Source organism: Capricornis sumatraensis, chromosome X (genome assembly GCF_032405125.1).
Source record: "Capricornis sumatraensis isolate serow.1 chromosome X, serow.2, whole genome shotgun sequence".
Lineage (NCBI taxonomy): Eukaryota > Metazoa > Chordata > Mammalia > Artiodactyla > Bovidae > Capricornis > Capricornis sumatraensis.
In genome coordinates this window covers 39,557,387-39,629,475 of record NC_091092.1, presented here as the reverse complement: position 1 = coordinate 39,629,475, position 72,089 = coordinate 39,557,387, and positions in this window count along the sequence as shown.

The following is a 72,089-nucleotide window of genomic DNA, read 5'->3' as shown; positions in this document are numbered from 1 at the left end:
CCATCTCTTGGCTATTATTGCAATAAACATGGGAGTGCAGATATTTCTTCAGCATCCCAGTTTCATTTCTTTTGAATATATACCCAGGGGTGGGATTGCATGATCAAATGGTGGTTCTGCTTTTAATTTTTTGAGGACCCTCCATACTGTTTTCCATAGTGGCTGTACTGACTTACATCCCCACCAATGGCTCACAAGGGTTCCCTTTTCTGCACATCCTCACTTACACTTGCTATCCTGTCTTTTTGATGATGCAGCTACCATTTATTGAGTGCCAGCTAGGTACTGAGCACAGGTTTATGCATTTTTATCCCCCTAGCTACAAAATTTCTGGATCAGAAAATATCCTTTTCTCTTTTGCACTTTTCTCAGTGGAAAAGAGCACCTTTTAGATAACTGTGCCCCCCACCTGCCAAATTATCTCTTTATATACTCTAAGTTCCAACTCCTTTCTTCATCCCTTCAATTTTTTTTATCAGTAGCTTAGGCCTCTCTCTGGGCTTCCCAGATGGCACTAGTGGTAAAGAACCCACCTGCCAATGCAGGAGCTGTAAGAGACGTGAGTTCAATCCCTGAGTTGGGAAGATCCCCTGGAGAAGGAAATGGCAACCCACTCCAGTATTCATGCCTGGGAAGTCCCATGGGCAGAGGAGCCTGGCAGGCTATAGTCTACGGGGTCACAAAGAGTCAGACATAGCTGAAGCGACTTAGCATGCACACACACACACACAGCCCTCTCTCCAGGACTCCAGGCCAATATGTCGACTCAATCAAAAAACATTTACATACCTTTTCCCTGTCTTGGTATGACGTAACTAACCTTAGCCCTAACACCTGAGAGTCATTCTTGATATTTCCCCCTCCTTATACCCCCATCATCCCTCTGGAGAAGAGATTTTGCATGATAGATTTGAGAAAAAAATTCACAAAATTAAAAAAGGGGAATCAATAAAGATTAAGAAGGTTTGGTCAACAAAGATAACATTCAGTCTAGTGTGGATTAGTGTCAGGGTAAGAGAAGTGAGGCAGAGTAAAAAGGAAGAGATCCAGTTTCAAGGACCCTTATGAATGTGGCCTGTGAGAAGTCTTTGGGAGCTAGTTGGCCAATGAAGAAGATAAGGTAAGGTACATACGGTATGTGGGGCTTCCCAGGTGGCTCTAGTGGTTAAGAACCCTCCTGCCAGTGCAGGAGATGTAAGAGACAAGGGTTCAATCCCTGGGTCAGGAAGATCTCCTGCAGGATGGCATGGCAACCAACTCAGGTATTCTTGCCTGGGAAATCCCATGGACAGAGAAGCCTGGTGGGTTATAGTCCATGGTTTGACAAATTGTCAGACACAACTGAAGTGACCAAGCATACACATATAGGTATATGAGACCTCATAGGAAAAAAAATCAAAAGGAATCACAATCTTGGCCATTACTCTTGGGGAGAACAGAAATGCTAAGCTCATAAATGTGTATGAGGATTGAGAGCAAAAATGGCCAGAAGGGTTGCTAAAGCACTCTGTGAAGAGAAGGCAAAGAAACAGGATAAGAGAAAGAATAACAATCTCAGTTTATGCTTTTTATTAAAAATTGATGTGATGGAAATTTAATAATTGTAAAGATTATGTTTGAGAAACATTTATTAATATTTATTGCATGTAAAATACTTTAAAATAAGAAATTGTAATGTAAACAAATAATTTATGCAATAGTACTTCTAAAATGATAAAGTGTTTTCATTACAAAAGATAATTCTTATCATGAGATGGAATCGCTGTAACAGAAGATTTGAAGGTCTATTATACATTAGTTCAAAGGGGGGTTGCATATAAAATGAGATCTGAGGAAGAATTCCTAGATTGCAGTTGCGTAAACCCTATATTGTGTATTAACTCCATTCATCTTGTGTGACAAGTAGCAAGAAGATGTAGGTAACTAACAAAAAATTGCAGTTCATACCCAGAAGAACTCTCAGTGGGTGTCTGTGGTGGTTCTACCTGGTACTACTCTCTGTGCACTATTTTGAGCACACTTGTGGGAAAGCACTTAAAGTGGTTTCTGAAAGTGCTTATATTTTGTGATTAATCAAGATAAATACTAAAAAAAAGAAGAGAAATAAATACTAATGAGTTCTACCCAGGATTTTGCAGGGTTTGTACTAACGTGTTAGACTCTACTGCACATTTGTACAATTGCTTGAATAAAGGCTTCTTTCTCTTCCCATTGTAGAATCCAAGAAAGCATGGGAAGGCTATTAAAGTTGTTTAGGCTATTAAATAGCTAAAGAAAGGTGTTTAAATTACATTATGTCAGTGTTTCTGGCCAATTCAGTTAAACATATAATAAAATTGTCTTATCACTTTCATTTAATGACATTAACTGGTTGATTGACTAAAATTTTGACAGAGTTTTATCTTTGCATAGATGCTATATCTCCCTATGAAATAATTTTTCCAGCTTTTAAAGAAATTTTCTGGCCACACCATACATTTTTGTAAATTATACTCAGGCAAGCAGTTATGATGTTAAGTGAATGTCTGAGTTTTTTTTTATCTGATTTTATTCATTTTTTTAAAATTGAGAGATAATTGCTTTACAGACTTTTGTTGTTTTTGGCCAAATATCAACATGAATCAGCCATAGGTATACATATATCTCCTCTCTCATGAACCTCCCTCCCATGTCCCTCCCTATTCCTCTCCTCCGGGTTGTTACAGAGCCCCTGTTTGAGTTCCCTGAGTCATACAGCAAATTCCTATTGGCTATCTATTTTACATATGGTAATTGGACTGTGAAGAAGGCAGAGCGCCGAAGAATTGATGCTTTTGAACTGTAGTGTTGGAGAAGACTCTTGAGAGTCCCTTGGACTACAAGGATATCCAACCAGTCCATTCTGAAGGAGATCAGCCCTGGGATTTCTTTGGAAGGAATGATTCTAAAGCTGAAACTCCAGTACTTTGGCCACCTCATGCAAAGAGTTGACTCATTGGAAAAGACTCTGATGCTGGGAGGGATTGGGGGCAGGAGGAGAAGGGGACGGCAGAGGATGAGATGGCTGGATGGCATCACGGACTCGATGGACGTGAGTCTGAGTGAACTCCGGGAGTTGGTGATGGACAGGGGGGCCTGGCGTGCTGCGATTCATGGGGTCATAAAGAGTCGGACACGACTGAGCGACTGAACTGAATGTAAGTTTCCATGTTTTCCAGCTGTCATTTCAGTCACGTCCTAATATGTTAAACAGGGACTTCCCTGGTGGCTCAGTGGTAAAGAAACTGCCTGCCAGAGCAGGAGACACAAGTTCAATCCCTGGATTGGTAACAGCCCTTGGAGAAGGAAATGGCAACCCACTCCAATATTCTTGCCTGGGATATCCCATGGACAGAGAAGCCTGGTGGGCTACAGTCCATGGGGTCGCAAAAGAGTCAGACGTGACTCAGCAACTAAACAATAACACTATGTTAAACTATCTATATGTTGGCAAAACAACTAATCAATTCAGTGAAAATTAAACTGGTCAAGTGAAAGAAAAGTGAAACTGAAAGTCACTCAGTCGTGTCTAACTCTTTGCAACCCCATGGAGTATATGGTCCATGGAATTCTCCAGGCCAGAATACTGGAGTGGGTTGCCTTTCCCTTCTGCAGGGGATCTTCCCAACCCAGGAATCAAACCCAGGTCTCCTGCATTACAGGTGGATTCTTTACCAACTGAGCTATCAAGGAAGCCCCAAACTGGTCAAAGTGGCATGAAATAAATTCATCTGATGGATTTACTGAAATCTCACTCTTTGCTCAGTTGTTCTGTTATCTGCCTTCAGTTGACATTGTATGTAATTCCTTTATCTTCATATAGGTCTAACCAAAATCTGATTAATCAAGATGATTTCACAAAGACAATTATGAGGTGGTACTAAGCAAGTTGGGGGGTGCATGTTCCCAGAAGCCTGTAGGAAAAAGTAGGACATAATTAGTTTTGTACAATTTAGATAGATAGTAGAGCAGATGAAACGTTGATGACTCTTTTGGCTTCAGAATTTTCTTATGTAGACATGGCATCACATCCCGATAAGTGGTAGATAAATAAATATAGTATATCCATACAAATATTATTCAGACATAAAAAGGAACATGGTACTGATGTAGGCTACACATGAATGAATCTTTAAAACATTACAATAAGTGAAAGAAGCCAGTCACAAATGGACCCATAATATATGATTGCATTCATATAAAATGTCAATAATTGACAAATCTATAGACAAAGAAGGTGGATTAGTGGCATTTTAGGACTGGAGGGAGGATTGGTGATATGGGAGTGATAGTTGAATTGCACAGGATTTCTTTTTTGAGGTGATGAAAATATTCTAAAATTGACTGGTCGTAGTTGCAAAAGTTTGTGCAAATGCCAAAGACCATTGAATGGTCCAATTTAAATGGGTGAATTGTATGATATGTGAATTATTTCTCAATAGAACTGTTGTCTTGAAAATCCCTGTAAGCTGTATAGTTGTAAAACTACTTTGTCCAACTGCATTCCTCTAGGACCTCAGAGGGTATATGGCCAAGTGGAGAAAGAAAACAGAGGCACTTTGGAGTCTTTGGGAGCTAGTTTCTCATACCTGTTCAGTTAGTTACTGATAAGTTACACTATCTTGAAAAAGTTAATTTCCTCACATATGAGATGGGAATATTACTTAACCTCTTGCAAGATTGCTCTAAGGATGAAATGAGATCCCTTCAATAAAGAGACTAGCACAGTGCTTGGCACATTTATAGCCACCCAAGAAATGTTAGCTACCTTTCCGCTCTCACCCTCATGTAGAATTTCTCATCTGCTCAGATTTCACATTTCATCTCACCCATCTTACCATCCAGCAAAGCAACCCAGAGTTTTAGGTTTGAATAACAAGTAAAGAAAACTTGACTGTGTAAGTCATTGCAACTTGTGTGCAAGTGGGAAAGACACAAAAAAGATAAGAATTAGGGCTGGAAGACAGCAGCAGAGAAGCGCACCTCATTCATAACAGAAGCATTTTGCAGTTGGTGACACCCCCACAAATGACTAATCTCCAAGAAGAAATTTGATTCCTTCAACTGCAGGAAAAGAAGTTTAACACGGGCAGCTGTGGTGATAAATCTTCCTATCAGTTGTGGTTATAAGGTTGGAAAATCTTGAGTTAACTGTACTGGTGAATCGTGCCCATTTATTCCTACTAGTTAAAACATATTTTTCTTTTATGTACACAGAGATGGCTTGTAATAAAGCTGCCATTAAACACTGGTGTCAAAAAACCACCAAAAAGAATTCATTTTCTAGCATCCATGTTGATAATATAGACGCCAATTCATGGCATGCAGTTTCCCTCTCTCTGTACAAATATTAAAATAATATTTCTGCTTGCAGTGTTCAAGATACTGTTTTCTTGATCCCAGCCATGGGAAAATAAATTAAGGAGAGGGCTTTTTGATTGTATGTACAAATTGTCAAAGCAGTCCTATTTGCCAAAAATGTGTAGTTTATTGAGATACCCTAAATATTTAACTAGTATAAAACATAATCCACAATTCAAGCAACTACAGAAAGTCTTGTGGTGACTTAGAAATTCATAGCCTCAGGTTCAAAGTGATGTTTTCACTTTAGGACCAGCAAGGAACGTGTCCCTGCTTTGCAATTGAGTTGTCTAATGCAAACAGAGGCTGGGGGTGAGGGAGAGAAGAATACTAAGGTGGAAGCCTAGACAGTTGCTTTATTTACCTAACCAAAACTAATGTTTACTTTCATTCTAAAGTATTTGTTGAGAATTTCTAAGAATGGGAACTTCAGCTATGATTCTGAGGAAAGAATGTCTGATCTTCTAAGAGAAATTTTTTCTCCCTGGGCAGTATTTGGTACATTCATTCTCTTCTCAGACAGTAAGTGTTTAAGTAGTACTTGGAGGAGGTTTTCGCTTTTTTTACACTTTTCCCCCCAGCTTTATTGAGATATAATTGACATATAACACTATATAAGCTTAAGATACAAAGCATGATGATTTGATACACTTATATATTACAAAATTATTGCTAGGGTTTGTTAACACCCCCATTGCCTCACATAATTTCCATTTCTTTTGTATATTGAGAACATTTAAGATCTACTCTTTTAACAGCTTTTGTGTATATAATATTAATGCAGTATCATTAACTATAGTCACTATGCTATACATCAGATCCCCCAAACTTGTTCATCGTATAACTGGAAATTTGTACCCTTTGACGAAAATCTACCTATTTCCCCCACCCTCAGCCCCTCACAACCAGCATTCTACTTTCTATGTTTGATTCTTTTAGATCCCACATTTAAGTAAGATCATACATACAGTATTTGTCTCTTTTGGCCTGACTTATTTCACTTAGCACAATTCCCCCAAGATAAATTTATATTATTGAAAATGTTCCTTCTTTCTCATGGCTGAATAATATTCCAATATACTACTTCTTTATCCATTTATCTGAGGGTGAACACTTAGGCTGTTTGAATAATATTACCCTAAGTTAAGTTAAGTCACTCAGTCGTGTCTGACTCTTTGTGACCCCATGGACTGTAGCCCACCAGGCTCCTCCGTCCATGGGATGCTCCAGGCAAGAATACTGGAGTGGGGTGCCATTTCCTTCTCCAGGGGATCTTCCCAACCCAGGATCAAACCCAGGTCTCCCGCATTAGAGGCAGATGCTTTAACCTCTGAGCCACCAGGGAAGCCCATTGCTATTATGAATAATATTGTAATGAACATAGGAGTGCACATATCTCTTTATGATCTTTATTTCATTTCCTTTGAATGCATACCAGAAGTGAGGTTGCTATATCATATGGTAGTTCTGTTTTTAAATTTTGAAGATGGTCCATCCTGTTTTCCCTAGTGATGCTACCAATTTCTCTTCCCACTAACAGTGCACAAAGGTTTCCTTTGCTCTACTTCCCTCCTGTCCTTTCAATAAAAGCCATTCTAACAGATATTAGGTGATATTTCATTGAGGGTTTGATTTGCATTTCCCTAGTGATTAGTGATGTTGAGCATGTTTTCATATATTTGTTGACCATTTGCGTGTCTTCTTTGGAAAAATGTCCATACAGGTCCTCTGCCCATTTTTTAATCTGATTGTTTATTTTGCTGTTGAGTTGTATGAATTACTTATATATTTTGGATATTAACCTCTTATCCTAATAAATGGAACTTTCCTTTAGCTCAGATGGTAAAGAATCTGCCTGCAATGCATGAGACCTGGGTTCAATCTCTCAGTCAGGAAGATCCCCTGGAGAGGGAAATGGCAACCCACTGCAGTATTCTTGCTTGAAGAATTCCATGGACAGAGGAGCTTGGTGGCCTACAGTCTATGGGGCTGAAAAGAGTCAGACATGACTGTGCAACTAACACACACATCCTCATAAGTAGTTTGCAATTATTTTCTCGCATTCCATAGGTCTTTTTTGTTGATTGCTTCTTTTGCTGCGCAGACACTTTTTAGTTTGATGAAGTCCCACTTACCTATTTTTGCTTTTCTTGCTTGTATTTTAGGCATCATATCTGAAAAAATGTTGCCAAGACCAATATCAAGGAGATTTCGCCGTTATGTTTTCTTCTGTGAGTTTTATGGATTCAGGTTTTATGCTGAAGTCTTTAATCCATTTTGAGTTACTTTTTATGAGTGGTATAAGATAGGGATCTATTTCATTCTTCTGAATATGTTTATCCAGTTTTCTCAACACCATTTATTGAAAAGAGTATCCTTTCCCCACTGAGTATTCTTGGCTCCTTTGTCAACTATTAGTTGACCATATACGTGAGGGTTTCTTTCTGGGATCTCGATTATGTTCCATCAGTCTATGTGTCTGTTTTTATGCCAGGGCCATGCTCTTTTGATTACTATAGCTTTGTAATATAGTTGGAAATCAAGAAATGTGATGCTTCCAGCTTTGTTCTTTCTCAGGGTTTCTGTGGCTATTCAGTAGCTTCTGTAGCTCTATGCAAATTTCAAGATTCTCTATTTCTATGAAAAATGTCATTGGAAGTTTGATCAGGATTGTACAGAATCTATAATAGATTTGCAGAGTATGGACATTTTAATAATATTCTTGCAATCTGAGAACACAGAATATCTTTTCATTTATTTATGTCTTTTTCAATTTCTTTAATCAGTGCCTTATAGTTTTCAGTGTACAGATCTTTCATCTCCTTGGTTAAATGTACTTCTAGGTATTTTATTGGTTTTGATGCTCTTGCGAATGGAATAGTTTTGTTTTTCATGTATTTCACTATTAGTGTATAGAAACACAGCTGATTTCCATATGTTCATTTCGTATTCTGCAACTTTTCCTCATTTGCTTTTTGGTATTAACAGATTTTATATAATCTTTAGGATTTTCTATCTAAAATATCATATAATCTGCAATCAGAAACAATTTTACTTTTTCCTTATAATTTGTTTTTTTTTTCTTTTTCTTGCATAATTGCTCTGGCTAGGACTTCCAGTACTGTGTTCAATAGGAATGGTGACACTCGGCACACTTGTCTTGTTTCTGATCTAAGAGGAAAATTTTTCTAACTTTCACCATTAGAAATGACGTTATCTATGGATTTATCATATATGGCCTTCATTATGTTGAGGTACATTCCTTCTATACCCAATTTGTTGGAAGTTTTTATCATGAATGTATGTTGAATTTTGTAAAATACTTTTTTTCCATTAATTGCAATGTTAATTCTTCCCATTTAATCTATAGATTCAATCCAAAATATAAACAAGTAATTTTATGGATAGCAACAAAATAATTCTAAAGTTCATATGGCATAGGAAAAGACCCAGAACAGCCAGCATAGTACTGAAGAAAAATAGAGTTGAAGATCTGTCCTGACCTGAGTTCAAGACTTAATATAATGCTACAGTGATCAAGCCTAAAGAACAGAAAAAGTGATTAGCTAAAGAACAGAAAAATCGGTCAATAGAATATAAAGAAGAGCTAATAAATAGACACACACTATTAGGGAAAATTGATCTTTGGCAAAGGAGCAAAGAGAATTCAATGGAGAAAGATAGTCTTTTCAACAAATGAGACTTTAGTCCTTCCACAAAAATTAACTCAAAATGAATCAGAGACCTAAATTTTAAAATACAAAATATGTAATTCCTAAAAGATATCATAGGAGAAAATCTATGTCACCTTTGGTTTGATGATGACCTTTTACATACAACAGCAAAAGCATGATCTATTAAAGATAAATGCAATAAATTTCACTTCAATAAAGGTAAAACTTGTGATCTGTAAAAGACACTGTTTAGAGAATGAAGTGATAATCTACAGACTGGTAGAAAATCTTTGCCAAACATATATCTGATAAAAGACTTACATCTAAAATAGATGAGGGACTTTAAAAAAAATTGATGTTAAGGAAATAGCCCAATTTAAAAGTGGGAGAGAGATCTGCAAAGTCATCTCACCAAAGAAGATATACAGATGACAAATAAACATATGCAAGATTCTTAACATTATATATCTTTAAGGAATTGTAAATTAAAACAACAGTGTTATACCCCGATATATATATTAAAATGGCTAAAATCCAACACACCGACACCACCAAATACTGGGAAAATAGAGAGCAACAGGGACTGTCATTCATTGCTGGTGGGCAATTATGCGTTTCTCAAAACCTATAGAATTGTACAGTTCAAAGACCAAAGTTAAACTGTGATCTTTAGTTAATAATTATATATCACTATTTGTTCATCATTTTAAACAACTGTATCACAATAATGAAAGATGTTAATAATAGGGGAACTGTGAGACAGGGAGAAGAGGAATATGGGAGCTCTCTGTATTTTCTGATCAATTTTTTGGCAAACCTAAACTTGCTTTTAAAAAAATAGTCTATTAAAATAACAACAACGAACACATGCAGACCAGCTTTGGCCTGCAGGCCATAGTTTGTCAATGCCAGTTTTAGATGACTCAGACTCACTTTTTATTTTTTTTGGCCTGGTAAGGATCATTTAAAAAAAAATTCTCTTTCTTCTCTACTACCTTTTTTTTTTTCCATTTAAATTTATTTATTTTAATTGGAGGCTAATTACTTTACAATATTGTATTGGTTTTGCCATACATCAACATGAATCCGCCACAGAAATAGCCTCATCCATGTATATTTTAGTCCAGGAATACAGTTACCATACTCCACCCTTCCTTCTCCTCCGTTAATTTCTTCCATCCCTGAGCTTCAACACTGTAGGTTGGGATTTATTTAACTCCCTTTTATCCTGGTGTCCATGCAGGATTATTTTTTCAAACTTTTTTTCTTTATGGTCTAGAACCAGAGGTTGGCTAAGTTTTTCTGTCATCAGGAATATTTTAGATTTTGCAGACCATTGGTCTCTGTTGTGAGTACTTAGCTCTGCCATTGTAGCACAAAAGCAGCCTTTGAGATTGTTTAAATGAGTAGACACAGTTGTACTCTAATAAAAGTTTATCTACAAAAACAGGCAATAGGCTGGTTTGGCTCTCATGCTGCAGTTTTACCAATTGCTGATATAAAAGGGATGGTGATTATTTCTGAAATCCCATTCAGTAGCCTAGCTGCATGCAACTAGCATGCATGCTCAGTCGTTTCAGTCGTGTCTCTTTGCGTCCCTATGGGCTGTAGCCCGTCAGGCTCTTCTGTCCATGGGATTCTCCAGGCAAGGATACTGGAGTGGGTTGCCATGCCCTCTTCCAGGGAATCTTCCCAAGCCAGGGACTGAATCCAGGTCTCTTATGTCTCCTGCATTGGCAGGTGGGTTCTTTACCACAAGTGCCACCTGAAAAGCCAATAGCTTAGTTACTACCTTGTATTTGCTCTTTGCATTATACTAATTGGAGATCACCTGTGCCTTACAGGTCACTGCAAATAGTAGTCCCATAGGCATCTGTGGGTCTCATGCCCTGTTTGTGGTTCTCTGTGCTCTCTGAATCCCTCATAGAACTAAAGCCTAGAAACGCGCTGCTGATCTCACAGTGCTGTCTCAGGGTCCTCTGAGAAGACAGCTTTTGAGCCTACCAGTTTTCATACCTGCCCCTGGAATGACATTTCTGCCAATCTAATTATGAGGTGATAGCAGTCAGCAGGCATTAGCACCCATCCTGTAAAAGTTCAAGGTTCCTGGAGAATCCCAGGAACAGAAGAGCCTGGTGGGCTGCCGTCTATGGGGTTGCACAGAGTCGGACACGACTGAAGTGACTTAGCAGCAGCAGCAGCTTCTTCATTGTAAACCCTGTAAAAGGCGGGTTCACACATACCCAGAGCTTTGACAGGCGTTTACCAAAAGAGTCGAACCTCCTCTTGCACCAGAGGTTGTGAGCATCCCTGGATGACTGAAGCCACTGTTGGCAACAGGCTCTTGGGTAGAGCAGATGACTGACAAGAGAAACCAGAGCAGGACAAGGGGAGCTCTGGAAGGTGATGTGTGTAGATGACTGTGCCATCTAAAAAGAGTTGAAGTCTAGGAAGCATATCCATTGCCTATGTAAAACCATGTTTTCCACTTGACTCTAGAATGAGTGCCAGGTTTTCAAATGCATAGGATTCTTATTTCACTCAAATTTTAGGTTGATTGAAAAACAGAATTCTTTTTTTTTAATTTATAATTGTATTTTATTTATTTATTTTTTACTTTATTTTACAATACTGTATTGGTTTTGCCATACATCAACATGAATCTGCCACGGGTGTACACGTGTTCCCAATCCTGAACCCCCCTCCCACCTCCCTCCCCATACCATCTCTTTGGGTCATCCCAGTGCACCAGCCCCAAGCATCCTGTATCCTGCATCGAACCTAGACTGGCGATTCGTTTCTTATATGATATTATTCATGTTTCAATGCCATTCTAAGTCTGTGTCTTCTTCAAATCTCAATGCAAAGAACAGCTTAGTTTAGAAGTCCTGAGGCCAGATTTCTTGCCCTGGTTGTGCCAGAACACCTGGGACTTTGATTTCTCCTCTGTTAAACAAATGACTGTCACTGGACGATTACTCTTTTTAATAACATTTTTCTAATCAAATGAGAGAACATGAAAGCCACAGAAAACTGTAGGTAATGGAACTAAAACCACAGAGAATTGTACTGTTGGTCATGGCCATTAACAACATTTGGGCTCTTTCCCTATTCCTATGCCTATTTTCACAGTCATTATGTCAAACTATAGAAAATGCTGGGCCCTGTTAACCACTCAAGCCTTTCTTCCATGGCATGGACAATGGTTCAGGACTTTTCTTGCTCTATGATTTGGGGTATGTCTGGTTTCTTACAGTCAATGTAAAATAGACCATCAAAAATCATAGTGAATAATATTTGCTTTTTAACCAATAAAGAAGTCAATATAAAGGTTTTTATGAAAAATAAATTCAGAATTATATGGTCCCTAAGGCCAGAAAAAATTACTGGAGATGAGCCAATAAAACAGAAAAAAAAAGAAGAAAGATACACAAAAAATAAACAAGAAGAAAAAAAATTAGAAGAGAAAAAACAGAAAATGCCTCAGAATGAAGAAGCTGCTGCTGCTGCTAAGTCACTTCAGTCGTGTTGGACTCTGTGCAACCCTATAGGCGGCAGCCCACCAGGCTCTTCTGTCCCTGGGATTCTCCAGGCAAGAATACTGGAATGGGTTGCCATTTCCTTCTCCAGGAATGAAGAAGGAGTGTAATTTTTAGCACCTGGTAAAATAAAAAAAAATGAATCAATATTGATACCATATGGAAAAGAATGAAGATGGCTGACTTTGGGAATGAATTATGGCAAACTTTACAAAACAGCATTGAGAGACCAACAAAGCAACATTGAAAATGTGGACATTGGCCAAATATTGGACAAGCAGCACCTACATACAACACATTGGCCCTTGGCACATAGCATCCCAGGAAAACCAAAATACTGTTGTTGCCTGACTTGGGTGAGGAGAGGTGACATTTGGACACAAATACCTCTAAGGTGAGGGACAGGGTGGTAAGTATCCTCACAGAGAGGCATCTGAGATGTTATAGGAATTGCTTTCTTCTGATGACCTGCAGCAGTGTTCCAATGGATCACTCCATCCCAGGAGAGAATCCTTGGGCTGAGCAGTATCATGCCTCAACACAGAACATGCAGTAGGAGTAGGCTTTTTCCTACTTAGTAGAGGGCTGAAGTGGACTTCAAATGTAACTCAAAAGCAGTAGCATCTTTAGTAAATGGGGAGAGGAAGACTCCAAGGTCCGTTTATTAAGTTGTCCGGGGAAGGAAGTGGAATCACACCTGGCAGGGGACACAGCATCAGAGGTTTCAAAGCCACAAGGGCAAACCATTTCAAACCCTCCAGGATTAGGTCCCAGAGATGCAATTAGAAGAAAAGAGTTCGTGTGAAAGAGTTCAGAAGTATTGACAAGAACAGGCCCAAGAGAAAGAATTTATTTCTGGATTCATAAAGTTGCTCTTCTCCTTAATCAATTCTCTAGATCTCTGGAAACATGAAAATGGCCTGGGAATCCAACCTGTGGGTCTAAGTGGTACCAAATGCTGGGATGAAAGGCACACAGATCTGTGGTAGTCACCTGGGTGATTCTAAATATCTGGATGGTTGATTAGATATGTATTTAGTTTGGTGCCAAGGTTACTACCATGGGGCAGCGTACCTTGACTCCTCAGAAGAAATCGGGCTCCTTTTCTTATGCTCACACTCACCCCTCTATATTTTTATTACTTGCCCACTCATGTGTCTCCAACACTGGGTCTGATTTTGGGGGGAGAGGCACTGTGTCCTTCCTGCTCACCGCTGATTTCCTTCCACGGTGTGTAGCACAGGGCCTGGGGGGTCACTACACCCCCGTAGGTGTTAGATAGAGAGAGAGCACGTGCGCGAGCTGAGGTGGGTGCATGGAACACTTTCTGGTGAAGGCAGTAGGGAACGAGCTCTGCCAAGGGTCAGCCATTACCTGGGGAGTCGTCTAAGTGGGTCAGGGCACAATGGCTAGAGCTGTGCCAGTGTGCAAGGGTTTCTCCTCACGTCAGGTGAGGAAGGTCAGGAATGGAGCTGGGGAAGCCGATGTGATGTATGATACCATTTGCATGCCCACCTGAGGACCTTGGAGCCCATGATACAGGGCCCTCATTCTAAGAATGAGGAAATTAAGCCCACAAAGGAACAAAGTCTGCCTCTGAGGCATTAGGTAGCAGAGAAGACTCTCATACCCGCATCGCCAGACATTCTGCTCCGTGTTCTTTCCTCTGCAATCAGCTGCCTCTCCAAAGAGCTCTGAAACTCAAGTTTCGATGGCAGCTCCACAAAAGAGCTAACCGTGTGGGCTTAGGAGACGTTCCCTCCTTTCTCAACCTCTATTTTCCCATTGGGAGATTGGTCTTGGAATATGTGACTCCCGAGGCCATTGTGAGCTGGCCTTAGAAGAAAGAGCGTATGTGACGTCCTGGCAGAGTGCCTCTTACATAATTGGTTCTCAGCTCTTAACTCCCTTCTCTCTGCCTCCTGCACAGGAGGAGTTTCAGGACAAGCAGAGGTGTAGAGTTTCCTTAGTGGTTCCCAGGACCAGCTCTGCTGAGGGGGTTGACTGCTTGGCCCACCTCATCCCCCAGGAAGCCGATTCAAAACTCAGCCTGGCGTGGATGTGGTCTTGCTCTAAAGAGACTCTCTTTGCTCACTCCTAACACCCCCCAAGGAAACACAGCCTTCAGAATACAGACTTTCCAATTTTCCTAGTAAAATGAATGAAAGACGCTTTTGGGGAATAAAGTGATTTCTTTTTAGCTCCACTTGTTTACTTTTCCATAAGCTCCCAAGATGGCTTACACGTTAGCTGTTAATCACACCATCTGTTCAAACAGTACTTCAGTAAATGATTCGATTCATACTTTTTCTTCTAAAAAAATCTTTTAAAAGGCAATGTTTATGTCTCTGTTATCCTTCATTTGGCAATGTAGCATGAGCTATTTTAATGTTGCCATCACTGTAAACACATACTGAATTCCCCATTTCTTAACCGTGCAGGAAACAGGACAACTTCTCTGCGTTTGTTCCACTTGACTCTCGGCTTGGAGGCTAGAGAGTGTAAGAGATAGAGATTTTATGTTTCTAAAAAGAAAAAGATGAAGACACAGAGTTCCAGCCAATATGTCTTCTGAAAGCTTGAATTTAGTAATAATGAGTAGGTTCCAGAGATTTGAGATTTTTCTGGCCAAGCAACTGTGAACAGAATGTCCTTAGTGGTTGGGAAGGGTCAGCTCTGATGAGCGATCCAGCTGCTCAGGTCCCTCGCATCCCTCAGGAGGCAAAGTCGCTGACTTATAAGGACTTCTGGGAAGCAGGACCTGCCCCCGCCCCCCACCACCACCAACCCCAGCAAGTCCAGACACAATGCTTTTGTGAACACAGGCCTTGAAAGGAAGCAAAAGGGCTGTAGTGGGTTTGGGCCAAGAGATAGCCCTGGAGTGAGGTTGAGAAGAGCAGGGGAATACTGGTGGACTTTTTTTGCTTCAAGCTGTTCTGTGGACCTCTGAATGCACCATATCAAATGACTGGGGAAGTTCATACAGCAACATGGCTATATCTTTTTGCTGACCCATATGGATGCCACTCTTCCCTGCTTTCTAAGACCTTTTACCAAGTGGGAAGTGCTTGCTATTAAGTCATGTACAAAGCGTACCAGGTACACAATGGAGGGATTTGTAAATTCATGCATTGGGACCCTAATGAAGGAGAAACTGATTCCTCAGGTCTTCTTAAGGCCTTCCAAGATCTGGACCCAGCCCATGTGCACGGAATAATTCTTGTTGATCCAGCCATACAAACTTACTCCTCTTCCCATAAACATTTATGTCCAATTCTATGCACAGGTTTGATACAATGTCTATAAAATACATGTGATTCTAAACCAGTGGAATTTCTATCCAGCCCTAGAAACCCAGCAAGAATGTCTCTTCTAATATTAGCCTTCCTCACCCACCTTTATCTGGGCCTGGAAAACCAATGCCTCTTTCATCACTGTACAGATATTGACCTATTGAGTGTGATTTCCACCCTCCCCTCATCCTCAGCAACAGATGGTAAGAAATCTGCCTCTGAGGAAACAGGAGAAATTGCTTCACTTCTTTCACTTTCTTACTATGGCACCCCTCCTGCTGTCTGTCAGAAGAGAGTCCAGAGAGGTCATCATCATTTTAATATCACACAGATCATTGCACAGGACCCTTACAATGATGACATCATATTAGCTTGAGCTGATGAACAGCAAGTGAAAGGAACTGTACATACCTTAGGAAGACACATGCATGTGAGCTAAACCCCATCAAACTCAGGGTCCTGCCTCATTAGTGAAGTTATTAGGGGCCCAGGGGCCTGAAAGAAGCTGCCATACATTAGCACTCTTTTCCATAACCAGGAAGAGAGCACCATACCTTGCAGGCTTCTTTGGATTTTGTAGAGAACAGGCAGCACATTCAGGTGTGCCGCGCCAGTCCACTTACCAGGAAATCTATAATACTGCCATTTGTGAGTAGGGCCAGAAGAAAGCAGAGGTTCTGTAGCAGAGCCAAGCTGTGAGGAAAAACTGTCCCACTGCTTGGCTGTTACGATTTAGCAGACCGAACTGAACTGAACAGTCTTAGAATTGCTGAAGTGTCTGTGGCAGACAGAAATGCTCTGTGTAGACTCTGGCAAGCCCCACTGAAAGAATTACTACACAGTTGCCTAGAGTTGTTGAGTAAGGCATACCCTTCTTTCTCAGCAACTCTCTATTAGAAAAGCAACTCCTGGCTTGCTACTATACCCTAGGAGAGACTGAACATCGTGTTGTGAAATACCAAATAACGATGTGACCTGAATATCCTATCATGAAGTGTGCATTGTTAATCCATCGAATCATAAAAGTGCATATATAGATCAGAATTCCATTGTCAAATGAAAATCGTATATAAGGACAGAGCTGAGTAAGTGTGGAAGGCGTGAGGAAGCAGATGGCTCCAGTGTCCAGTGTTCATACTCCACTGCTTTTCCCTCAGCCCCCACAGAGTTTCCTGTGACCAGTAAACAGGGAAAGAAAAGAATAGAAGTGGCTTACTTACATATAGATCTGCGTGCATTGTTGGAACCAGCCAGAAGATGGGGAGTACATTGCAAACTCACTCAGGGTCAGCCCAGAAAAAGTATAGTGAAATATTACCACTGGTCAGAACTCCAAGTGTCCACTGGAAGGAGAAATGGCCTCGAATACGTATCTATTCATGACCAGTGATGAATAGCTTGACTGACTGGTTAGGGACTCGGAAAGGATAACATTGGCAGACTGGAGCCAAGGAAGTGTGGAGAAGAGATGTATAGATGGACTTCTCAAAGGGAACACAGAGAATATTTATGTCTCATGTATTATTAATAATAATAATAATTTAGCAAGTTGGATTATAATAAAAATTATCCAAAATTTCAAATTTCTTTACATAGAGTTGTATAAAATAGTTTCTCTTTTCTGGCTTAAACAATAAGTATTTATTTCTCATGATTTTGTGGGCTGGTTGGATGATCCTTCTGAGGTCAGTTGTCAATGGGCCTGAATGATCTTAGAAGGCCTCACTCACATGCCTACATTGGCAGAACATACTCACTCTAGAGAAGGCTATCAATGCTTAACCAGACAAGGTGTGCTAGGTTGCAAAAATGATTGCAAATTATTCCTATTCCTGAATGCATGTCTTAAAAAAAGTTTTTTTTTAGGTCTTAATTTTTATTAATATTAGTTTAAATTTGTTTACCCTATAATTGAATGAAATTCTCCCCAGATTCAGGCATTGAAGGAGTTTGTTAGGTTTTTTTTTTTTTTTTTGGCTGTAAATACTCATCTTCACTGTCTTTGTAATTTTTTTACTCCATGTAACAGTTTCTAGTTTCAGAAAGTCTCAGAACGTTTATACATGACTTCAGAGTTTCCTTTCTACTTTATTTTTAAATTAATTTTTATTGGAGTATAGTTGATTTACAATGCTGTTAGTTTCAAAGTGAATCAGTTTTACACATACATAAGTCCACTCTTTTTTAGATTCTTTTTCCTTGTATGTTATTACAAGATATTGAGTGGAGTTCCCTGTGCTATACAGTAGGCCCTTGTTCGTTATCTATTGTATATATATCATGTGTATATGTCTACCTCCGCCCTGTCTCCCAATTTATCCCTCCCCCTTCCCCGCCTCTGCCCCATAACTATCTTAGCAAAGTGACTTTTCCAGTCTCCCCATCAACAGGTAGAGCCTATTACTCCACGTCTTAAATCGAGGCTTGACCAAGTCATTTGATTTGGTTAGTGATTTTCTAAAAATTTTTATTTCTTTTTGGCTGTGCTGGGTTTTCATTGCTGCACACGGGCTTTTCTCTAGTTGAGTGAATGAGGGCTCCTCTTCGTTGCAGGGTGAGGCTTCTCGTTGCAGTGGCTTCTCTTGTCGTGAAGCATGGGCTCTAGGGCACTTGGGCTCAGTAGTTGTGGCGCATGGGCTTAGCTGCTACGTGGCATGTGGGATCTTCCTGACCCAGAGGTCGAACTGCATCTCCTGCATCGGCAGGTGGATTCTGGTGTTTTATAATAACACATGTGATGCATCCAAACGTAGATGTGAGTCCATCTTCCTGGGAATGAGCCTGAAATAATATACTGAAGAGGCCAGGTGGAGCACTGACATGCTTCAGTTAACAGCCTGCCAATCTAGGTATGCGAGTGAGGCCTTCCAAGATCATTCAGGCCCATTGACAACTGACCCCAGAATCATCCAGAAGGATCATCCAACCAGCCCACAAAATCATGAGAAATAAATACCTATTGTTTAAGCCAGAAAAGAGAAACTATTTTATACAACTCTACGTAAAGAAATTTGAAATTTTGGATAATTTTTATTATAATCCAACTTGCTAAATTAATAATAATAATAATAATATTAACTTTAGCTGGGAGGGATCTCCCTTGCTCCAGTAAGTGGCACCAGATTATGAAGTCTTCATTGGAGAATTCTACAAAACCTTTAAGTATAATCTTAGTCCAATAAAACTTTGACAACTTTGGAGCATAGTAAAAGAATCAGTGCCTTCAGATACACTTTAAAAAATTTTTATTTTAATTATTTCACCCAGAAAATTTGCAAGAATAATACAAAAATTATCACATGCCCTTCACCTAGACTTTGCAATTTATTATCCAGGATCATGTGTTGCATTTAGTTGTCATGTCTCTTTTTCCTTCTTTAATCTGAAATAGGTCCAGTCTTCCTCTAGCATGACTCTATTTTTTGAAGAATATCGGTCAGTTATTTTTCAGAAAGTTCTTTCAATTTGGGTTCCTGTGATGTTGCCTCATAATTAGATTGAAGTTACCCTATCCTTTTCTTTTTTCAGTCAGATGTACCACAGAAGTTATCTTATTTCCTTTTCATTGCATAATATCAATATCAGGAGGCACATGGTATTGTTTTGTTCCAATATTAATGATGTTAATGTGTAATACTTGGTCATGGTGATGTATGTCAGAGTTTACCACTATTTTCCCTTTTGTAAATGATACACATTTCTTAGGGAGATATTTTGATACTGAAAGTATCTTGGTTCTTATAAAAGTTTTACCTAATAGTTATAACACAATGTTATCATTTTGTTAAGCATGATTGAGTTTTCTGTTTGGAGTATTGTTGCTTTACACTGCTGTGTCAGTTTCTGCTATACGGCAAAGTGAATCAGCTCTAAATATATTAATACATGCATTCCCTCTTTCTGTGGATTTCCTTCCCATTTAGGTCACCACAGAGCACTGGGTAGAGTTCCCTGTGCTATACAGTAGCTTATCATTAGTTATCTATTTTATAAATAGTATCAATAGTACATATGTGTGTGTGTGTGTATATATATATATATGTCAATCCTAGTCTCCCAGTTCATCCCACCCAAGCATGATAGATTTTTTAAAACCTCTTAAACATAATTTTAGACCTACAGAAAAGTTCAAAATATAGTACAAAGAATTCCCTTATATTAATCACCAGGATTACCAAAACATAATATATTTTATTATGTTTGCTTTATTCTGTCTCTCCCCCGACCCCGCCATATCTATGTATGTATTTGTACATGTGATTTTTTTCCACTAAAAATAAGTTGCAGACACAAAATTTCAATTGATATTTCTTAAAAGCAAGGTCATTCTCTTTTAAAAACCATAGCACAATTACAAAAACTGAGAAATTAACATTAACACAGCTTATCTACAGACCTTATTCAAATTTTGCCAGTTATCTCAATAATGTCCTTTCTTAGAAAAAGAGAATTTGAATCATGAGTTGCATTCAATTGTCATGTCTCTTTGCTTGGTTTCCTTTAATCTGGAGTATTTCATCATTTCTTTTTTGCCTCTCATAACCTTCACTTTTTTTTTTAATGTGCAAACTGTATTTATTCACTTTTAAATTGTTGTTTATTACCTATACAGTTTTTTTTAATTTTTATTTTTACTTTACAATACTGTATTGGTTTTGCCATACATCAACATGAATCCACCATGGGTGTACATAAGTTCCCACTCCTGAACCCCCCTCCCACCTCCCTCCCCATACCATCATTTTTGAGGTGTGCACAGTAGTTATTTTGTAGAATGTCCCTCAATGTGGGTTTGTCTGATGTGTCCTCTTGATTAGATTCTGGTTATGCCTTTTTTGGCAGAACTATCACAGAACTGATGCATTTTGCTCAATGCATCACATCTAGAAGCAAAAAACGTCAATTTCTCCCATTACTGATGCCATTAACTGTGATAATTTTGATCATTTCATTAAGGAGTTGTCTCCCACTTTTCTCCACTATGAGGTTATAATATTCCCCTTTGTACAAATATCTTCTGGGAGAGACCTTAGGACTATGTATTAATCTGTCATACACCAAATGTTTAACCCTTGTTATAGCATACATTGTTGATTCTTGCCTAAATCAATTATTATTATGATGGCTGCCAAATGGTGATTTTCTAATTCCATCATTTCTTCTACACTTACTAGTTCATATTCCATTGTAAGGAAGAGTTCTTCCTTCTTCCACATTTATTTCAGTATAATGGATTCTTTTTTCTCAATGGATTATAATGTTACTGCCATTGTTTATGTTAATACTTAGATTGCCCCTTATTTGGCCATTGGTACACACTTTAAGAGCTTCTCTGGTGGCTCAGCAGTAAAGAATTTGCCTGTCAATGCAGGAGACACAGGTTTAATCCCTGGGTCAGGAAAATGCCCTGGAGAAGAAAATGACAACCCACTTCAGTATTCTTACCTGGGAAATCCCATGGACAGAGGAGCCTGGCGGGCTACAGTCCATGGGGTCACAAAAGGGTTGGGCACAACTTAGTGAGTAAACAGCAACACAGTTTATTTAAGCCAGCTTCTCTGTGCTTTTCACATGTACACCATTCTTTGACCACTTTCTTCTTTTCTTGACAATATGGTATTCAAAAGTCATTATGTACTTTCCCAGTATCAGCCCGAGGATTATCCAGTTCTTCAAAAAACTTGATTCCTTGTGATACAGAATGGTATTTCCAAACTAAGATTCAAATGCTAAATATGCTCATTGCTAGTGTGGTGTCACATTTCTAGGCTCTCTACATGGGCAAAGCTAGGAAACATGTGTTTTTAGATGTAAATATTTAAATATGTGTATATACATATAGACACACCTGTATCTCTCTATGTTTTTCATTCTGTCATTCTATCTACCTATCTATCTGTAGTTACTTCAAAAGTGAATTTCATGTAGGTATCTCATGTTAAGTTTTTTTTCTATAGTTATGCATTATCAATTCTGAAACTACTTTCTGTGAATTCTCAGTTCAGTTCAGTCGCTCAGTCGTGTCTGACTCTTTGTGACCTCATGAACTGCAGTACACCAGGCCTCCCTGTCCATCACCAACTCCCGGAGTTCACTCAGACTCACATCCATCGAGTCAGTGATGCCATCCAGCCATCTCATCCTCTGTCGTCCACTTCTCCTCCTGCCCCCAATCCCTCCCAGCATCAGGGTCTTTTCCAATGAGTCAACTCTTCGCATCAGATGGCCAAAGTATTGGAGTTTCAGCCTCAGCATCAGTCCTTCCAATGAACACCCAGGACTGATCTCCTTTAGGGTGGACTGGTTGGATCTCCTTGCAGTCCAAGGGACTCGCAAGAGTCTTCTCCAGCACCACAGTTCAAAAGCATCAATTCTTCGGCGCTCAGCTTTCTTCACAGTCCAACTCTCACATCCATACATGACCAGTGGAAAAATCATGGCCTTGACTAGACGGACCTTTGTTGGCAAAGTAATATCTCTGCTTTTTAATATGCTATCTAGGTTGGTCGTAACTTTTCTTCCAAGGAGTAAACATCTTTTAATTTCCTGGCTGCAGTCACCATCTGCAGTGATTTTGGAGCCCCCCAAAATAAAGTCTGACACTGTTTCCTCTGTTTCCCCATCTATTTCCCATGAAGTGATGGGACCAGATGCCATGATCTTCGTTTTCTGAATGTTGAGCTTTAAGCCAACTTTTTCACTCTCCTCTTTCACTTTCATCAAGAGGCTTTTTAGTTCCTCTTCACTTTCTGCCATAAGGGTGGTATCATCTGCATATCTGAGGTTATTGATATTTCTTATGGCAATCTTGATTCCAGCTTGTGCTTCCTCCAGCCCAGCGTTTCTCATGATGTACTGTGTATATAAGTTAAATAAGCAGGGTGACCATATACAGCCTTGATGTACTCCTTTTCCTATTTGGAACCAGTCTGTTGTTCCATGTCCAGTTCTAACTGTTGCTTCCTGACCTGCATATAGGTCTATGAATTCTAGTATTAAGCAAAAAAAAAAAAAAAGTATTATATATAACGGAGGCTAGGACTCTCATGGCCAGAGAAGGTAGTTACAAATATGAAAAGGGTAATACTAAATCGAATCATGTTTTGTTAGTTTGCAGTTAGAGGTATTAGTATGAACTTATGGTTTGATAGAACATACAGAGATGAATGGGCTTCCATTGTGGCTCAGTGCTAAAGAATCTGCCTGCAGTGCAGGAGATGCGGGTTCAGTCCCTGGGTCGGGAAGATCCCCTGGAGAAGGAAATGGCTACCCACTCCAGTGGGAGTGGGAGTGCCTGGGAAATCCCCTGGACAGAGGAGCCTGGCAGGCTATAGTCCATGGGGTTGCAAGAGTCAGACACGACTTAGCAACTATAACCAACCATACATAGATAGATACATAGTTCCAAGTGCTATGTCTTCAAGTTCACTAATCTCTTGCCATGGCTAAGGTAATGTTAATCTTATCCAGTATACCTTTCATTTTAAACATTGTAATTGAATCTACAGAATTTTGATTTGGACTCTTTATATTTTCCATGTTTCTTTTTACTGTTTTGAACATAGATATACAGTTTAAATATATTTTAATTTCCTTTCCTGCCAATATTAACAACTGTGTCAGATTCAGGTCAATTTCAGTTGGTTTCTCCTTCATTATGGGTTGTGTTTACCAGATTCTATGTATGCCTGTAATGTGTTACATGCCAGACACTGTGAATTTCACCTTGTTGGATACTGGGTATTCTTGTACTTCTAGAAATATTTGGTATCTTTTTATTAAGATGCAGTTTAGTTACTTGGAAAGTTTGATTCTTTGGATTTTTTAGGTAGCACCAGAATCATATTTAGGTCAGAGGTAATTATTCCCCACTACTAACACAAGAACTTTCTGAGTACTTTACCCAATGCTCTTAATTTTGGTATTTTTAAGTCTGGCAAGTAGGAAATAGGTTCCATTCTCAGCCCTGTATAAGTGCTGGTTACTGTTTCCTCCAGCCCTTTTGGATAGCTCTTACCCAATTTTATCTTCCCTGGTGGCTCAGACTGTAAAGCGTCTGCCTACAGTGCGGGAGATCCGGGTTCAATCGCTGGGTCGGGAAGATCTCCTGGAGAAGGCAATGGCAACCCACTCCAGTATTCTTGCCTGAAAAATCCCATGGATGGAGGAGCCTGGTAGGCTACAGTCCACGGGGTCGCAAAGAGTCGGACACAACTGAGTGACTTCACTTTCACTTTTACCCAGTTTTGCAGTTTCACACCCTACACAGATGTATCCCTGAAGATATCCTAAGTTTTCTTTCTGTTCAATCCCCTCCCTGGTGCTCTCTCTAACAAACTTGAGCTACTTCATTATTCCCAACCCTTCTTCCCATCTCAACTCAGAAAGTCCACCCTGCTCTGCTGCTGAGACCTGAAAACTCAAGTCAGTAAGCTGGGACAATTGTGGGGGATACATCGTCTGTTGTCCTTCTTTAAGGGTCACCATCCATTGTAATCTGATGTCCAGTGTCTTGATAACATTTGTTAGTCCTTGATTGTTCACACATGAGAATAAATTAGTTTCCATTATTCTATGACTAGAAGTGGGATTTCTTTTTTAAATATCTTTAAACATTGTGAGCATAGTTATTTTGTGGTCTTTGTCTGATAATGGTTGTTGTTCAGTCACTAAATCATATGCGACTGTTTGCAACCCCATGGAGTACAGCACACTAGGCTTCCCTGTCCTTCACCATCTCCCGGAGCTTGCTCAAATCATGTCCATTGAGTCAGTGATGCCATCCAACCATCTCATCCTCTGTTGTCCCCTTCTCCTTCTACCTTCCATTTTTCCCAGCATCAGGGTCTTTTCCAATAAGTTGGCGCTTCACATCAGCTGGCCAAAGTATTGGAGCTTCAGCTTCAGCATCAGCCCTTCCAGTGAATATTCAGGGTTGATTTCCTTTAGGATGGACTGGTTTGATCTTCTTGCAGTCCAAGGGACTCTCAAGAGTCTTCTCCAGCACCACAACTGCAAAGAATCAATTCTTTGGCGCTCGGTTTTCTTTATGGTCCAACCCTAACATCCATACATGACTACTGGAAAAACCATACCTTTGACTATATGGACCTTTGTTGGCAAGGTGATGTCTCTGCTTTTTAATATGCTAAGTTGGTCATAGCTTTCCTTCCAAGGAGCAAGCGACTTTTAATTTCATGGCTGCAATCACTGACAGCCATGACTTGGAGCCCAAGAAAGTAGTCTGTCACTGTTTCCATTTTTACCCATCCATTTGCCATGAAGTGATGGAAATAGATGGTGTGATCTTAGTTTTGTGAATGTTGAGTTTTAAGCCAGCTTTTTCACTCTCCTCTTTCACTTTCATCAAGAGGGTCTTTAGTTCCTCTTCACTTTCTGCCATAAGGGTGGTATCATCTGCATATCTGAGGTTATTGATATTTCTACCAGCAATCTTGATTCCAGCTTGTGCTTCATCCAGCCCGGCATCTCGCATGATGTACTCTGCATATAAATTAAATAAGCAAGGTGACAATATACAGCCTTGATGTACACCTTTCCCAATTTGGAACCAGTCCATTGTTCCATGTCCAGTTCTAACTGTTGCTTCTTGACCTGCATATAGATTTCTCAGGAGGAAGGTCAGGTGGTCTGGTATTCCCATCCCTTTAATAATTTTCCACAGTTTGTTGTGATCCACACAGTCAAAGGCTTTAGCATAGTCAATGAAGCAGAAGTAGATGTTTTTCTGGGATTGTCTTGCTTTTTCTATGATCCAACTGATGTTGCCAGTTTGATCTCTGGTTCCTCTGCTTTTTCTAAATCCAGCTTGAACATCTGGAAGTTCTTGGTTCACATACTGTTGAAGTCTGATAGTTACATTCATTGAAATTTTGTGTCTCATTTTGGTATATTTTTCTGCTTGTTATTGCCCATGGTGCCTTGCTTGTTTATCCGCAGCAATAACTTTAGGCTAGGATGGAGTCACATTCCTTCAGAAAGATTTCCATTTGCCTCTGTCAAATGGAGCACTTGAGGGATTACTGGGGCTTCTCTCAGTTGAAGATAATGTTAAATTTTAAGGCTTGGGATTCCCTACATATCAGGCAAGTAGAACCTGCAATGAAATTCTGTTTGAGGGCTGGGCCACATTCTACACCCCTTTTGGGATGTCAGCTTCTTGAAGGATGGCTCTCCTGTTAGACTCCCTTCTTTGTCTACATCTTGACCTTTGTTTTGTGTTCCTCTTGTCTTAAGATATTATCAGAACAATTTTCTGATTTGGAAAATATTCACATGGTAAAAGTGCCCTCCTCATTTGTCTCTCTAGGTCTCCATTTTACCTTTATTTTGTCCAGGTAACACCTTATTTACTTTAAGGCTTTTAAAATAAGAATATATTGTTTATTTTTTATACAGGCTTTTAAAAGTTGCTTTCAGATTGTTGGTACGAATAACCTGGCCAGTCTTACCAAAATCCTGGAAGTATGCTGTGGAGCTGGGGAGGGTGGCCTCAGACATTGGCAGATGGAGATGCTAGTGAACCTGTCCATATACGTTCTGGTCCATCCTGTCTTTGAAAGCATCTTCTTGGTGTATATCCTTTTTCTTCTATTTGCTGAAATTTATTCTTGAGACACATCCATTAGGAGCACCTGACTCTGTTTTTTGAATTTATACTTAATTTATTAGTAAAGGGGTCATGGTATGAACATATCTGGTTGATTATGCAATACTGACAACTTCTGGTGAGCTCTCCAATGGGCCTGCAGGCTGGCTTTTGGAGGAAGATGGCTAATTCTACAGTGAGGCTCTTCCTACAAAGGACTGCCTTCATTTCCAGTTTTCTTACTAGGATTCAGCCAGGACGGTGAGCAACTCAGCATAGTGAACATACAGAACATTTAAGACATTCCTACATTTGGGAGTAGAGAAGTGGTTGAATGAGGGAACCTTTGTGCTGTGCAAGTTCTTGGTCAAGCAGAACTGTGCACTTGAGTGGGCGGGGCACAACACCTGCCCGCTGGGAGCTTGGCTAGAGCCCAGAAGCAGCATTTTATGCATGGGCCCTAAAGCTGTGCTCCAGGGCCAAATATTTACAGCAGACGGAATGGCTTTCTGTCTGTGGGTGGAGGGAGTTTCTACTTTCATACGTTCCCAGAGAACACTGGGACTCAAATAATACGCTGCCAGGCCTGTCTCAACCCAGAGCATAGCAGCAACTACACCAAGCGCAGGGCTTTGAAGAAAACGAAGACCAAAGAGCACTTAGCAGCCACCAGACACAGTTCATGAAACCAGGACAAAGCCCAAAGACAAAAACCAGGAGCTCTGAGTGGGAAAAGCCATTTAAAAAGAGAGGGGTAATTTCGGTGGCCTCACCATGAGAGTCCACGATGACAAATTAGAGGAGCTACCATATATGCTAGGTGTCCTCCGAAGTGTTTAGACATACAGGTTCATTTTGTTCCCATAACTCCACGAGGTCGGTACTATTGCAATTCTCCCTGTATTTATGAGGACACATAGGCACAGAGAGGTTAAGTAACTAGCGGAAAGTCACACAGCTACCAAGATGTGGTCTGTGTCCTTAGCCCAGCTCACAGTAGTTGTTGGCTGGGTTATGCTGAAGTCAAGAAAGAACATGGACGCCTGTCTTCTACAATGTGAGGGAGGAGGGCAATAGGTCCGGGGAACACAGGGACAGTCAAAGACAGCTGCATTCGCACTACCTATCCTTGCTGATTTTATTGCTGGAAAGAGTCATTCAGACTGTGTGATCAGGGAGGGGACGGGATGCTAAAGGAGGGAGTGTCCAGAGTGGAGCAGTAGCGTTCCACTTAGAGCGTTCGTTCACTTAGAGATGTGTGTGAGAGGTACGGGAAGATATGGGGGTGCCGTTTGTCCTGAGCCCTAGATTCACTCACCGGATGAGGACAAACTTGACCTGTGAAAAGCTGCCATTAGCCCTGGAAGGGGGCTTCCCTGGTTGCTCAGCGGTAAGCAATCTGCCGGCAATGCAGGAGATCCGGGTTTGATCCCTGGATCGGGAAGATTCCCTGGTGGAGGGCGTGGCAACCCACTCTACTATTCTTACTTAGAGAATCCCATGGACAGAGGAGCCTGGCAGGCTGCAGTCCATAGGGTCGCACAGAGTCGGGGACACGACTGAAGAAACTAAGCCGGCAGCAGCAGCAGCCCCGAACAGTCCCGTCCAGGCAGGTCTCTGTCTCCATCTAGCGGCCACTATGGGGAACGACACTCAGAGGCGACCCTGCAGCTGAGAGCCGAACTCAAGTTGGGAGGAGAATAGAGGAGGGGTTCTGAGCTCCAGGGGTTCGGGGGAAGGGCGGGAGGTTGTGTGAACATAAATCCCCTTGAATCATACGTAAAAGCAGCTGCAGGGCATTTCCCCGCAGCGGTCACCAGGTCTGCAGAGGCTTTTGTGAAGCACACAAGTTCAGAACCACAGCTGGAGTGTCGGAAAGTGGGGCCCAGAGCAGGTGGCTCCAGGCTGGGGGACCCTCGCCCTGTGTCGGAGCCCGGTGAGCAGAGAGCCTGCAGGCGGGGCCCAGCCCTGTGCCCTCTGCTCACAGAGGCAGGACGTTGGAGGGAGTACTGCACCCACGAGACCTTCTGGGTGGTGGCGTTCGGGCCCTCTTGGTATTCAGCCGGCCGGGCGGGCCTCGTGACAGGGGCCCCTGGGACGGCTCACCTCCTTATCGGTCAGAGGCTGGCCCGTCAGCTCTCGGGGCCTTGCTTCCCTCAGCAGCCCACAGACTGGCACAGGCCCAGCCTGTCGCCCAGGCTCTCCTTCCCTCTCTTTGCTGTAAGACCCGGGACCCTGCCTCCTCCCCTCTCTGTAGCTGCCCCCTCCACCCTCCCTTTGCTTGCCCTTTTCCCTGGAGGCCTGGCTGCGGAGGGGGTCACAGCCCCCCTGCGCCTCCCTTCCTGGGCCTCGAAGCCCGGCACGCAGAGCATCCTGCTTCAAGGGCTGCCCTCCGGCTCAGGCACGAGACGTTCAGGGCACACACAGCAGGGCCACTAACACTACCAACCAACTACTAACACTAGGAACCAACCACTAACACTACCTACTAACCACTAACACTACTAACCAACCACTAACACTACCAACTAACTACTAACACTACTAACCAACCACTAACACTACCAACTAACTACTAACACTACTAACTACTAGCACCACTAAGTACTAAACTACTAACCACTAACACTACTAACTACTAGCACCCCAACTAACTACTAGCACCACCAACTAACTACTAAACTACTAACTACTAACAATACTACCGAGCGCAGCAGGCAGCAGAGCGCCCCCCAGAGGTCTCGGAGGCCCCACTGCGGGTCTGTGGGGCCTTTTCCTTTTGACTCAGTTTTGACACCTAGAGGCCCACTTGGGCTCCTGTCCTTTGCTTTCTTCTCTTGATGATTAACTCTCCGCACCTTTCCCTGTTTTAGTGTGCTGCCTTGCAAGATAATTGTGACCTGATCAGAATATGTATTTTTTAAAATACTGTTCAAATTCCCCTATACTATGATTTTTAAAACAAGTCTTTATCATTTATATCTTGTTTAAACAAGATTTCTGAATTCTTTACTCCTGATATCCAGAACAAGAGAAGAATGCCCAGTTTGTCAATTCTATTGAATATTTTAGCCTACCAGGTAAGAAAAATGTACTAAAGGCATCCAAATTGAAAGGAAGTAGTAAAATTATGTCTTCAAAAATAAAATGTTTACATTTCATGAAAATTCCAAGAAATCCACAAAAACAATATAAATGCTGGTTGATGAATTTAGTAAGTACTATAGTATACAAAAGCAACTCACAGAAATCAGTCATATTTGTATAAACTAGCAATGAACAAATGAATTTCTGGGTGTGCAGTATAGGCTTTGGTATTTTTAAAAAGCCCCCTGTGTGAATTGAAGGGGCAGCTGAGGGTGAGACACATACTAGGTGGCCAGATGAACTCTTAATTCAAGGCACCAGCAGAATTCTGCTGAGGGAGTTGGTGAGAGACACAGTGCCCTAAAGACATTGACCTATATCCAGAATACTATGATGGTATGGCAGCTGGTGATACAGCTCTGTTCAGCTCTTTGCAGCCCTTTTCTAATACCTATCCCCTGGACACCCTAGTGAAGTGTCAATGATGAGTGTGATAAGTGGGGATGAGAAACCTCTTTGATATGTGACAGGCTTCAAAGCCTATCCCATGGGCTCACACACTGCCCAATCTCCTGGGTGGTCACTGTATGCACAGTGTAACAAAAAGAATATCTTAACTGCTAGCGGGACATTTTGACTAATTACAAAGGCCATACATAGAAAAGATACATGCACCCAAATATTCATATCAGCTCCATTTGCAATAACTAAGACATGGAAACAACCCAAATGTCCATCTACCAATGAATGACTAAAGAAGATGTGGTATGGAATATACTCAGCCATAAAAAAAGAACAAAATAATGCCATTTGCAGCAACATGGATGCAACTAGAGATTGTCACACTAAGTCAGAAAGGAAAAGACAAATACCATATGATATCACCTATATGTGGAATCTAAAATACAGCACAAATGAACCTATATACAAAACAGAAACAGACTCATAGACATAGAGATCAGACTTGAGGTTGCCAAGGAGGTGGGGAGCAAGAGGGATAGACTTGGAGTTTTGGGTTGGTAAATGCAAACTCTTACATTTAGAAAGGATAAGGTGCACAGTCTCCTGCTATAAGCCATACTGGAAAAGAATATTTTTAAAAGAATGTACATATATGCAGATGGCTAATAAACACATGAAAAGATGCTTAACATCACTCATTATCAGAGAAATGCAAATCAAAACCACAATGAGGTATCATCTCACCCTGGTCAGAATGGCTGCCATCAAAATCTACAAATAATAAATGCTGGGGAGGGTGTGGAGAAAAGGGAACCTTCTTACATTGTTGGTGGGAATGCAAACTAGTACCACCACTATGGAGAACTGTGTGGAGATTCTTTTAAAAAAACTGTAAATAGAACTGCCATATGACCCAGCAATACCACTGCTGGGCATACACACCGAGGGACCAGAATTGAAAGAGACACGTGTACCCCAGTGTTCATCGCATCACTGTTTATAATAGCCAGGACATGGAAGCAACCTAGATGTCCATTGGCAGATGAATGGATAAGAAAGCTGTGGTACATATACACGATGGAATATTACTCAGCCATTAAAAAGAATACATTTGAGTCAGTCCTGATGAGGGGGATGAAACTGGAGCCTATTATACAGCGTGAAGTAAGCCAGAATGAGAAACAGTAATACAGTATATTATCACGTATATATGGAATTTAGAAAGATGATAACAATGACCCTATATGCAAGACAGCAAAAGAGACACAGGTGTAAAGAACAGACTTTTGGACTGTGTGGGAGAAGGCGAGGGTGGGATGATTTGAGAGAATAGCATTGAAACATATATATTACCATATGTAAAACAGATGACCATTGCAAGTTTGATGCATGAAGCAAGGCACTTAAAACCAGTGCTCTGGGACAACCCAGAGGGATAGGGTGGGAGGGAGGTGGGAGGGGGTTCAGGATGGGAGAACACATGTGCATTCGTGGCTGATTCATGCTGATGTATGGCAAAACCCACCACAATATTATAAAGTAATTAGCCTCCAATTCGGAGAAGGCAATGGCAACCCACTCCAGTACTCTTGCCTGGGAAATCCCATGGATGGAGGAGCCTGTTAGGCTACATATAGTCCATGGGGTCGCGAAGAGTCGGACACGACTGAGCAACTTCACTTTCACTTTTCACTTTCCTGCACTGGAGAAGGAAATGGCAACCCACTCCAGTATACTTGCCTGGAGAATCCCAGGGACTGGAGCCTGGTGTGTTGCTGTCTATGGGGTCACACAGAGTCAGACACGACTGACGTGACTTAGCAGTAGCAGCAGCCTCCAATTAAAATAAATAATTTTTTTTAAAAAAAGAATGTATATATAAACCACTTCCCAGGTGGTGCTAGCGATAAAGAACCTGCCTGCTGGTACAGGAAACCTAAGAGACACAGGTTCAATCGCTGGGTAGGGAAGATTCCCTGGAGAAGGGCATTGCAACCCACTCTAGTATTCTTGATTGAAGAATCCCATGGACAGAAGAGCCTGGCAGGCTATGGTCCATAGGGTTACAAAGAGTCAGACATGACTGAAGCGACTTAACACACACACACGTGCACACACACACAGATGTTGTTGTTTAGTTGCTAAGTCATCTCAGACTCTTTGCGACCCCATGGACTATAGCCCCAGGCTCCTCTGTCCATGGGATTTCCCAGCAGTAATACTGGATTGGGTTGCCATTTCCTTCTTTAGGGAATATTCCCAATGCAGGGATTGAACCCATGCCTCTTGTGTCTTCTACATTGGCGGGTGGATTCTTTACCACTAGCACCCCTGGCAATACTACTCAGCCATTTAAAAGAAGGAAAGAATGCCATTTGCTGCAACATGGATGGACCTAGATATTATCATACTAAGTAAAGTGAGTCAGAAAGAAAAGGACAAATACCATATGATATCACTTATAAGTGGAATCTAAAGTATGACAGAAATGAACTTATCTACAAAACAGAAACAGACTCACGGACGTAGTAACAGACTTGTGGTTGCCAAGGGGGAGTGGGGTGGGGAGGGATGAACTGGGAGTTTGGGATTAGCAGATGCAAGCCCTTATGTATAGATGGATAAACAAGGTCCTACTATAGCACAGAGAACTATATTCAATATCCTGTGATAAACCATAATGGAAAATAATATGAAAAAGAATCTGTGTAACTGAGTCAATTTGCTGTACAGTAGAAATTAACACAACAATGGTAAATCACCTATACTTCAATAAAATAAATTTTAAAAAAAGAAAGTCTTTAGTATTTTTGCTATTATGAGACTTACCCTCCAAATTCTTCAATAAAAATTGCTTTTCAAAATAATAATAAAATTAATAAAATGGCATAACCATTTTTGGGGAAAAATAATAATTTAGCTCCATAAATGTTAAACAGAAAAACAAAACTCACTGTGGGAGAATGAAGTCAGAGGTGTTAATGGATGTGTGTGTGTGTGTGTATCTATGTGTGCAGGAAAGTTCATCTCTTTCTTCCCCTCTCCTTTCTCTTTTTCTCCTCTCCACTCTTAGCGCCCCAGTAACTGCCATTTCAGGCTCCGCTTCGCGGTTCTTTATGCGTGTCTTCCAAAACCTGGCTGCAGAGGAAGGTACAATAGCCACTGGCCACTCCTCCCTTCCCTGGGACCCCAGATGACTAGTACCCAGATGATTCTGACTTTAAGGATATGACTTTCGGGACTTCCTAGCAGCTCAGTGGTTAAGAATCCACCTGTCAATGTAGGAGAAGGGGATGGATCCCTGGTCCAGGAAGATTTCACATGCTGTGAAGCAACTAAGCACACGCACCGCGGCTCTCATACCTGTGCTCCAGAGCCCAGGAACTGCAGGCACTGAAGCCCGTGTGCCCTAGGGCCCATGCTTCGCAACAAGAGAAGCCACAGAACGAAGAGTAGCCCCCACCTGCTGCAACTAGAGAAAGCCCGAGTGCAGCAACAAAGACCCAGCAGAACCAAAAATAAATAAAAAAATAAACACTTTTAAGGCTATGACTGTTGACCATCTTGGGAAACATTCAGGACATAGCAGAGCTTATCCCTTGAAGAAATAAATTTAAAAGAACCAACAGCTCTCAAAATCACCATCCTGCCTCTATAGTTCACAGTTTCATTTTGACTCTCACAGTTTCTGAACCAAGATTCCAGTGGTCTCCCATATTCTTCTTCATTTCTTCTCTTCTCAGCATTCTATCTTTTGAGAATCTAAGACATGAAGATATAAAATAGAACACCATGAGGTGCCCATTGATTCTGTGTAATAGTGATCTGAGAGATTTTTCAGAAATACCAATCTCCTACCCTAATTTGGACTTCCCTGGTGACCAGTAAAGAATCTGGCTGTAATGCAGGAGCCACAGGAGATGCAGATTCAATTCCTGGGTTGGGAAGATCCCCTGGAGTAGGAAATGGCAACCCACTCCAGTATTCTTGCCTGGAGAATCCCACGGACAGAGGAGCCTGGTGGGCTACAGTCCGTAGTGTCACAAAGAGTCGGACATGACTGAGGCGACTTAGCATGCACCCTAATTCACTAGGCCTCTGCCTTTCAGGCAGGAATGATTTCTATTGGTTTCGTGTAAGATCCTATCATAGGTAATGTTATAACTTATGTCTGGAGGTCATTCTAATAGACTTCCAGGGCCTGGCCTAACATAAATACTGGTCTGGACCATCACATGATTACTTCAGTGATGCCATCTCCGTGAAGAAGTACCCATTTGATCACAGTGAGGTTTCTAGAAACTGCTCTTTATTTAACTAGGAAATAATGCAGGTAAAAGTATCTTTAGTTCTACATGAAGGGGACAACAAACTCTGCAAAGGCTCAGATAGTGACAAATTTAAGCTTTGTAGGCAATATATGGTCTCTGTTATATATTCTTCATTTTTTCAAACAACTCTTTAAAAATGTAAGGACTTTTCTTAGCTTTCAGGCCTTACAAGTACAGATCATTAGCCAGATTTACTCTGTGAGCCATAGTTTTCTAACCCCTGTTTAGAGAATCTCACCTCCCAAATCCATCAAAGGCCTCCACCATTTCTTGGGCTTTCCATAGTGCCAATACAGATTTATGATGCATTTACTTTCTCTGACTCCTGAAAAGGGACTATGAAATTGATTTTTGTATATAGTGTGAAGGAGGAGAAAAGATTCATTGGTACACATGGATAGCCAGTAGTCCCAGGCCCACTTATTGAAAGGCAGTCACTCCCCCATAGACTTGAAATGACACTACCATCATATATCACATCTCATTTAGATAGCTATGGATTTCTCATTAGTAAGCATGGGGAGCAGAAGACAATGGAACATCCTCTTCATTGTGATTTTATTTTTTAATGAAATACAGTTGATTTACAATATTATATTAGTTTTAAATGTACCTGGAATATTGTCTTGAAAGTGCTGATGGGTAAAAAATCAACCCAGAATTCTATATCCACTGGAAATATCCTCCACAAATGAAGATGAAATGTTTTCAGAAAAAATAAAGCTAAGATTATTTGTCACCAGCAGGCATACACTAAAATAAATGCTATAGGACATTCTTTAGGCTGAGGAAAAATGACACCAGGGGATTACACAGATCTTCAGGAGCCAACAAAGAACATCAGAAAATTTGACTATCTGGATAGATACAAAAGACTATGCAGTTAGCACTCTGTATCCATAAATTCTGCATCTGCAGATTTAATTAACAATAGACTGAAAATATTTGAAAGATAAAAAATTCTAGAAAGTTCCAAAAAACAAAACTTGAAGCTATTTACATAGCATTTATATTTTTTCAATTATTTACATAGCATTTACATTATATTAGGTATTATAAGTAATGTAGACATGATTTAAGGTATATGGGAGAATGTGTGTAGATTATATGCAAATACTATGCAGGGTTGCCACAAACCTCCAATTTGTAAAACACACAGTATCTGTAAATTCCAATGAAGCAAAGTTCAATAAAATGAAGTATGCTCATAACTACTTTAGCTATCTTATGATTTGTGTTTATGTAACTTTTCCACCTGTTTAATTTTAGTCTATGTTCTGCGATTAAATGTACAATAAACATCCTGTAAGTGGGTTTTCTTTACTTATCCATACTGGCGATTTCTGCCTTTTAGTTGGAATTGAGTCCATTTATATTTAATATTAATATGGCTGGGTTTGTGCCTACTCTTTTGCTCTTTTCAGTTAGTCCAGTCTGGTCTTTCTTCCTTTTTGCTTCTTTTGTGTCATCTTTTGAATTATTTGGGTGCTTTTTAAAATACGTTTTTATTCCTTCTCTTGACTTCCTAGATACACCACCATTTGTGGTCAATGCTAGGGTTTAAAATATAAAACTTTTATTATATTCTACCATCAAATAATATTATGCTTGTTTAGGTATAAAATAATGGAATAAAGTTACAAGAGTGCTTTACTACTCAAATCTTCTGGTTTTATTTACAGATATTTTATTGCTACATGTTTTAAATATCACAATATGCTATTATTTTTATTTTATGTAGTCAATTTTCTTTTAAAAAAAATCAGAAAATGTAAAACCTGCTTTACATTTGCCTATATATTTACTATTTCCAGAAATCTTCATCTCGTCATCTGGAGTTTCCATATGCCATCATTACATTTTAGCTTGAAGAACTTCCTTTAACATTTATATTAGAGCAGGTGTGCTGGTAGCCAATTCTATCAGCTTCTGTTTGCCTGAAAATGCCTTTTTTACCTTAATTTTTGAAGGCTGGATTTTCTGGATAGAAAATTATAGATTGGCAGGTTTTTCTAACAGTGATTTATAGATGGTAATCCTTTGGCTACTTTGCATCAAATTTGATAAGAAGTCATCTGTCATTTTTATTGCTGTTCTGCTCCATGTAACTAGTCTTTTTATTCAGCCTACTGTTGATTTTCTTTTTGTCAGTGGTATTTAGAAACTTGATTGCTTTCCCTTATTTTGGTTTTCTTTGTGTTATTTGACCTTCCTCAATCAGAATATTTATAATTTTTATTTAACCTGGTAAATGGTTTACTTTTATTTCTGCAAATATTTTCTGCCCTTTACGCCTGCATTTTCTCTCTTTTCTTTCATGAACTCAAAGTACATGAATGTTATTTTGATATTATCCCAAAGGTCACTGTGATTCTTTCCATCTTTTTCTGATTTAATTTTTCAATTTATATTGGAATATAGTTGATTTATAATATTGTGTTAATTTCAGGTGTACAGCAAAGTCAATCAGTTATACATATACATATATTTACTTTTTTAAGATTGTTTTTCTTATAGGTTATTATAGAGTATTGAGTAGAGTTCCCTGTGTTATACAGTAGGTCCTTGTTGATTATTTTATGTATAGTAGTATGTATATGTTAATCCCAAACTCCTAATTTACCCCTCTCCCCCATGTTTCCCCTTTGGTAACCAAAAGTTTGTTTTTATCTTTCCATCTTTTTGTCCTTATTTATCTTTGTGCTTAATGTTGGATGATTATTGTTATGTTTCATATTCACTGATATTTTCCTCACAGTGTTAAATATGCTATTGAGTATCCTGTGAATTTTTCTTTTCAAAAAATTTTTTAGTTTTAGAATTTCCTTTTGGTTCTGATTTTAGTTTCTATTTGTTTATTTCATTTTCTGTTTTTCTCTCTTATTATGGTCAGATTTTCCTTTAAATCCTTGAATGTATTTGTAAGAACTCTTATAATCTTTGTTTGTTCACTCAATTTATTCAGTTACATCTGCGTCAGGTTCTATTGGCTACTTTTTCTCTTGGTTATGAGTCACATTTTCATGCTTGTATGTGCATCTAAAGTTTTAGATTCTATACACATACATGCTCCTGCCAACACTTAAGGGAATCTTCAGAATTCATAAAGACTAAATTCCTATCTCTATATCTCACACCATTGATTTAGAGGAAACCAAATTATCTTACCTTCAGGATAAAACTCTCAGTTTTCTGAGAAAAAGAAACAAAATGAAAAGACCATTTCCTCTATTTTATGATTACCTACAACCATAAACACATTTAGTTTGTAAAGAATGAATATGCACAAAGCAAAGTATCTGGAAGGCTTCTAAGCAAACTACTAATAGGATCTACCTCTCAAAAACATAAGGTAGATTATATGTCAATTATATCTCAAAAAGCTGGAGAGGTGGGGAAGAATACACGATAAAGTCTACATGTTTTAATTATGCCTGTCTTAAAGACTGAATGTTTGAAAGCAAACTCAGGTTATTTTTGAAATTCACACACACACAAAAAACAAAACAGAAATGGTCCTATTATAAATTTAATGAAACAGCAAGTTATAAAGGATCAGTTATTGTAAGATGCTATTTTTTCTATAGAAATAGACATAGTTAGGATTTCCCTGGTGGTCCAGTGTTTGAGACTCCAAACTTCCAATGCAGGGGTGCGGGTTTGATCCCTGGTTGGGGGAACTAAGGTCCCACACACCACGAGGCCAAAAAGTAAATAAATAAAAAGAAAGAAATACACAGTTCTATGTACATGGGTCTTCCCTGGTGGCTCAGTTGGTAAAGAGTCTATCCACAATGCAGGAAACCCAGGTTCAATCCCTGGATCGGGAAGATCCCCTGGAGAAGGAAATGGCAACCCACTCCAGTATTCTTGCCTGGAGAATTCCATGAACAGAAGAACCTGGTGAGTTACAGTCCATGGGATCACAAAGAGTCGGACACGACTGAGTGACTAACCCTTTCACTTTCTATGTACATGCTGGAATGATTAACTGTCCTGCCTTTAATGGTCATGGAAACAAAAGCTTTGGCAAATTATTACTTAACCTAAAATCCATTGTTCTTGGGTATGTTTAATTGAAAGTGGCCTTGCTATTAAAGATCTGAGAAAAACATGGAAAAAGAAAGTTTCTAACCACAAGAAAAATCCCATATATGGATGATGTCAGTTAAAATTTAAAGCTAAAATCCTCTGTCTAGAAGCACAGAAATATACACACATGCACACAAATACAATACATATAGAAAAAAAGGACAGAATGCAATTGATTGCCATATATCAATTGAGTTTGTCAGTGAGAATCTCCTCTTTTGTAATTGATTAATTTATCATTTCTTTGCCAGATATGTATATTGTCATTAGAATTTGATCAATAGCAAAGGAATTTTATGAGTATCCATTATCCAATGCTGAGTGAAGAAACAATGACAAAAACTCCACCTATGGTATAACCAGGATACAACTGAAAAAAATGATGTGTTTATTTGTGGTTGGTTGAAAGTTTTGTGTTTCAAGCACTGTGTGAGCAAATAGGGAAGTTTATTGATGGACAGTAGGCTATATTTGTTTCGTTAAGTAATATCAGCTCTCATGAATGAATGGTTGTACATCTTGTCTACATTTGAACACATGTACCCATTAAGCTGTCCATAGTGGTTCCCTTGGGATAGATTGATTTGGACTGAAGTGTTTCCATATGTCTTTCAGAGATGTGTGTATTCTGCAATAGTCTTCACAATATTTATACTATAGTGTAATTCAATAGCAAGTACAGAACAAATATGTGCGGGAAAAATTATTCATGACAACTTGCTGTGTTTATCTCAGGAGTACTGACAGATCTGAACATATACAATGGGAGGCTTGAAGAGACAACTTATTTTTTAAGTTCTTAGGCTTGTGACTTCCTTGCACTTCTTTGTAAATTGACTGTTGTACCTGGACTTACTATTAAGAACCATGTCTAATTTTGAGAAATCCCAAACTCAAGAGACTACTCTTTAATAAAATAACCAACATTTCAAAGAATATTTGATGAAGTTTGGAAATTATTCTAGCTTCAGTAAATGCAGAAAACATATTTGAACACTAGAAATCTGAAGGAATTTTCATGTTATTTTAAAAAGTTATTAGTATATTGTATAAGAGGTGAGAATGACATTTTAAAAGTCTTTTTTCTTTTCTTTTTTTTTTTTTTAATTAGATCCCATTTGTTTATTTTTGCTTTTATTTCCAGAATTCTGGGAGGTGGATCATAGAGGATCCTGCTGTGATTTATGTCTGAGAGTGTTTTGCCTATGTTCTCCTCTAGGAGTTTTATAGTTTCTGGTCTTACATTTAGATCTTTAATCCATTTTGAGTTTATTTTTGTGTGCGGTGTTAGAAAGTGATCTAGTTTCATTCTTTTACAAGTGGTTGACCAGTTTTCCCAGCACCACTTGTTTTAAAATTAAAAGCTTCTGCACAACAAAGGAAACTATAAGCAAGGTGAAAAGACAGCCTTCTGAATGGGAGAAAATAATAGCAAATGAAGCAACTGACAAACAACTAATCTCAAAAATATACAAGCAACTTATGCAGCTCAATTCCAGAAAAATAAATGACCCAATCAAAAAATGGGCCAAAGAACTAAATAGACATTTCTCCAAAGAAGACATACAGATGGCTAACAAACACATGAAAAGATGCTCAACATCACTCATTATCAGAGAAATGCAAATCAAAACCACAATGAGGTACCACTTCACACCAGTCAGAATGGCAGTGATCCAAAAATCTGCAAGCAATAAATGCTGGAGAGGGTGTGGAGAAAAGGGAACCCTCCTACACTGTTGGTGGGAATGCAAACTAGTACAGCCACTATGGAGAACAGTGTGGAGATTCCTTTAAAAATTGCAAATAGAACTACCTTATGACCCAGCAATCCCACTGCTGGGCATACACACCGAGGAAACCAGAATTGAAAGAGACACATGTACCCCAATGTTCATCGCAGCACTGTTTATAATAGCCAGGACATGGAAACAACCTAGATGTCCATCAGCAGATGAATGGATAAGAAAGCAGTGGTACATATACACAATGGAGTATTACTCAGCCGTTAAAAAGAATTCATTTGAATCAGTTCTGATGAGATGGATGAAACTGGAGCCGATTATACAGAGTGAAGTAAGCCAGAAAGAAAAACACCAATACAGTATACTAACACATATATATGGAATCTAGAAAGATGGCAATGACGACCCTGTATGCAAGACAGGAAAAAAGACACAGCTGTGTATAACGGACTTTTGGACTCAGAGGGAGAGGGAGAGGGTGGGATGATTTTGGAGAATGGCATGCTATCATGTATACTATCATGTAAGAATTGAATCGCCAGTCCATGTCTGACGCAGGATACAGCATGCTTGGGGTTGGTGCATGGGGATGACCCACTGAGATGTTATGGGGAGGGAGGTGGGAGGGGGGTTCATGTTTGGGAACACATGTAAGAATTAAAGATTTTAAAATTTAAAAAATAAATAAATAAATAAATAATAAAATAAAATAAAATAAAATAAAAGTCTTTTTTCTTGTTGGGATTGAACATTCATTATTTTTGGCCTTTTGACTTCTCAAAATTTGAACAGTTTGCCTACAACAGATATTTCTTTTGTAAATCTCTTGGATAATAAGGCTCTTCCTATAGGAGAATAAAGAAATTCCAAGTTCTCCAAATATGTATATGAGAATATGGAAATTGTATAAGATAATGATTATTTCATCAGAACTACCTTCAATATGCATCCAATTATGTTTAAAGAAAAAACATAAATATTTGTACATCACATATAACCATGTGTATGTCTACACATGTGTAAAAATTATATATTTAATCATAGTGATTATTATGATAAGAATGCAATTAAACTTTACCCTCTGTGTCCATATATGCATGTATGAAATGTGTCTTTATGTGTATGTGTGTGTATATATATATATGAAAAGGGAAAGTGAAGCCGCTCAGTTGTGTCTGATTCTTTGCAACTCCATGGGCTGTAGACCACCAGGCTCCTCCATCCATGGGATTTTTCCAGACAAGAATACTGGCGTGGGTTGCCATTTCCTTCTCCAGGGATCTTCCCGACCCAGGGGTTGAACCCGTGTCTCCTTCATTGCAGGCAGACACTTTACTGTCTGAGCCACCAGGGAAGCCCCATATATATACATATATATGTATAGATACACACACACACACACACACACACACACACACACACACACACACAAGTATAAATTGATATTTAGCTTCATACAAAATAGTCTATACTAAAATGAAATTTATTGGGACCTCCCTGGTGGTGCAGTGGTTGGCTACACTGCAGTGGTCCACTGTAGGCGGCATGGGTTCAACCTTTGATTGGAAAACTAAGGTCCCACATGGCACACTGTGCAGCCAAAAAAAAAAGGAATATATTCATATATCATCATTTCTATCATATTTTCACTTCTGTTTCCTGGAAAGTTTGTAATTATCATGAAAAATTGCTACAACTTAATTTTTAATAGGTAAATAAATAAGCATTGATGAACTATTATTGATGATTATGAAAAATGTGACTGCTTTCATCATCATGATTCTTTGATAGAATATACACCTGGATCACAATGTTAGAGTGATGTAGACACAAATTTATTTATTTATACAGTAATGTAATATGTTGTTATATTTTCTAATAAAATATTAATATTAAATTTTATATAAAAATATAGTTTAAAGTTTTGAGAACTGGGAAAATCCTATATTTTCTGAGGCATATGTGTATAGTTTCACTCAATATTTGTTTTAAGAATATATATATATCATGTTAGCATAATAAAGACTAGAAAATGTAGATCTTGAAGTAATGGTGTCTGAGGGTTGGCATCATAGGCATTAAATTTCAGTTGTTAAGTAAGTGTCTTATGAGCTGAACATTTCTTCATTAAGAGCCGAATATTTTTGGTGAATGTGGCAATTGAGAAGCACTTTGCAAGTGTTTTACTAAACATCAGGTCTTGAAAATTTTTCATGAAAATATGATCCAAATTATGACATACAAATTAATCTCATTTTAATGTAAATTTGTTGCCTTTGAAGCTAAATATACATGTATGTATGTATGTGTTTATTGAAATGAGTGCATGCGTATATGGAAGCAGTTTGTATGAGCATGTTGAAAACATAATCCAAATGTTTATCAGTGGTACTAACGAGTACTGTTTATGACAGTGCTTTACTCTTGATCATCACATGGTAATTTTCTGAATCCTTTGCAAGCACCATGTCGTATTTACATGTGAGAAAATGCTATGTGACTGACCCCTAAGATATAATCAGTGAAACATATATACAATAAAGTCATAGGAAGCCACTGAGGCCCTTTAATGATGTAGGAATGTGTCACTGTTCCCGTGTTAAATGATGAAACCATGATGCTAAAATCATGTCTGTCCCCTCTAACTGAAATTTGTACATATTTGCGTATATGTATCATTTCACTTGGGCACTGTATAGCATACAGTCTTGAGAACTATCTAGACACTTATCTTAGGCTTCCAGACAAATAATTACCTCTCTCTTAGTACCCCCAAGTACTAGTACCCAAACCAGTAAAATGGAGCAGGATGCCCAGGGAACCTGGAAAGTGAGCCAGGTCCGTGTACTAGTGCCTAGATTTGCTCTTCTCCAAACCCTTAGGTGCAAATATTTTCTGTTCCCCCTTAGGCCTGGATCCCAGAGGTTAAAATATCCCAAGATAATTTGGTAACGAGAAAACACTGGAGAGAAAATGCTGAGTGAAGAAAAAGTATAACTGCTAAGACTAGGTAAGTGGAAACTGAGTTCTTGAACCAAAAAGTTATCTGAGGAGAGTACAGGTTTAGGCCTCAGTTTGATGCTGATGGGAACCAAAAGCAGAATCACAATAGTCTGAGCCTGTTTCTTAAAACTGGGCAAGAAGCAAGGCAGCCATGTTTCTTGCTGCCTGTTTCTCTTGGTCACATTTTTTTCACACCAGACGGGCGGGAGAAGAGGGCATAGGCTGCGGGAGGTGTAATGTTAGATAGAATTGCTGGAGCAATACTGCCATCATGAGGAAGTCACTGGAAGAAGTCCCAAAGGTTTCCTCTGAAAGGACTTTTCGTTTGGAAAGGTCCCTTCTGTGAAGAGACTGAAGGGCTGGGCACCCAGCCCGAGCTCAGTGCCTCCTCCAGAAGCCAACTGGGAGCTCTGGACTAAGGTGGGGTTCAGGTCTAGGGGCTGGCCTTTGGGGAGGCAAGACAGCCAGCAGCTGCCAGGAAGTCCAGGCACAGGAAGTCGTGGGGTGGGGTCTTGGTTATTCTCCCAGGGTGGGCGGGACCAGAGGAAGCCACTAACAAAGTCTTAGGCCTGTGGGTATTTTTCTCTCCCAGCCCTTCTGAGCACGTGGTATTCCCCTGCTCTGGGACCTGGGCTTTTTGTGGTAGCAGAATCTGGGCACAGAGGACAATGCCTGGGGGCTTATAGCAAGACCCAGTGTGTTGCTGGAGGTTTCAGGTGTATCCAAATTGGAGCTGGTAGAGCCTGAAGAAAAGTGGAACCACCCAGCCAAGCCAAGAAGGGTTAGTACTTCTGCTATGAGAGCAGACCTCACGCAAACAGATGGGAAGCAGAAACAAGGGAAGAGGATTGAAGATGAACCCACGTTTTAAAAGTCCTTGTCTGCCGGAGGTGGCATTACCTGTGACCTCGCTTCACTTCTTCATACATGGCTGTTGGAGCAGGTACATTGTAAAGAAGCATGATTATTTCTAGAAATGTGAAAACAGGTGGCAAAATTTTAAAACATGTCAAAATTCCGAAGAATATTTAATGCTGTTTTAAAAAGCATTCAAGCTGCAAAGTAAGAAAACTTGTTTTAATGCTCAAAGTAGAGGGAATTTGAACGTTGTTTTTTAAGTACATATATGTGAAAAGTGAAGAGAGAAGAATGCTTGGCAAAGACGTTTTAAAAGTGGTTATTCTGAATGAGGTACCGATTGTTTTCAGCTTTATAATTTCTTAAAATTTGAATACTTTGCCAGCAGTAGCTATAACTTTTGTAATTTCTTAAAATAGGAAAGTCTTCTAGAGTAATATATAAAACATTTTGAAGCACACAAAAATATATTGGTATGCAGATAGGCAAATGATATAAGGTAGTGCTGAAGATTGTGTAAAACTACAACCTACAATATGTGTCCAATTCTGTTTAGAGAGAAGCAGACGTGTGTGTATGTGCACGTTTGTATATTTGTGTGTCTGTATATGTATGTGTAAACGTGTATTTATGTATATACTTATACATATATATATAAGCATTTTTCAAAGCTACATATTTAAAATGATGGTCAGTGTTGTAGTATGCTTTTCAACTTGAAATTCTCAGGCGACATATAAATAACGTAAGGTATTAATGAAAGATTATAGCTGCATGTAAAGGGTGTGAGTGCATCTATCGCCTTAAAGTCTTAGGATACACATCTGGGTGATGGAATTTGAGAGATACCAATTTCAATCTTCAGTTATTGAGTTCTGTTTTCTTTCTTTATAATTTTAAAAGAAATTTTTAAGATAAAAATTGGGTATAAATTTTGAGAAGTATTTAAAAAAGAAACCTTAATGTTTTGGCTCATGAGTATCCAGTGTCTGTTCCAACATTAGTTTTAGAGAAAAAAAGCATGTACATGTATGTGGTAGTATTAATGATTAGGTAAGGCAAATCTCAAAATCAAAATTCCTGAGTGGTGGCATTATTGGTATTTTAGGTCCTGTGGATGAATTTTAAAAAGATTAAGTGAGAACCTAACTAATATTCTTTAATTAATGGGTCAGTCAAGTAGTTCTTTGCAACTGTTTTATTGTCTGAAATCCAAGTCTTGCAGACGTTCCATGGTAATTTCAAACTACCCAGGGAACAGAGTGAAAATTTGGGATCTAAAACAGGATGCATATATAAAACCAATTTAATGTCAATTTATTGTAAGTGACCATAAATACAGAACTATATGTGTGTGTGTTGAAAGAATGGAAGCAAATGTGCAAAAGATTATCAGTGTTTAATACAGACTTTCTGATAGCATGTTTACTCTTGATCAGCACATGGTTATTTTCTGAATGCTTTGCAAGCACCATGTGTTGGTTGCTTATAAGAAAATAAAGGAGACTGATACCTAAGACTTAATTAATGGCGTATATATACATAATAATAAAGTCACAGGAAGCCATTGAAGGTCCTAATCACATGCATGGGAATGTGGTTGTGTTCCGGTGTTAAATGATGAAACCATGAAACAAAATCCTGTCCCTTCTGACTGGAATTTATATACGTTCAAGTATCCATGTCATTTCAAGTGGGACAGTGTGTGGAATTCAGATTGGAGAGCTATCTGGACCCTCCTCTTAGGGTTCCAGTCAAATAGCTGCTTTCCACTCAACACCAGGCCTAGTGCCCACTCAGAAAATTTAGAACTCCCAAGGAACCTGGCAGTGAGATCCAGTGAAGAACCACGTGGCCTAGTGCCTAGGTTTGTTCTTCTCCAGGGCCTTATTTCCATCATTTTCTTTTCTCTCTTAGCCCTGGATCCCTAAGACTGCCAGTTAGAGTAAATAACAAGGGACAATGTTGGGGATCAAGGCAGGGAAGGGTTTGGTAGAGTAGAAATGAAATTCTTGAAAACATGGCTGATGAAGGTAGGTAGTTTAGGCCTCAGTTTGATTTATGAGGGAAACTAGGAGCAAAAATAGTCTGTTTGAGCAAATTTCCCCCACACTGGGCAATAGCAAGGTAGCTTTGTGTCCTGACTTCTTTGTCTCTTGGTGGCTCAGATTGATTGGGCGGGAATAGGCCTAGGATGGGTGGAGGCGGGCTGGGTTAATTGGCTTTTCCAGAGCAATACTGCCACCAAGAGGAAGTAGTCTGACAGAACCCAAGGTTGTTAGAACTCCTGTGAGACCTAGAAGTTGAGAAGCTTGCCTTTTGCAAGGTTGAGGGGATGCTGGCCCTGAGCTGGTCCTGCACTTCAAATCTGAAACATTTGGGTCTAGATATTCTTGAGGCTGTTCTTGGTTAAGGGCCGTCAAGGAAGATATGGAGACATTTAAGAAAGCATATCCCAGTGGTCAAGAACCCTATGAAGATGTAATGAGACCTTTGACCTCTGCACCCTACTTCAGCTAAGCAGATAGCAAAGAAAGCTTGTATCAGATGAACTAAGCTGCCTGAATTCTGTAAGTTTGACTTGTTCATATGCTAGACTAAGGAAGCTAGATGTATGAAGACAATGACCCATATCTGCAGTTAGAGTTGAGTGTGACAGAATTCCCTAGACCTGGAGTTCTTCATGCTCAAGAATTTTCAGTTCACAGATTTTGGTATACATTAAGAGACTATGTTTGGCCAGGAAGTGGATGGAAGCCTAAAACAACAGCACCTTTCTGAGTGTCAGGAATTCAAGCGTGACACCATGACCCAGCAGTAGATTGTAACTCTTGCCAACCCTAACTACTGCTCAACCATTGGCACTCATCTCAGATCAAAAGCTGCTTCAGGATGAAAAGTTAACAACAACAAAAAACCCACCTAGTAGGAAAGGTGGCAAAGGAAAGAGCGGATACTTCCCAGACAATAAAAGGCCATGTAACACAACAGTCTTACTAGTAGAGAGTTTCAGATTCACCACTTCCAAAGTAAAATTCAATCCCACATGTGCTCTTATGATACTCTTCATTCTTCCTTATAACCCTGAGCAAACCACTGAAAATAAAACAATATCACCCAATTTGTGTAATGATTTGTATGATGGAATTGGGCAACCTCCTAACCAGGTGAGATGTATTGTCAGTTGACACAACTCTTTGGAGGTCAAATGGTCAGCATTGACCAATTGGTCAATTGGTTATCTTTTACAGGAGAATACCCTTTGTACGGAGACTCTGCCTCTCAAAAGTAATCACACAGGCACACTCTCACAGCAAAGCAGAAAGGTGGGGCCAAGGGTGATCATGAAGATTTCCTTTATAAGAATGGGAGGGGCAAAAGGTCCATTTTCTAGGTTCAGCTACAGCAAGTTCAGCTAGCGCAGGCAATCTTTGTCCACCTTTGGAAAAATTGAAATCCATTCTGTTTAGTCCTTCTCAGGAGAGATGTCCAAACCTTTGATTCAGGGGCAAAAAGCAAAATACTGAAACTTCAGGATCAAACCATCCTATGTGGCTAATACAAGAAAGTGAAAAGAAAAAGCTTATCTTTTTCTACTTATTACATTCATGATTAATTCAAGTTAAACACATAAACACATGCATTTTAAAAAGTGAATAGGCACAAGGGAAGTATCTGGAAAGTGAACAACCAAACAACAGTGTCTAACTTTGTAGAGTGATGTTTCCCATGGCTTACCTTCAAGTTTTAACTTTCTTCTTGTCTGAAGTGTTGAAGTGTTGAAAGCAAGAAAAGCTTGCATTTGAAATTGTTTAAAGAAGAAATGAACATTATCCCAATATGCAATTAAGAAAAGACTGTGTTACAAGATCTATTTTTCTTATAAGTATGTGCACAGGTCTATGTATATGCAGGATTTAAAGACCTCACTCTTAATTAGTATGCCAGCAGAATGGCATTTCTAAATTGTGCTTAATAGAAAATCTGGTTTTCTAAAGCATATTTAATGTCATATGAAGAGGCTTTAATGATATAAGACCTAAGAAAATGATAGAAGGAAGGAACTCAAACTTCAAGGATATTGCACCTGAATCATGTAAGTCAAAATCCATACAGCAAACCATGAAATCCATTACACAGGTGCCCACACATGTATAATTATATAATAAATGTAACATAAAAGCAAAATGCAATAGCTTAGATATCAATGGAATGTCTGTTGAGTTCCTGTGACTTAGAGTATAATTTCTTTACTGCTTTATATTTGGTCAAATTACTGAGTCTTTTCTAGATGCATGTTATTTTTATGATTTGATCAATAATAAAGGGATACTATGAAATTTAACCATGAAAAACTATTGTACTGCTCATGAATAGTTAATGATGTTGGCAACTGCCCACTGTCCACTGCTGACTCAAAAATTCATGGCACCAAACTCCATGTATAGTGTGACCAAGTTGGGTTTGAAGAAAAAAAAAGGAAATGTTTTGTGTGTGTGTGTGTGTGTGTGTGTGTTTAGTGTTGCACTGAGGAATATAGGGAGTATAATGATGACATGTAGACTAAATCTATTTAGCTGTTGAGAATAGTTTTATATCACTTTTATTAAATTTAAACAAACATACTCATCAATCTGCTAATAATGGTTCCCTTGGGAAAGAAGAATTTTGGATAAAGTGTTTATATTTGTTCTTGATAGACTGTGTTTTTCAAGAAGCCAATAATAAATTTGTAATTTGAGAACAAATTTAGAACAGATACGTACAGAAGAAATGATTAACATAACTTATTTGGTGGCCATTTGATAACTAATGTATTTATATCTCCAACTGGTCACAAAAAACACCATTTGACACACCAATATTTTGAAAATAATTATCTGCTTGAATGGGCATCACTGCACTTTAAGAATGGCTGATGTACCTGGTAATTTTGTAAACAAGAATGCTTAAATCTAAGAAGTGCAAAAAGATGGGAGGCACCTTTAGAAATAGGAAGTATTCCAGGGAACATTTAATGATGTTTGCAAGGAACTGAAACTATAATCAGTGAAGAAAACATGTTTGAACACTTGAGGTACAAGGAAACTGGGATTTTAGGCTAAAGAATATATGTGCACAGGAAATATGTAAGAACATATGGCAAAGATAGGTTAAAAGTTATTTCTACTTTTGACTGAGGTGCCATTTATTTTTGGCTTTATTAATAAAATATGAACAGGTTGCCAACAGTTAGGCATCACTCTTTTAACTGCCTTAAGGAGAGACTTCTTTCTAGAATAAAATGTAAAGAAATTTCAAGCTGGGTAAAATATATATTGATATTTATATAAGGTTATGCAGAAAACTTTGTGTAAAACTGCACCCAATATAAGTAAAATTATGATTAAGCAGAAACAAGTGCATACATGTGTACATATGCATATAAACAGATACCTTATATATATTATATATTCAATATATGATAAATAGGGTGATAAAAAGCATTTTCATAAACTATTTACTAAAATTAGGACTTGCAAATTTTATATAATCTTAAAATGCCTGGGAATCAAGAGTGAAAATTTCTATGGAAACCATAATGTACTAATATACAGTTTTAATATAAATTATTGTTGTGTTTGAACCAAATGTAGAATTCCGTGTATTGAGAGGAGTGGAAAGATATAATCCAAAAGGTTATGAGTGGTCATAAGTTTGATGGTAGGTCTTTACTCTTGATCAGCACATGGTTATTTCTGAATCCTTGGCAAGTACATCTTACTTATTAGTGAGGAAATGGTTTTAAAACTGATCTCTAAGAGACAAATGGTAACACACACATACTTATACCCTATTAGAAAAGGAATTGGAGGCCATTTAATGACATGAGAAAGTAACTTCTGATGTGGGTCATTGTATGGCATATGAGGAGAGCTACGTGGACCCTCTTCTTGGGGTCCCCGTCAAATGTCTGATGACAATTCAACACATAGAGCCTAAGTCTTTACCTAGAAAATGTTGGGACATCCCTTGAGAGGTGTAGAGATAAGCCAGGCAAGGATACATGGATGTGTAGAGATGCCCTCCTGGATGAATTTTCAGCATTTTGTTTTTCTGTTTAGGCCTGGATCCCTGAGACTTATCCACAGAAGTAGATAACTTGATGACTTGGGAAAAGGCTGGGGATGAAATGCTGAGTGAGCAAAAACAGAACTGTGAAGACTAGGCCTAGTGGAAATTGAAGATGCCCGATTAGAGTGGGTAGTTTTAGGCTTCAGTTTTCAGATGAAAATCAAAGCATAAGGACAGCAGTGAGCAGGTTTTCTCAAACTGGGCAAGATACTAGGCAGCCATATTGCCTGGTGACTTTGCCTCTAGGTAATGTTTTTTCTGACAGGTGAAGAGGGCTGGGGGGCAGGGAGGACGATACTTGCTGGCATAGACAGTGCACTACTGCCATCATGCGGAAATAAGTTAAAATCTGCCCACTCCAGTTTTGTTTTGTTTCCGTGATGACTTTCAGTTTCGAAAGATCCATTCAGTGGAAGGGTTATGTGAGCCCTGGTCTTAAATTAGGCCTCCCTGTCTTCTCTGGATTATTATAGGAGCTCTGGCCAAAGGCCTAATGCTGCTATGACAAAGGAGAGGTCCAGGTCTAGGAGCTGGCCAGTGGGACTGGCTGGACTAAGCCATCTGCCACAAGGAAGTTCCAGCACAGGAAGTTGTGGGGTGAAAACTTCAAGTAGTTAAAAACACATACAAAGACACATCGGTGCTCAAACTCCTGAAACCTAGGATAGAGAGAAAATTTAGAGGATCCGTGGAGAGGAGCAAATATAAGGTTTATAGAAGACTGGACAAGCATTATGCAAGCTACAAGGAAACAGACTGGCATCTTAACAGTACTGAAGACAAAACAAAGATAAAATGATCGACCCAGAAGTTTATACCATCAACAATGTCTTTCAAAATAAGGAGAAATGCTTTTTCAGACAAAATCTAAGAGAATTCATTATTAGCAGACCTTCACTACAATAAATATTAAAGAAAACTCTTCTGGCAGAAGGAATGTGGTGTCAGACAGGATTGACACAAAGAATTAGAGATCTATAGAAATGGTTAAAATGAAAGTAAATACGAAAGGTGTTTTTCCTTATTTCTAATTGTTTTCAAATATATTTGATTGTCTGTTAGAAGAATAGTAGTTTATTTTAGAGGTATAAAGACAGCACAAAAGATAGGAAGCAAGAACGTATTGTCATAAGGCTCTTCCACTACGTGAGATGCGATATATTTATTTGAAATCAAACTGGGATTAATTGCATGTATAGTTTTTAAACCTGAGGTCAACCACATATGGGCTTCCCTGGGGGCTCAGAGGGTAAAGAATCCACCTGCTAATGCAGGAGACCCTGGTTTGATTCTTAGGTTGGGAAGATCCCCTAGAGAAGGGAATGACTACCCACTCCAGTGTTCTTGCCTGGAGAATCCCATGGACACAGGAGCCTGGCGGGCTACAATCCTTGGTGTGGCAAAGTCGGACATGACTGAGCAAGTAAGCACACACATGCACACAGCCACATACAAATTTAAAAAGAAGTATAAATAATGAGCTAATAGTAATAAAATTAGAATCATAAAAATGTTCAACAGATCCACTAGAATTTCAGGAAAGATGGAAAAAAAAAGAACTAATAGAAAGCAACCAGAAAAATGATATATTTAATTGCTGCCATATTAATAATTACATTCAATATAAATGATCCAAGCAAGTATTTAAGAGACAGAGATTTTCAGATTGTATTACTTAAAGTAAGAACTGAGTATGTTTTGGCTGCAGGAAATCCACTTTAAATATAAAGATATTGATATGTTAAAAATAAAAATGATGGGATAATATATACCAAGCAAACATTATAATCAAAAGAAACCCATACTGCCTCTTTCAATATCTAAGGAGACTCCTAATGGTAAAGGATATAGACCCAAACATAGAAGAACTATATTGGAGAAGATCAACTTTAAGGGAGAAGAGAACTTTAAAAAATAATTATTATCGATATCTTCAAACAAGCAAGAGATAATATTTCAACTATAATAGAAAGGATATGGTGAGAAAAATAAGGTTACAATGAAAAAGAACACAATTAAAAGTAACATAGCAGAAATACTAAACTCATCAAAGAGGTTGGAAAAAGACCATACTTGTAATTTTAAAAATTGAAAAAGGGAAGAAAACTAAGAAAATTAGAGTGCATCAGTAAATGTGATTTATTATCCAAATAATAGGAGTTCCCAGCAAGTTCACAGAAATGTAAAATCCTATATACCAGGTTGAAAGGGACCATTAAGTTGCCAACATAGTGGGTAAAAAGAGACCTACCTGAGGACATATTATTATGAAATTTCATCACACCAGTAACAGGGAAAATCTTATCACCTATAAATACAGAGAATTAGAATGACTTTGAACTTCTGAACATCAACACTGGAAACTAGAATTCAATGAGACAACGTCTTCAAAATACTGAGGAAAAATTATTTCCAACCTAGAATTCTATACACAACCAAACTCTCAGTGAAATATAAGGATAAAGATATCCTTGATTTGCAAAATCTTAAAAATTTACTTGCCTTAGAGCCTTTTTCAAAAAGTTCCTTTAGCCTGTCTTTTCAAAAAGTTTTACAATTAAAAGGGAAAATATGGGTTTCAGGAAATTGGAGCTCTCATAGAGGAGATATGAAAAAGAAATCCCCAGAATGTGGATGAAAGAAATATCAAAATGATAATTAAACACCAGACAGAGGGGAAACCAGGATGCATCCAAGGGGCTCAGAAAATTATGACATAAATTTTGCCAAGTAGATCACATTGATATAAATACTTAATATGAATTAGATTCTTGAGAGATATTTTAGGTAGCTTGTATACATCTATAGATAAATATATAATAAATTTATTTCAGTCATTATGCATAAGCGAAATGCGATTTTTAAATGACATGTTTTCATTTTGATACATATGAAGTATAGGGGTATTTCAAAAATAACTATGATAAATTAATGAAACAAATAGAGTTGTTTGCTTAATATCTAGGAACAAATCCCAAGAATATAAGATTTTGGCAAGACGTTCATTATGCAGTATGTAACCAAAGAAAGATATAAAAACATATATTAAGTATAAATTTATTTTATGAATAAAAACTATTAATATTATATCTGCAAGGGAAAGAAAAGAGCCACAAAAGTTTAAAATTCTAGTTACTACGTATAAAAAGTAGAATTATGAACATTTATTCATGTCTAATTTATAACCTTTTTAGTTTTGAATATTTTTAAGTGATGCATATCACCTTAGTAGCTATTCTCATAGTAAAATATAAATTAAGGATATAGGCCCATGTACAATAATTATTGTGTTAAAAATATAGGGCAAAATTAGATTCGATAATATCAAACACAATTTCTAAAAACTCACATGTGCACATATAGTCGCATTCACCAAATAAATTCATTTTTGTTGGCCGAATTATATAATTTCTGTCAATGTGTGTAAAAACAGATTCCTAAACAAATATGCATGAAAAATATCATCAAAAATGTATGTATAATAAAATGTACTTCTACCTGAAAAAACAGATGTTGGAAATGAAAATTCAAAATATAGACAGGCATGCATTGAAATCTTAAGTTCTAATAATATGTCCCCAAGATTCACTGGAAACAAATAATCTTCTATCTATGCTAACCTAGAGAAGCAAAAATTAGCTTCTGCCATAGAAGTGATAGAAACGTGAAAAATAATATACATTTTAAATTTAAAAATGAATATAGGTGTACATATGGAATTCCAAGTTGGATGTGCCATTAACCAGTAAGAGTTACTTTAGGCCTTAAAGAAAGAATCTCAGGAGCTGAGTCAAAAAACAGCCTTCCACCAAACATAAAAGTATTAATGTGTCCCAGAAAATGGTTGGAGACTCTCCCTGGGAAGCCCTTGAGGACAGGTGACTAGAGACAGTCTCCTCCAGGCTTGAACTTCCAGCATTTTCTTCCATTTAATCCTGGTATTCTGAGACTTGTCCTGAACTTGATAATTGGGATAAAGTGCTGGAGAACTAATGCTGAGTGAAGGTGAGCTGAACTGTGAAGCTGAGATCTGGTGCAAAGCAAATGCTTTATGAAGTAGATGCCTGATGCTGAGGAGTAGTTTAGGCTTCAGTTTGATTATAGATGGAAATGGAAAGCAAAACCACTGTAGTGTGAGCAAACTGGGCCATGTGTGAGACGGTTTTGCTTCCTGCTGCCTTTTTTTTTTTTTTTTCAGACTAGACGGGCGGGAGAAGAGAGCCTCAGGGCAGGGCTGGTTGACATTTCTGGAGCGCTACTGCCATCACGAGGAAATCATTTGGTGGAGCTCTAAGTCCATTACTATTTTCTCCCAGGAAACCCAGAAGTTGAAAACTGTTGGACCTGTGGGAGGTTGAGCATACTATAACTCCAAGCTTTGCATCCTTGCCTTCATCTCGGATACATTGGCAAAGACAAGATATAATTGTAAAATCTGGCTACCGAACAGGCAGCTGCCAGGAAATCCAGGCACAGGAAGTCGGGGTGGAGCCTCTCCCATTGCAGGCAGCACTACAGGAAGTGGTTTAAGACCCAGAGCAGAATTTATGATCATTTGCCTCCTCTTCGTGTCTGGAGGGCTACAGTCCACGGGGTCGCAGAGTCGGACACGACTTCACTTTCACTTTCGTGTCCCTTGAGCATGAGGGAGACAGTCTGGGACTCAATACTTCGGCACACTGGGACCTTGGCACCATTTGGCAGTGGTGTCAGAGCTCGGAGTGCAGGGGAAAAAAATCTCACTGTTTATCATAAGAGATATTTTGAAGAGTGTATTTGAGCTGAGAAGCGTAATTGATCAATGACAAAGTGTCATTAGCTCTCAGGAGAGTCTTGAAGACGTTTGGCGGAACATGCCTCAGTGACCCCTGGTGCCTTATGAAAGTGAAAGGTGACTCCTGACCTCCTAAAATTTCTGCTGAAACAGACCAAGAGAGAAAGCCTGGACCAGATGTGCTGGAGATCAGCACTTTGACTTAGCCACATGCTTGAGTAGAGTAGACAAATGTATAGAGAGAGAATCGTGAGCAACGCAAGCGTGGCCTCAGCTCTGGAATTCCTTAGGCTCAAAAGTGCTGTGTTCACTTCACCCCAGCTATCCTTAACAGAAGCCAATGGACAAAGACTGGATAGAAGACTAAGGAAATACTTTCTCCCTGAATTTCAGTTACAGTGAAAATAGCAAAAACTAGAGACTAAGAACAACTATTGTCAATATTACTGCCCTTCAGCGATTGACATCCATTACAAATCATTGGCTATTAAATGGAAAGCTAAAGGAAAACAATTTAGCAGGAAAGGAGAAAAAAGAACGGGGCTCAACCTTCCCAGAAGAAAAAGGCCATGGAACAGAAAAGTCTGTTGGCAGAGGTTCTCAAATTCACCATTACCCAAGTAAATTATGGTTCAAGAAGTTCTCAACCATCTCCATCTCCCAATTAATATATCCTGCGCGAGCTACTGAAAATGAAGCCAGCAATATTGCCCAGTGTATGATTATTTGTAGAAACAGACAAGCTCCTATGAGCTGGGAAGCAGTCAGTTGATTTAACTTGTCCGAGGACAATTTATGTGCATATTTCACATGACCATACCCTTCCTCCAGATACTATGCCTTCCAAAATTGATCACACAGCCACATTTCAATAGGAGATGAGAGTGTAGGGAAAGTAGATTCATTGAGCTTTCGTTTACAATGGCTGACATTGCAGAGGGAAAGGACCCATTGTTCTCAGGTTGGATCTCACTTGGTTCAGTTACACTGGATAGTCTTCTTAAGTCCTTGTGAAGACTGAATTCCATTCTCTATGATCAGGCAAGGTATCTCCCACCTTTGATTAGGGATTAAAGCAAATTATCTTCAGAATCAAATCATCCTAGTTTGTTAATATAAGAAAAGAGAAAGGGAAAAGTAAAGTCTATGCTTATCACATGTATTATTACTCAAAGTTGAATACATAAATATATATGGATTCGAAAGAGTGAATATGCACAATGGAAGGATTCTAAGCAAACTGTTTTTTGTATCTACCTTTCTCGAGTAATTTTTCCAAGGTTATGCCATCAAGTTTTAACTTTATACATGTCTGAATCTTTGAAATACTAACAAGCCTGGATTACGTTTGAAATCAAAAAACCAAGATACAGCCCTCAGGCTTTAGGATAACCTTCCGTGTAAGATTTCATTTCTTTTAAAAAAATCTGCATAGTTCTATCCACAAATGGAAAAGGAAAAGGTCAGTTTTTTGCAGTAAAGAAAACAAATATCTTTGGGCAAACTGCTAAGTAATACAAAATCCAATGATCTGAAGGATATTTAGTGACATGTGAGATGCCCTTGTGATAAAAGGACTCAGAAATGTATGACAGAAGGAAAACAACCCAAAACCCAAGGATATCCTTATACTAAAAAAAAAGAAAAAAAGAAAAGTGAAGCCACTTAGTCGTGTCCAACTCTTTGCAACCCCATGGACGCTAGGCTCCTCCGTCCATGGGATTTTCTAGGCAAGAGTACTGGAGTGGGTTGCCATTTCCTTCTCCAGGGAACTCCCCGACCCAGGGATCGAACCCAGGTCTCCCACATTGTAGACAGACGCTTTCCGTCTGAGCCACCACTTGATCTTAGCCAAAATATCCTTATATAAGTATCCTTATACTAAGGTATCCTCATAAGGATATTCTTACACCAACAACCCCATGAGAGCTGTACATGGGAACATTCAAATGGAACAGATTTAGAAGGAAGAGCAGGAGAAAGAAGATAAAGATACAAAGCTTGTTTCCATGGACTGTTCGGCCTTTCTCTAAGGGGTTATATACTGAGATGATACCAGGTACAGAAGAGTAAGTGGCACTAAAATAGGCGAGCGTTCAGGAGTCTGATGTACTCGGTTTTCTGAAGAGGGTATCTTGTGAAGCCTATAAAGAGTCTTCATCAATGAAAGGCTAAGAAGCAGGCTCTGAGAATAATACTAGCTGAGATGAATGAATGATTAGGTCCCAAACCCCAAGGGTCTCATCATCCTTAGGTAAAAGCTAACCACTTAAGAATTCATCTCTGTACCTGATGACTGGATTGCTTTAGCCCTAGAGAAAAGCTGCAAAGTCACAACCTCCTGGGCTGAGAAGATAACTCCAGGCCGCCTTCTCCATTCTTGGCTCCCATATGGTTGTTACATCGGCACTCCTACTAATGTTCTAGAATTCATCAGCTTGGCATGGCAGTGTGACCATCCTTGCTCCAGGCAATGAGTGTACCAACCATTTGGGTATCCCGGAGAACTCCAGATCACAGACCAGCTGCTGTTAGATGTGACATGGACTGAGATTCCCATCCCAGACACCAACTCTGACCCTGCTGATACGGGGTGCCTAGGCCCCAGAGTACAGGGACATCTTGTTCAACTGTTTCATTCCTTAAGAGGCGGGAGACAGATGCCCAAGGTCTGCACAGACTCTAAATGATTTCCTCTAGTTCTGTCTCTGAACCCCCACCCCTGCCACAGTCCTGGCCCCTCACCTAGAAACTTCTCTACCAATATTCTACCTTTGTGCAGAACTCCTAGACAGTCTCAGAGTTCAAGTAAAGGAGACACAGCTTGGTCAGGGCCCATTTATCCTGGGAATTAGCCTTACACTTCCTAAAGGCTAGATCTCACAGAAATTCACACTAACAATTTTGTCTTTTCCTTTTTTTAAATATTATTTATTTATTTGAGATCTCAGATCTTTGTTGTTAGGGATCTCTGATGTTCGTTGTGGCATGCTGGCTGTTTTCTTTCTTTCTTTCTTTTTTTTCTTTAGTTGCTGCATGCAAGATCTTTTAGTTGAGGCACATGGGATCCCTTTCCTCAGCAGAGATTGAACCTGGGCCCCCAGCATTAGGATCATAGAGTCTTAGCCACCAGGCCATCAGGGAAGTCCAAATTTTGGCTTTTCTAAAACTACTTCCTCGTGAGGGCAGTATGACTCCAGGAAAGGCAACCAGCCCTGCCCCCAGCGCCTCTTCTCCCGCCCATACAGTCTGAAAAAAACACCACAAAGAAGTAAAGGAGCTAGAAAACATGGCTGCCACACTTGAAATCCATTTTGCGGGGACAGAGTTGCCTTACCGAGCTCTTGCTTTTGGTTTCCATTTGAAATCGAAATGCACCCGAAAATCACCGACCCTCATCAGAGATCTTTTCAAGAGTTCTTTTGCAGAGCTTTTTGCCGAGTCCAAGCTCACTCTGCTCTCCGCGGGATAGGCCGATGAATGGGAGAGGCAAGGTGTTGAGGCAAGGAAGGGACTTTAATCTGGGAGCCAAACGACCGAGAAAATGGCAGGCTAGCATCTCAAAATAAGGATCTTATTAGGGTCTGGATGCCAGGTTCTTTTATAGATCAGAGTGAAAGAAGCAATGAGGAAGTAAAGTCAAAAGGGAAATAGAGAGGAAGATGCAGTGGGGAAGTAAAGTTAAAAGGTCTCCAGTCTTATAAAACATCTCCAAGAGAATGTCCAACCTTTGAAAGATGTGTTAATCTCTTCTAACTTAAGTCACCTAAAGGAAATCAGTCCTGAATATTCGTTAGAAGGACTGATACTGAAGCTGAAGCTCCAATACTTTGGCCACCTGATTCGAAGAACTGATTCATTGAAAAAGACTCTTATGCTGGGAAAGATTGAAGGCGGGTAGAGAAGGGGAGGACAGAGGATGAGATGGTTGGATGGTGTCATCAACTTGTTGGACATGGTTTGAGCAAGCTCCGGGAGTTGGTGATGGACAGGGAAGCCTGGCATGTTGTAGTCCATTGGGTCACAAAGAGTCAGACCAACTGAGCAACTCAACTGACTGAAGTAGTCCTCTTAAGTCCTTGAGAAGACGTCATTCCATTTCTTCTAGTTCTGCCCACAATGGGAGGAAACAAAACCCCCCTGCCACAGTCAGGCCCCTCACTCAGAAGCTTCTCTGCCAATATTCTACCTTTGTCCAGAGCTCCTAGACAGCCTCAGAGTTCAAGTAAGGAGGCCCAGGTTGGTCAGGGCTCATTCAGCATGGGAATTAGCCATAAATTTCTTTAAGGCCAGATCTCACTGGAATTCACACTAACATTTTTTTTTTTTTTTAATAGTATTTATTTATTTGACTGCCAGGGTCTTAGTCATGGGCTCTTGGATCCTCATAGAGTTAGTGGATCGCTGATCTTTATTGTGGCATTTGGGATGCTTTTTTTTTTTTTTTTTAAGTTCTTGCCTTCAAGAACTTTTAGATGAGGCATGTGGGATCTATTTCCTCAACCAGGGATTGAACCCTGGCTCCCTGTATTGGGAGTAAGGAGTTTTAGACACTGGGTCATGAGGGAAGTCCAAATTTTGGCTTTTCTAAAACTACTTCCTCGTGAGGGCAGTAGGCCTCCAGCTAAGGCAACCAGCCCTGCCCCCAGCGCCTCTTCTCCCGCCCATACAGTCTGAAAAAAACACCACAAAGATGTAAAGGAGCTAGAAAACATGGCTGCCACACTTGAAATCCATTTTGTGGGGACAGAGTTGCCTTATCGAGCTTTTGCTTTTGGTTTCCATTTGAAATTGAAATGCACCCGAAAATCACCGACCCTCATCAGACATTTTTTCAAGAGTTCTTTTGCAGATCTTATATCGAGTCCAAGCTCACTCTGCTCTCCGCGGGATAGGCCGATGAATGGGAGAGGCAAGGTGTTGAGGCAAGGAAGAGACTTTAATCTGGGAGCCAGCCGACTGAGAAAATGGCAGGCTAGCATCTCAAAATAACGATTTTATTAAGGTCTGGATGCCAGGTTCATTATAGATCAGAGTGAAAGAAGCAATGAGGAAGTAAAGTCAAAAGGCAGAATAGAGAGGAAGATGCAGTGGAGAAGTAAAGTTAAAAGGTCTCCAGTCTTGTAAAACATCTCCAAGAGAATGTCCAACCTTTGAAAGATGTATTAATCTCTTCTAACTTAAGTCACCTAAAGGAAATCAGTCCTGAATATTCGTTAGAAGGACTGATACTGAAGGTCCAATACTTTGGCCACCTGATGCGAAGAACTGATTCCTTGAAAAAGACTCTTATGCTGGGAAAGATTGAAGGAGGGAAGAGAAAGGGACCACAGAGGATGAGATGGTTGGATGGCATCACCAACGTGATAGACATGAGTTTGAGCAAGGTCCGGGAGTTGGTGATGGACAGGAAAGCCTGGCATGCTGTAGTCCCTGGGGTCACGAAGAGCCAGACCAACTGAGCAACTCAACTGTCTGAAGTAGTCCTCTTAAGTCCTTGAGAAGACTTCATTCCATTTCCTCTAATTCTGCCCACAATGGGAAGAAACAAAACCCCCCTGCAACAGTCCTGGCCCTTCTCTCAGAAGCTTCTCTGGCGACATTCTACCTTTGTCCAGAGCTCCTAGACAGCCTCAGAGTTCAAGTAAAGGAGACCTAGGTTGGTAGGGCTCATTCAGCCTGGGAAAGTGAAAGTGAAGTCGCTCAGTCCTGTCCAACTCTTTGCGATCCCATAGACTGTAGCCTACCAGGCTCCTCCATCCATGGGATTTTCCAGGCAATAGTACTGGAGTGGGTTGCCATTTCCTTCTCCAGGGGATCTTCCTGACCCAGGGATTGAACCTGGGTCTCCCGCATTGTAGACAGATGCTTTACCATCTGAGCCACCAGGGAAGCCATAAGTTTCTTTAAGGCCAGATCTCACGGGAATTCACAATAACTTTCTTTTTTCTTAAAAAATAAAATAGAATTTATTTATTTGACTGCCAGGGTCTTAGTCATGGGCTCTTGGATGTTCATAGAGTTAGTGGATCACTGATGTTTGTTGTGGCATTTGGAATCCTTCTTTGTATGTGTGACCTAAAGATCTTTTAGATTAGGCATGTGGGATCTAGTTCCTCAACCAGGGATTGAACTCTGGCTCCCTGTATTGGGAGCATGGAGTCTTAGCCACTGGGTCATCAGCAAAGTCTGAATTTTGTCTTTTCTAAAACTACTTCCTCGTGAGGGCAGTATGGCTCCAGGAAAGGCAACCAGCCCTGCCCCCAGTGCCTCTTCTCCCGCCCATACAGTCTGAAAAAAACACCACAAAGATGTAAAGGAGCTAGAAAACATGGCTGCCACACTTGAAATCCATTTTGGGGAGATAGGCTTGCAGTACCTTGCTTTTGCTTTTGGTTTCTATTTGAAATCGAAATGCACCCGAAAATCACCGACCCTCATCAGACATCTTTTCAAGAGTTCTTTTGCAGATCTTATTACCGAGTCCAAGCTCAATCTGCTCTCCGCTGCTGCTGCTAAGTCGCTTCAGTCGTGTCCGACTCTGTGCGACCCCATAGAGGGCAGCCCACCGGGCTCCCCCGTCCCTGGGATTCTCCAGGCCAGAACACTGGAGTGGGTTGCCATTTCCTTCTCCAGTGCATGAAAGCGAAAAGTGAAAGTGAAGCCGCTCAGTCGTGTGCGACTCATAGCGACCTCATGGACTGCAGCCTACCAGGCTCCTCCGCCCATGGGATTTTCCAGGCAAGGGTACTGGAGTGGGATGCCATTGCCTTCTCCGCCGGATAGGCCAATGAATCAGAGAGGCAAGGTGTTGAGGCAAGGAAGAGACTTTAATCTGGGAGCCAGCAGACTGAGAAAATGGCAGTCTAGCATCTCAAAATAACGATCTTATTAAGGTCTGGATGCCAGGTTCTTTTATAAATAAGAGTGAAAGAAGCAATGAGGATTCAATTCAAAAGGGAAATAGAGAGGAAGATCCAGTGGGGAAGTAAAGTTAAAAGGTCTCCAGTCTTGTAAAAAAAACATCTCCAAGAAAATGTCCAACCTTCGAAAGATGTGTTAATCTCTTCTAACTTAAGTCACCTAAAGGAAATCAGTCCTGAATATTCCTTACAAGGACTGATACTGAAGCTGAAGCTCCAATACTTTGGCCACCTGATGCGAAGAACTGATTCATTAAAGAAGACCCTTAAGCTGGGAAAGATTGAAGGAGGGAAGAGAAGGGGACCACAGTGGATGAGATGGTTGGATGGCATGATCAACTTGATGGACATGAGTTTGAGCAAGCTCTGGGAGTTGGTGATGGACAGGAAAGCCTGGCATGCTGTAGTACATGGGGTCACAAAGAGTCAGACCAACTGAGCAACTCAACTGACTGAAGTAGTCCTCTTTCCTTGAGAAGACTTCATTCCATTTCCTCTAAGTCTGCCCACAATGGGAGGAAACAAAACCCTCCTGCCAGAGTCCTGGCCCCTCACTCAGAAGCTTCTCTGCCAACATTCTACCTTTGTCCAGAGCTCCTAGACAGCCTCAGAGTTCAAGTAAAGGAGACCTAGGTTGGTAGGGCTCATTCAGCCTGGGAATTCACTATAAAATTTTTTAAGGCCAGATCTCATGGGAATTGACAATAACATTTTTTTTCTTTAAAAATAAAATAATATTTAATTATTTGACTGCCAGGGTATTAGTCATGGGCTCTTGGATCATCATGGAGGTCTTGGATCACTGATCTTTATTGTGGCATTTAGGATGCTTTTTTTTTTTTTTTTTTAAGTTGTGGCCTCAAGATCTTTTAGATGAGGCATGTGGGATCTATTTGCTCAACGAGGGATTGAACCCTGGCTCCCTGTTTTCCTTAACCAGGGATTGAACCCTGGCTCCCTGTATTGGGAGCATGGAGTTTTAGCCACTGGCTCATCAGAAATACGAATTTTGGCTTTTCTAAAACTACTTCCTCGTGAGGGCAGTATGGCTCCAGGAAAGGCAACCAGCCCTGCCCCCAGCGCCTCTTCTCCCGCCCATGCAGTCTGAAAAAAACACCACAAAGAAGTAAAGGAGCTAGAAAACATGGCTGCCACACTGGAAATCCATTTTGCGGGGACAGAGTTGCCTTACGGAGCTTTTGCTTTTGGTTTCCATTTGAAATCGAAATGCACCCGAAAATCACCGACTCTCATCAGACATTTTTTCAAGAGTTCTTTTGCAGAGCTTTTTACCGAGTCCAAGCTCACTCTGCTTTCCGCAGGATAGGCCGATGAATGGGAGAGGCAAGGTGTTGAGGCAAGGAAGAGACTTCAATCTGGGAGCCAGCCGACCGAGAAAATGGCAGGCTAGCATCTCAAAATAACGATCTTATTAAGGTCTGGATGCCAGGTTCTTTATAGATCAGAGTGAAAGAAGCAATGAGGAAGTAAAGTCAAAAGGTAGAATAGAGAGGAAGATGCAGTGGAGAAGTAAAGTTAAAAGGTCTCCAGTCTTGTAAAACATCTCCAAGAGAATGTCCAACCTTTGAAAGATGTGTTAATCTCTTCTAACTTAAGTCACCTAAAGGAAATCAGTCCTGAATATTCGTTAGAAGGACTGATACTGAAGGTCCAATACTTTGGCCACCTGATGCGAAGAACTGATTCCTTGAAAAAGACTCTTATGCTGGGAAAGATTGAAGACGGGTAGAGAAGGGAAAGACAGAGGAGGAGATGGTTGGATGGTGTCATTAACTTCATGGACATGAGTTTGAGCAAGCTCCAGGAATTGGTGATGGATACGGAAGCCTGGCATGCTGTAGTCCATGGGGTCACAAAGAGTCAGACCAACTGAGCAACTCAACTGACTGAAGTAGTCCTCTTAAGTCCTTTAGAAGACTTAATTCTATTTCCTCTTATTCTGCCCACAATGGGAGAAAACAAAACCCCCCTGCCACAGTCTTGTCCAGAGCTCCTAGACAGCCTCAGAGTTCAAGTAAAGGAGACCCAGGTTGGTCAGGGCTCATTCAGCCTGGGAATTTGCCATAAGTTTCTTTAAGGCCAGATCTCGTGGAAATTCACAATAACATTTTTTTTTCTTAAAAAATAAAATAGTATTTATTTATTTGACTGCCAGGGTCTTAGTCATGGGCTCTTGGATCCTCATAGAGTTAGTGGATCGCTGATCTTTATTGTGGCATTTGGGATGCTGCTTTTTTTTTTTTTTTTTTTTTTTAAAGTTCTTGCCTTCAAGAGCTTTTAGATGAGGCATGTGGGATCTATTTCCTCAACCAGGGATTGAACCCTGGCTCCCTGTATTGGGAGCATGGAGTCTTAGCCACTGGGTCATCAGAAATACGAATTTTGGCTTTTCTAAAACTACTTCCTCGTGAGGGCAGTATGGCTCCAGGAAAGGCATCCAGCCCTGCCCTCGGTGCCTCTTCTCCCGCCCATACACTCTGAAAAAAAACACCACAAAGAAGTAAAGGAGCTAGAAAACATGGCTGCCACACTTGAAATCCATTTTGGGGAGACAGGCTTGCAGTGTTTGTTTTTTGCTTTTGGTTTCCATTTGAAATCGAAATGCACCCGAAAATCACCGACCCTCATCAGACATCTTTTCAAGAGTTCTTTTGCAGAGCTTTTTACCCAGTCCAAGCTCACTCTGCTTTCCGCAGGATAGGCCCATGAATGGGAGAGGCAAGGTGCTGAGGCAAGGAAGAGACTTTAATCTGGGAGCCAGCCGACTGAGAAAATGGCAGGCTAGCATCTCAAAATAAGGATCTTATTAGGGTCTGGATGCCAGGTTCTTTTATAGATCAGAGTGAAAGAAGCAATGAGGAAGTAAAGTCAAAAGGGAAATAGAGAGTAAGATGCAGTGGAGAAGTAAAGTTAAAAGGTCTCCAGTCTTGTAAAACATCTCGAAGAGAATGTCCCACCTTTGAAAGATGTGTTAATCTCTTCTAACTTTAGTCAATACTAAAGAAAATCAGTCCTGAATATTCATTAGAAGGACTGATACTGAAGGTGAAACTCCAATACTTGGCTACCTGATGGGAAGAACTGATTCATTGAAAAAGACCCTTATGCTGGGAAAGATTGAAGGAGGGAAGAGAAGGGGACCACAGAGGATGAGATGGTTGGATGGCATCACCAACTTGATGGACATGAGTTTGAGCAAGCTCTGGAAGTTGATGATGGACAGGGAAGCCTGGCATGCTGCTGTCCAGTGGGGTCACAAAGAGTTGGACATGACTGAGCGACTGAAGTGAACTGACTGAATCATTTCTAATCACAGGTCGGCGGTGACAAGCTATCTCTCCATGAGCTGAACAAAGGCACTTTAGTATACAGTCAAGCAGAGGTGCAGGGTCCTCCAGGCAAATCATTGAGTATGATTATAATAATAAAAGCAAGTCAAAGAAACATTTCCTACATGAAGTCCAAATTGGCTTTCTCCCTGCAACAATCTCTTCCTCAGTCAACACTCCGTAGAATTTTCTGCATTTTCAAGTTTACTGATGCAGGGCTCAAGTCTCAGGGATCCCTGCAAGGGGAAAAGAAATTGCTGGAATGCCAAAGCTTGCAGGAAGCCAGTTGCAGGCACTGGACTTTGTGGTGTTTGATTTGGCTGGTTTCTCAGCTTCCCTGATGACTCAGACAGTTCAGTCTCTGGGTCAGGAAGTTCCCCTGGAGAAAGAAATGGCAACCCACTCCAGTATTCTTGCCTGGAGAATTCCATGGACAAAGGAGTCTGGTTGGCTACTGTTCATGGGATCACAAAGAGTAGGACATGACTGAGCCACTATCACTTTCACTTTCAGGCTCCTATCAGTTCAGTTCAGTTCAGTCGCAAAGAGTAGGACATGACTGAGCCACTATCACTTTCACTTTCAGGCTCCTATCAGTTCAGTTCAGTTCAGTCGCTCAGTCGTGCCCGACTCTTTGCGACCCCATGAATCGCAGCACGCCAAGCCTCCCTGTCCACCTCAGGCTCCTATGGAGTCCTCCATTTTCTGGCTCACATACTTTAGAAAGTAACCAAAATGGCGTCTCTCCTTTTCAATGTCTTTGTAGATCGGAGAGCACACGAGTAACTCAAAATAAGCATTCATATTTAGTTAGTTTCATTTAAGGAAATGCTAAAAACCAAAGTTCAAAAGAGAAAAAATTTAAATCTAATTGGTTTTATTGAATGATTTATGAATTAGGCAGCACCCACCTAGCATGTAGAAGGGAGCTCCAAAGGGGTACAGGAAGGGAAAAATTTTCAAAGGCAGGACGAGTAAGTCATAAATAGAGAAAACTGTTATTTCAGAGTAGGTCTTCTCCCTTCTGGAATAAGGGAGTTTTATTATTTGATTTACCTCATCTTCCTTTGGGGGATGGAGAGGGCCCATGCAACATAGTACCTCATTGGTGCTAATGAGAAAGTTATTGATTGTTTCAATTAAGACTGTATTTCTGAAGGAGGTTGAATTGTCAATTCAGTTAGACATTAAGCCCTAGTTTGCTGGTATGGCCTAGCGTAAGTGACTCCATTTTGGGCCTGTGGTTTTCTTTTTTACAGAAATTAGAGTCAAACTCTACATAGGTTTTTCTTTTTTTTCATTTAAGTATAGTTGATTTACAATGTTGTGCCAATTTCTGCTGCACAGCAAAGTGAATCAGTTATATACATATGTACACTTCTTTTTTATGATCTTTCCATTATGGTTTATCACAGCTTATTGAATATAGTTCCTATGCTATATAGTAGGACCTTGTTGTTTATCCTTTCTAAATGTAATGGTTTGCATCTACCAACCCCATGGTTTTTGAATGTCATAGTTTTTGAGTGACTTTCACTTTAAGATTCAAGTTTTTTATCAAATGACTTTTCTTGTTTCTTTATACTTTTATGCCTCATATAGATCCGTATTTTAATTTTTGCATAAGTATTAATGTTTTCTAAGAATATATAATGTGTTTTTAATAATGAATTTGATAATTAAGTAGAAACTATAAATTGTGTACTCTAAGTGCTTACATAATTTATGGACCAAATTAGACAGCTGCTGTAAACTGTAATTTCCCAAGGCAAGCTAAGAGGAATGTTCACTGTATTTACAGTTCCATAGTCCTGAGACAAACACTGATTACATTTTTATTTGATCTTTACTATGTTTTATATTTACAAAAATATATTGATGCATTTTAATTTTATATATACATACATGTTTTACAATAATTGGGTATTTTCTTACTTATCTGTTTCGTTTTATACCTTTTTCCCTTTTGCATTTTATGAGCATTTTGACAGTGTAGTTTAGTTATCCAAACTATAATTTAAAAATATGAAAAAAGGGAATTCCCTGGTGGTCCAGTGGTTAGGACTTCTCACTCTCACTGCAGAATGCACAGGTTACATCCCTCGTTGGAAAATGCAAACCTCACTGTGCGGCCAGGAAAAAAAAACAAAACAAACAAACAAAAAAACTGTTTATTACTTATGAAAAATAACCTTTTTTCAATATAGACTATTTAGTTCATGTGGAATTCAGATAAGTGAACACAAAGAGGCCTATAATATTATTTTATTTTATATATGTATTTTATCTTTATATACAGCTTGGGTAATATATGTTGGAATTCTGCTGGCTAACTTTATATCCTCTTCTTTATTCACTATTCATTTTTCTCTACTACTCAGTGCCTCATAATCCATGGGGTCGCAAAGAGTCGGACTGGACTGAGTGACTTTCACTTTCACTGTGCCTCAGATGGTTGACCTGAATTGATTACATAATCTGGCTACCTTGCCATATTTATGAGTCCTGGTTATGTTCTGCCAGAGGGTTCTGGTATGATTTCAGGGATAGGTTGGGGTATTTCTTTAATCAGGCCTCTCAGTTTGACTTCATCCCTTGGCCCAATATTGCTGATCTTAACAGCATCCAGGAGGAGTAATAGAAATATTTGGTAAATAGCCAAAATTAATTCATGATAAGATACTGGCAAATATGAAGACAATGCAGCACTTACACAGTTGAACAATGTTAGCAGGGTTTTTCTGATTATTGAAACACAGAGACTTGAATGTGTTTCCTTTCCTCTCCACTCCCAATTCATCAGCATTTTCTGAGCCAGAGGAGTCCAGAGATATACAGGTAGCTGAGTATAAATAGGGCCTTTATGGAAATTTCTTCCTAGGCCTGCTTATCCAAATGAAAGTCAAGTTAGGAGAATTTGGAAAGTTTAAAGGTTTGAAATAAAACGCAGCACATTGTAGAAAGAGCTTAACCTGAGAAACAAGTGGACTAATGTTTAGAAGGTCAACAGAATCTGACTTATATTTATCTGTGTTCCTGTATGCCAAGAATCCAAGATGGAACTGAACTTGTTTCCTGAATCCTCTGTGCACCTGATTCTTAGAGAATGTAAGCAAAACAGAAAAGGTTGGGAGGCTTCCTCAACGTGCCCCAGAACTGAGCCTATAGTTTATTTCTCTAGTGCTTAAGAGTATGAGTTCTGAAATCTGATTATTCTGGTTTTTAAATTGTCTCTATTCCTTGGAAAAGGTTTGTAAAATTTCTGTGCTATGTTTCCTTATTTATTAAGTGGTAAGAATCACTCTACTCATCCAGAGGGATGCTGTGAAGAATCAATCTATGAATTCTTACCAAATATCTGTGGAATACTTACTGGTATACTGTAAATACTCAATAATTATCAGCAACAGTTGTTGCCTAGACATGCCCTAATGTTGTCCTTGATGTTCTGGACTGATCTTTTTTTTTCCTAGGCCTAGCTGGCTCCTTGAGACTTGGCCAGAGAAGCAGACTATTGATACATTGAGAAATTCATAGGATGTAAAGCTAAGTAAAGAAGAACAGAACTAGGTCAGGTAGAAATTCAGTTCTTGCAAAAGAAGATGCCTGATGGAAATATGTAAATTAGGCCTCAGTTTTGATTTCAGTGGAAACGAAAAGCAAGAGACAACAGCATGAGCAAGTTTCCTGAATGGTCAGTCATGTCCCACTCTTTGTGACCACATGGACTACAGCGAGACTTCTCTTGTCCATGGCATTCTCCAGGCAAGAATACTGAAGTGGGTTGTTATTTTCTATCCCAGGAAATCTTCCCTGCACCAGGGATGGAACCTGTGACTCCTGTATCTCATGGATTGTTAGGCAGATTATATGCCATTGTGCCACCTGGGAAGCCAAGCAACTAACTTTCTTAAAACCCTCCAAAATACAAGGCAGCCTGTTTCCTGGAGCCTTTGTCTCCTGGTGATGTTTTTTTTTTTTTTCTGACCGGTTGGGTGGAAGATGAGAGCTCAAGGACCTGGCCGGCCTGCATATCTGGAGCACTACTGCCCTCATGAGGAAATTGTTTGAAAACACCAAAAACTTACAACTTCCTTGCTTTGAGGCCAAAACTTGTAGAAGAGCACATATGTGGGGACTTGGAAAAGGCTTGGACCCAAGCTGGGCCTCCTTCCTTCTTCTCTATGGCCCTACAGGATTCTTGAACACTGGTGGAATCCTGGTGTACAGTGTGGAGAGTGAGGGACTAGAACTGAGCCAGCAGCTGCTTGGTCCAGGCAAGCAAGTCATGGGTAAGGCCTTGTTCCCCACCCAGTGCAGCCAGGATTAGAGAAATCCACTGAAAGACAAAGGCAGGGTCTGGTGGGTATGTCTCCTGTTCCTGCTCTTTGGAACAAAAGGTAGTAGGCTTTCAAGTGCCACCCAGGTATTAGGGGATGTGGATCTTTAATGGCAGCAGCGTCAGGACATCAAAGACAAGCCAGTTCCAGGTAGCATTATGACAGGAGCACGTGTGCTTGCTAACTACTCGGGTTCACCCAGATGTTTACAGGCCCACTGCCTGGAGTTCACAGGGCCTGAACAGAGGTGGAACCACCCAGCCAAACAAAGAAGTGTTAAATGACCTTGTGTTATTTCTTCATATATATCTGTGTAGCAGGTACTTCCTGAAGAAGCATGATTGTTTCTAGAAAGGTAAAACCATGTGGCAAATATGATGTCACTGAAGATGGTGAAGTAGGGAACTCCAGAGATGCATCCCTCCATAAAAGTAACAAAGGAGCTGATAAAGTGTCAGGATCCAATTTTACAGAGCTCTAGATCTAGTTGAAAGCATAAGACAATCAACAATGGCTTGGTGAAGAAAGAAGTGACTACTTTGCAGTGAGAGAGGACTGTGGCATTCAAAATTCCCCACCTACCACCCCCTAAAACCACACTGCCTTAAAGATGGCTCTTGTCATCCTGGTGCGTGATGTGAGTTCCGGAGGGGGAGATACGGAGTTATTCTCAAAGAATTGTGGTTGTCAAGTTTGACCTCTCTGGAGGCTCCCTGAAAGGTTGGTGCAAGAGCTTGTCTTTGTCTTGACTTCCTTGGAGTGTTTCCACCGCTGGGCTGTCTTGAAGAAAGGCATTTACTAAAAAAATTTAAAGGCACAAGAATTGACCAGAAAAGCCTGGGACAATAGACAATACTTAGGACAAGAAGTAGACAAATGGAGGAGCACAGAAAGGAGAAGGCTATGAAAGGAAATATATTGCGGAAGAAAGAACTTTAAAAGTTCTTACATGTACTGGAGAAATTAGAAACGTGCAGACCTATGCAGGACTACACGACTACCCTAAATATTTGTGTCTCTTTAGGCTCCTTGCAAGCTGGAAGTGAGGAGGAATTAACAAGAGTATTCTTGCCTGGAAAATCCCATGAACAGAGGAGCCTGGTGAGCTACAGTCCTTGGGTCTCACAGAGTCGGACACCACTGAGTGCACACACCGCAAAGCTGCAAGGAAGGGTACAGTAGTTGTGAACAGCCTATATAATCATTGAAAGAGTTCCGAATTACAAAAGCAAAGACTGGCAGTATTTTTCAGTCACAATGCTAAGTGATCACTAAGCTAACATAACATAGATGTGAGTGACCACACACGACAAAGTACAGACTTTACAAAAATAATTGAGAAAAGACACTAAACAAGAAAAAAGCAGTACAAAACAAGTGCCGTCAGCTAAACCTGTGTGTTGGGAATCTAATTTCCATGTTGTTACATTGTAAAATTAAAAATGTTCAGTTTTCACCACCAATAAAAAAAAATGAGACATCCAAACTAACAGGCATATCCGTTTACAGGGAGAAAAGCAATAAATTAAAGTTGTCTAGAATGAAGGCTAGGCAATGGATGTACTAGAAAAGACTTTAAATAAACTCCTCTAAATATGGGGATATTTGGGGGGCATCTTTAAATATGAAAGGGATAAAAAACTAAATACAAAGAACTGATGAAAACCAGGAAAACAATGTCTCACTAAATAGAGTATACCTATAAAGATATAGAAATTATAGAAAGAGAACAAAATAGTAATTTGGAAAGTGAAAGTACATGAACTGAAATGAAGAACTCACTACAATATTGTTACGGTAGATTTGAACAGGCAGGAGAAAGAATTAGGAACTTGAATCTTGGTCAGTTGAGATTTTCCAATCAGAAACAAAAATCAGAGTGGAACAAAAAAGAATGAAGAAAAACGAACAGAGATTGCAAGACCTATATGACATGATTTAGTAAATTATCTTACACATAATGTTACCAAAGGAGGAGAGAGAGAAAGAGGCAGAAACACTAGTTGAAGAATAAGGGCCCACACTAGGAATTTGATGGAAGAAGTGAATATTTACATCTAAGAAGCTCAAGGAGTTTTTATTAAGATAAACACAAAGATGTCGAAAATGAGTCACGTTATAATCAAACTTACAAGAGCCACGAGGCTAGAATCTTTTTTTTTTTTGAAGCTAGAATCTTGTAAGCATCAATGAAAGTGAAAGTCGCTCAGTCCTGTCCAACTTATCAATACACATCATTATATACAAGGTAGCCTCAATAAGATTTGCAGTTGATTTCTCTTCAGAAACCTTGGAAGCCAAAAAGCATTTAAAATTCTAAAAGAAAACCTGTCAACCAAGGATTCCACATCCAGCTAGACTCTTTCAAAAACGAAGGAGAGACTAAGACATTCTAAAAAAAAAAACAGATGCAGTTTGTTACTAAAAGACCTGGCATCCCAGAAATCTAAAAGGGGGTCCTCCAAGGTGAAATGAAGACACTAATCAGTAACTCATATTCATGGAAACAAAAAACA